Source organism: Paroedura picta, chromosome 1 (genome assembly GCF_049243985.1).
Source record: "Paroedura picta isolate Pp20150507F chromosome 1, Ppicta_v3.0, whole genome shotgun sequence".
NCBI lineage: Eukaryota > Metazoa > Chordata > Lepidosauria > Squamata > Gekkonidae > Paroedura > Paroedura picta.
This window is the reverse complement of record NC_135369.1, coordinates 125,788,334-125,850,535: the sequence shown is the minus strand read 5'-3', so window position 1 is coordinate 125,850,535 and position 62,202 is coordinate 125,788,334. Positions and strand designations below refer to the sequence as shown.

Below are 62,202 nucleotides of genomic sequence, written 5' to 3'. Positions count from 1 at the left end.
AGTTTTGTTCAATGGTTAAATTCTATGTGGTAAATTTTCATTCATGAAACCTTCTTGCAATTGCCATAGTGTGTCGAGAGGTGAAGTTCAGGGTGCCAAAGACAAGACAGAAAGCAAAGAACTGTTTGCCTGTGCCTGAGGTCCCAGCACATCAGGGGCAGTTGGAACCCTTGTCAAGATGGACAAATAGCCTGATGGCCTATAGAGAGATCAGCTATTAGAATAACAGAGTTGGATGGGACCTCCAGGGTCATCTAGCCCAACCCCCTGCAGAGTGCAGGAAATGGACACAAGAGCCAAACACCTACACAATCCCTTCTGTCCACCCACTTACAATCTCCTATTCACAGAATTACTGAAATCTTCATATATGGAAAAATATATTGCCTAGATTGTCTCATTATGGTGCCCAACAAGACCTTTCCTGGTGTCTACCAAGTGTTTTTATTGATTGATTATTGATGTTCATAGTTATTGGCCACCCCTCTTGAGCCTGTCATCTCAGAGTGGTATACATCATTGTAAACACTAAAACCATAAAACATATAAATACTGTTAAAAATACTAAAAAGCTAACAATGCAAAGTTGAGTAATTGTCTGATAAACCTCCGTAGGAGGGGAGGATGCGGGAGGAAAACTCTGAGCCTGTAGGGGAGGCCCATGTGGTGAACTAGATCTTCTGAGCATACTGGCCTCAACTGTATGCCTGGAGGAAAAGCTCCATCTTGCAGGCCCTGTAGCACTGTGCTAGCTCTGTCAGGGCCCTGATGTTCTCCGGGAGCTCATTCCATCATGCAGGGGCCAGTGCTGAGAAGGGCCAAGCCCTGGTTAAGGCCAGTCAGACTTTCTTGGAGCCAGGGACTACCAGTTGGTTAGCCATGGCTGACCATAACATTCTGTGGGTCAGGGGTAGTCAACCTGCGGTCCTCCAGATGTCCATGGACTACAATTGGAGCCAGCAGGAGCTCATGGGAATTGTAGTCCATGGACATCTGGAGGACCACAGGTTGACTACCCCTGCTCTGGGGAACATATTCAGAGGTGGTTCCTTAGATAGTGAGTGGGGCCATATAGGACATATGCCCAACAAGGTTTCTGTCTGGCTGTGCATTTTTTAAAAATAATTCCTCAAGGATCTTCACTGTGTGGCTGAAGGTATGGTATGGCTATCCTTTTCTGGGTAGCTCTGCCTTTTGTAGCAGTCATTTTCTGGCAGTGCTACCAGCTACATGGTGTCACAATTCCAAAGCTGCCTGCAGGCTCAAAAAGGTTGGGGACCCATTAGGTGGAGTGTGAGACAGGTATTTCACAGACAGCCTATGGATGGTGTACTTTTGGATACTGTTCAACGGAATGGGCAAAAGTGCATGAGGAATTCAGACATGATATGACACATAATGGGAACAGGAAGAACAGGAAGGAAGCAGAAATGGATCCTGGAACTGTAAGGAGGGACAGGAGCAAGAATTATACTTGTCAACAGAGGAAACATCATGACTCTGCAAGGAAATAGCAGCTCCACCAGTATTTAGGTGGAGATGATGGGGGAATAACTACAAATCTTCAAGAAGCATAAATGTAAGGGGTTCGTTCACACTACAGTTTATGATTACAGTTGCAGAACACTAAATTTATCCCAGAGGCCATAATTCCAATTTGGGGGCTCATTCCAGTTCCAGAACACTTCTGTTCTTCCCAGGTACTGTCATTCCACTCTGGGGGCTGTCATTCATGTCTCCAAGCAGTTCTGCTACGCCCATTTTGGGACCTGTTATTCTACGAGGGGCTGTCTTTCCATTTTGGGACCTGTTATTCCAGTCCCAGAGCTGTTTATCTTGATTTAAAATCTACTCCACATTTTCATTGCAACTATTTTGTGCTGTAATGTATTTCTATGGAGCCCATGCAAGTCAATTGGCATTCCTGGCTCCCATTGTCTGCAATGGGCTTTCCAGTAGGAAATCCTGTCATTCCTTTAAGTACATATCTCTGCTTGGCACTAGTACATCGTACTGGTTCTGCTGGACTTGAAAAAATGCCCCCATAACAAACGTTTGCACAAGAGCTACTATCCTACATGTACACGTGAGGAGCAATTCTTACTGAACTCAAAGGACTTGGATTCTGCCTGAATCAGGGGAGAGGCATCCTCTGACTCCTCTGCTTTCCTCTTAAGAACAGTCAGGAAGGAATGCCTTGTGAATAAGGGTGTGGAAGAGATCCCATCTCCTTAATAGTCACAGCTCTTCCCTGCTGCAGTGATTGGAAAAGCTGTTTCTGCATTTAGATAAAGAGGTTGGCAAAATTCCCCTGAATGAAGCAGAAGAGCTGTTTTTTTGTACCAGCCTGGTGTAGTGGTTAAGAGTAGTGGCTGCTAATCTGCTGAACCAGGTTTGATTCCCCATACCTCCACATGTAGCCAGCTGGTTATCTTTAGGTTCATCACAGCCTTGATAGTGCTGTTCTCACAGAGCAGTCCTGTCAGAGCTCTCTCAGCCCAACATACCTCACAGGATGATTGTCGTGGGGAGAGGAAGGGAAAAGAAAAGCAGAGTATAAAACCCAACTCTTCTTCTACCCCACTTTTGATGACCCAAAGGAGTCTCAAAGCAGCTTACAATTGCCTCCCCTTCCTCTCCTCACAACAGTAGGTAGGGCTGAGAGAGCTCTGAGAGAAATGTAACTTGCCCAAGGACACCAGCAGACTGCATGAGGAGGAAGAGAAGGGGGTAATTAAACCCAGTTGTCCAGATTAGAGGCCTCAGGTACCTTGCTCAACATCTTAATGAGACTGGCTAGGTTGTTGTGATACAATTATCACAAAGGAAATGTTCTAAGTTCAAACAGATATATGATAATGTAATCCTAGGTAAAGTTACCCCAGTTTAAGCTCATTGTTTTCAATGACCTTAGACTGGAGTAACTTTGTGTAGGATGTGTAGGATCATCCCCGTGATGTTCTGATGGATAAGTTGAAGGACTGCAATCTGGATTTTCAGATAGTTAGGTGGATAGGGAATTGGTTAGAAAACCGCACTCAAAGAGTTGTTGTCAATGGTGTTTCATCAGACTGGAGGGAGGTGAGTAGCGGGGTACCTCAGGGCTCGGGGCTTTTCTTGGATGCTTTAGGATGCTTAGGGCTGATCCTGCATTGAGCAGGGGGTTGCATTGAGCAGATGGCCTGTATGGCCCCTTCCAACTCTATGATTCTATGAATTCTGTGATTCCAATGGATCTCCAGACTGCACAGTTGCCCTGGAGAAAAGGGCAGTTTGGGATGGTGGACTCTATGGCATCACATCCCTGGCAAACTCCCTCTGCTTCCTAGACTCTGAGTTTCCATCCCCAAATCTCCAGGAATACGGCAACACAGAGGTGGCTGTCCTAAGGCTACCTTACCATTGGATATTGCACTAGCAGTAGCAATCATTGGCAAGTGGATTATCCACATGGAAAAATCCAGCTGCAGATGATTGCTATGGTGCTCCAGCGCAAGGGCCGTGCCCAGGGCATGAGACCTTCAGGGCTTACTTACTGCCTCCGAGAAATGAGCTCCGCTGGGAGGAATCAACTGAGTGCCCTTCAGAGCTGAAGCCCCTTCTGTGCCTGGGACTGTGGCCTAGTGTCTTTCTCTGGGATACCCAAACTGTGTGTCAGTATAAGAAGCCTGTATTTTGAATCAAAGCTTCAATAAGAACCACAGTGTCTGACAACTACAGATGTCACTCAGCTGGAATGGTATTAACGTCATTTATACCCTTTGGGGACCTAAAGCCACTTCCAGCATTTCCAGCTCCTCCATTTTATCTCCACACCAGCCCTGCGAGGTTAGGTGGAGAGTGCACAATGCACCCCAAGGTTACTCAGCAAACGTTCATGGTAAAGTGTGTGACCCCCCCTCCCCCAGTTTTCCCAGATTCTAGTTCAGCACTGCAGCCACTGTGCCACAGGAGTCCTTCTGCAGCAGCAACCTTGCCCCTGGAAGCTCCACCAATGGGAGATGCAGCCCCTGTGCTATTCCAGGGAGCCAGATGCAGGGAAAGAACTTTCTCTGCCTCTGACTTCACTTCCAGTCAAAGTAGAAAAAGGTCCAACTATGGTTTTACTTCCGATGTTCCAATATGTTAATCCACTGTCTGGAGTCCCTTACCCTCTCCTCCTTCTGCACAATCTGATTGATTTAAAAGGGATAAATATGTTTGTTAATGTCCATCATTATATAGCAGTACTCCATTACCTTCACTGTGCTGCTAGACAACGTGGCATTATTTCAATACTCTAGGTAACTAAGATGTATTGAGATTATTTCTAACTCTTATTTATGGATGTACTCTGAGAATTCTGTCGGTAATACACACATTTAATGTAACAGAGTAACACTTCGATGTGTACAGCATACATTGTTCAAAGTTTGTATATTTTATGTCTTTCCAAACTTGGGAACACATTGTTGGGTTAATGGCCAAGAAACAATGTGAATATTGTGCATTTTGTCTTTGTAAATTTCAGGAAAGCAAATATGCAGCCCTAATGTCTTTTTTTTTTTTAAATAAGTGGTCGGGCAAACCATGGTTTAGTTGACATGAATAAGCATGTGGAATGGCTTTCCAGCTTCACGTTTTACTACAGAGGATGAAGGGGAATTCCTTTCCCAAGAGTACTTTGCACAGGAAATCAGGATGTGCCCTTAATATATTATTAATCTCTAAGGGGGAATCTAAGAATCAGCATTAGACACTGAAGTGCAGTCCATTACGAGAACCGGATGGTATTCTGCTGAAAATTCTAAGCACAACTTGTTTATATTTCTAGGACATCTGAGATTCCCCCAAAGTGCAAAGAGCTGTTTCCATTTATTACTCATTGCTTAGCCCTGTGCTTCCTTCTGTGATCTGTTGATAGGCAGGGGGGGGGGGTCCTCCTGAATTCTAAGCTAGGGCATGCAAAAGGCATTCAAGTGACCTGGCCCTTTGGAAAGTCCAGATCCAACCTCTGAATTCCTTGAAGAAGGATTCAAATGGAACTCTAGAATTCAAACACTGAACTTGAAAATTTAGGAAACTAAGCCTGCTTCTGGTTAATTTGCCACCAGAGGAAAACACCCCAGACATTTTCAAGTGCTTACAAATTAGGGCACCATACATGGGTTCTGTTTTCCTCAGCAATGTGGCAACAAGTAGCATAGTCTGAGAGATCCATGGTTTCCCACTGCCACTGAGGGCTACACAACACTGTATTTCTGTAAACAAGTTTAGAGAAAAACCTCACCAAGGAAACAGAAGCCTTTTTTTGGATCAGCACCGTGACGTGAGGGGAAGAAGCTTATAAGGCTCTCCTGGTGCCATTTTCCCTTCTACCTCAAAAAAGGGTCCAGTGTTCCCCTTTGCACAAATGTATATGTACTGCACATTTTCACTGCTGGAAAAACAGCACTTGCCCAGGGCCATATTCTGATCAGAGCTGTGGTCCTGTCTGCATCAGCTAGTTTGTTCCTTGGGGCTGTGCCCTGCTATGCAAGAGGGTCATGGTTGTGCTCGCACATGCTCCAATATAATGCTAACGTGTTGTCGGGAAAAAAACTAGCAATCTGTGCTTTCCTCATGACCTCATCTCTCCATGGCTTGGTGACTGCAAATATTTCTCCTGGTAGTTCATTCATCTTTATTTTCCAGAAACATTTCTTCATAATTTATTTGGAATTCTATATTGTGCTTCTCAATACAAAGTGGCTTACAAATAGCCAGTTGAAAATATAATAAAAGCACATTTGTTTTTGAATCATGACCACAGGTTTTGCAATGATTATCAACAAGATTTAAGATTTTCTATCCATGGGGACTGCAGCAAAGAAATTAAAAGATGCTTGCTCCCGGGGAGGAAAGCTATGGCAAATCTAGACAGCATCCTAAAAAGCAGAGACATCACCCTGCCAACAAAAGTGCGTTTAGTCAAGGCTATGGTCTTCCCAGTTGCAATGTATGGCTGTGAAAGTTGGACCATAAGGAAGGCCGAGTGTCAAAAAATTGAGGCTTTTGAACTCTGGTGCTGGAGAAGACTCTTGCGAGTCCCTTGGACTGCAAAGCGAACAAACTGGTCAGTCCTATAGGAGATCATCCCTGACTGCTCTTTAGAAGGCCAGATCCTGAAGATGAAACTCAAATACTTTGGCCACCTCATGAGAAGGAAGGACTCCCTGGAGAGGAGACTAATGCTGGGAGCAATCGAGGGCAAAAGAAGAAGGGGACGACAGAGAATGAGGTGGCTGGATGGAGTCACTGAAGCAGTGGGTGTGAACTTAAATGGACTCCGGGGAATAGTAGAGGACAGGAAGGCCTGGAGGATCATTGTCCATGGGGTCACGATGGGTCGGACATGACTTCGCACCTAACGACAACAATCCATTTCGCATTCTTCAGAACAGCCGCTCACAGGGCCAGCATCCATAACTATAGTGTTTTACTACCTATGTGTAGAGCAGTAGAAGGAATACAAAAATTGCACTACACTTTTAAGGTTATGAATGGTTTAGGTCCTGGTTAGATTTGAGACTTGGTCCTACAGACCATTTTGGTGGCTTCAAAATCAAGTGTGTTTTTTTTTTTGTGGTGCCATACCTTCAGGACAACTTATGTAAGTATATCCCACAACTCAGGCCACTTCCTCATGCAGGTGATTCCCCAGTTTAATCTCATTACTGTTGAGAAGGAAAGGAGATTAGCTGGGAACCACCTCACAGAGGTGCTCCTGTTCTTTCCCCGTTGTGCTTACCTTTTCTATCCTCCAATTTATGGCCTTATGAAAAGGGATTAGATAGATCCTTGGAGGATAGGTCTATCAGTGACTAGGGTTGTGCACTCCGGCACACTTCAGCCACTTCGGTGAGCACTGCAGCCTGACTCGGCCATCTGGCATCTGCACACAGGTGCAGAGCTCTGTGCCAGCATGCAAGCACCAGCTGACTCGCTGCCGCTGGCCACCTCAGGCTGCAGTGCTGACCGAAGCATGCAACCCTATCAGAGGCTACTAGCCATGATGACTGAGGGGAGCCTCAACCTTCAGAGGCACTAATCCCAGAGCCAAGCGGCAAAATCTTGGCCTCTAGGCCCTGTTCTTGGTCTTCCAATGGAACTAGTTGGCCACTACGTAACACAGAATGTTGGACTAGATAGCCACTGGTTGATCCAGCACAGCTCTTCTCAACTTCTCCAGTGGTGGTTTGACCAATTAAAAAAAAAAGGTAGTTTGTGTAACACTATAACTTCTTTAAGAGTCTCTTGTGGCGAAGAGTGATAAAGGCAGCAGAAATGCTGTCTGAAGCTGTATGCCCATGAGACTGGGAGTTCGATCCCAGCAGCCGGCTCAAGGTTGACTCAGCCTTCCATCCTTCTGAGGTCGGTGAAATGAGTACCCAGCTTGCTGGGGGGTAAATGGTAATGACTGGGGAAGGCACTGGCAAACCACCCCGTATTGAGTCTGCCATGAAAACGCTAGAGGGCGTCACCCCAAGGGTCATGACCCGGTGCTTGCACAGGGGATACCTTTGCCTTTTTATAATTTCTTAACAGTATAACAACAGAACTACCAATGATTTCTAAAAAGCCCACTGAGTGTATGTGTGTAGGGTGAATACATACATTCCCATCCACATTTTCCACAAACATCCTTTTGAGCACAATCTCCCTTAGGGAAGACTGTACCAAAGCAGGTTTGGGAAAATTTAAAGTGGAAACACTGGAAGTACCATGATCATGTAGCAATGTTGAGCAGAAGCCCCCAGAGGAACCCTCACAATTCAGGAGGCAAGGCCGAAAGCTACCTGCGGAAGTGACCTTTGTCCAACTTGTGAAATGAAGAAACCAGGCTCGTTCATAAAACCAGCAGTCAGTGCTCCAACGGAAACACTAACCTATTCTCCAGTACCAAGCTGGTAGTGTTTAGCACTGGACAGCTGGCAAAGGAGCCATGCAGAATGCAAACATTAATAAGTGCCATTCTCCAGTATGCCTTAAAAGTTTTATTGTTCAGAAACACTAAATGTATCCCTCAGATATGCACACTATTTCTTTAAAAAGAACAACCATTTAGTGAACATCAGATTTACCCAGTAGACACGGCACATAATTTCATTGTATTTGCACCATACTAAACTCATTACTGTTATTTTAAGCCACTTTGGTTGATTCAGTCCTGATTTATTTTCCAAAAACACTTTAAAGATGTACACACAATGGTAACAAAAAGCAGTGCTTCCACAAAGAATGATGCTTAGCAAACGTGTAATCCTAACTAATTTAATGAGCAAAACACCTACAAGTGCTAGTAAGGTTGCTCCTGAAGATTACCGGTGCTGTTAAAAAAATACTAACGTATTTTCATATCAGTGCTACAACTGCATAGTTTTCAAACATCTACTGTAAGCAGCTTTAAAAAAAACTATTTACAAAACTCAGTAGTTGCACTTCTTAGAGCTTCCTACTGATATCCACAAATTCCCAGTCTCTTAAAACACTTTCCAGTACAAGTCCCATGAAAGAGGTGTTTATGGTTTGTCTTTGTGAAATGACTGTTTTCACTGGTTAATGCCATAGCTGTCTAATACTTCCAAAGCCACTGAAAGCTAAACACATTAGGAACGAAAGCTGCAGTCCAGCCATCTCATATTGTACTCAATTATCACAACAATTTCCTATGACTGCAGAAGCTTCTGTATTAGATGCCAAGGCAAATCAAAGGCACGTCTGTGATGCAGACGATAATGCACTATTTCTGCTTAGCAACTGTTTTTTAAAGCTTCAGTGAATGTTAACAATCCATGGATTGTTCGCTTAGTAAACACAATGTTTTTTAAAAGCCAAAAATAATTATCTGCCTGCTTGTAGACCTGAAGGCTTCAATCCACCAGAACACTTTCACAAATGGAGGAATTTCTGTCAATGGAGCATGACTTTCTTACCTCCCCTTTGGCTATAGCCCGAAATGCCTCCCAGTGCTGTTCTTGGGGGCCAGAAGCAGCATTCTGGAAAGTATTTTAGGCAGCAAAACTGGAGAAGAAAAGAATCACACTCCATGGACAGAAGCCTTCTACTGAAATACTCTGGTGGATCTAACCCATAATCTGCATCATTTTGAGATGATGGGGAACTTCTACTGGTTTTAATGCTTGGTTAAGTCTGCAATCATAAACCTATTTGCCTAGACATAGACCCCTGAAGAACAAATTTTCTGAGTAAGCATCCATGAGATTGCATTGCATCTATTGCAAGCTTAACATTTGCTAAGTAGTCTCCTGTTATTGGACCCAAGGTCTAAACACCACTTATTTGCACTACAAAACTGTCATCTTATGCATGCGTGCAATTTTAGGCACAAAGCAAATGTAGCTACAGTTAATGACTGAAATACTAGTTGTCTTAAATCCATTAAGCGAACCGCGATTTAAAAAAAATGCTTCTGTTCCAGCATTAACCCCAGCATCAGCACAAAAAAGAAAGAGGGCAAGCCTGTGTTCTTTCTCCAGGGTGATTGTGCCAGGCAGCATAACAGATGATCGGCACTTGCAGCTCTGTCATTGCTAAATTGCCTGTTTGGAGAGATATCTGGATTCGCCCAGGTGCTCCTATCCCCACTATCAATCACCCAACAGTCAATCAGTGGGGGCAGAACCTTAGGCGGGGAAGCCAGCTCCTTTGCAAAGGCTGCTACAGCAGCAGACATAACCATTGCCCTCCTGGGTCCTTACAACTGCACCAAATGCAATCAAGATAATTATAAGCTTGAATTGTCATACACTGGGATCTAAGAAGAAGAGTTGGGTTTTATACCCTGATTTTCACTACCTGAGGGAGTCTCAAAGTGGCTTACAATTGCCCTCCCTTCCTCTCCCTGCGAGAGACACTCAGTGAGGTAGGTGGGGCTGAGAGAGCTCTGACTGTGAAATGAGAACAGCTCTAACAGGATTGTGACCAGCCCAAGGTCACCTAGCTGGCTGCATGTGGAGGAGCAGGGAAACAAGCCTCAGTTTAGAGACAGCTGCTCTTAACCACTACACCAAGCTGGCTCTCCCTCTCCCATTCGGTTTGTTAAAAAAGTATTTGAAAAGGAAGTTCTTGATACCTTGTTGTAAACCTCAGTCCCAAACACACATGTTCTAATTCAACAACATTTGTTGTGCACAAGAAGCAACTGAGGCTACAAGGGCTCCTGCACTCTCTTCGGTCCATGGCACTGGCACTGCCTACGTGGATATGGCTGTCTGCTAATCAAAGTAAAGAGCCTGGGTGGAGGGTGTCCGGAGACATTCAGCTCACTGAAATAATCAGGACTAGTTTACAGACAACGTAGCAAGGAATTGTTTTGTGTGGAAAACACCTATGAAAGTAAGTTATTGGCTCTGATAACGTCATTAGACTGTTTTCTAAGGGTCATGGTGGTCATCTTCCCGGAGCTGTCACTGGTGAGCTTTAACGTTGGTGGCAGATGCAGATTCAAAGACATCATCTTCTACACTTTCTTCTATTGGTTTCATTTTTTGTGACGCTCTTAAATAAGGAGAGGGTTGACCTGCCAATTTAAGAAACAGAGAGTAAGATCAGCTTGTAAAATCTTAGGGGGAAAACCCACAGCAATTGTACAAAATACTTAAGACCCATGCATTTGGGGGGGGGGGGAAACAGAGATGCTTCATTTCATAATTTGCCATTTGTACTTAAAAGGAAACTTTGGATGCAAGAGATTCAAAAAGTAACAACTAGCGCCATCTACAGGGCACTTTCAACAACTCTCTCTGACTTTAGTAATACCGCTGCAGCCTAGATACAAAGCTGCAGCTTCAGCTGCTTCCCATCCCCTTTATTTGTAAAAAATCAGTAACATTTGGTACTTTATCAAAATACACACCCTGCATACACACCATACAAAGCTTTCATCAATTAAATGTCACAAATAACAATTCACAAAGGAGGAACTAAAAAAGCAGCCCTACTACATCAATCCTAATCTTCATGCCAAAACCAATAATAAAATAGGAGTAGAAAAACAACATGAATAAAGCTGGGCAAGGACCCCCCCCCCACCACAGTTTTGATGTTCAATTTGCAGAGAACTGGTACCTAGGGAAGTATAAAGAAAAAAAGCAAAGCAGGGGGGGGGATTACCCTACTTTTTACTACTGGAGGGAGTCTCCAAGTGTCTTACAATTGCCTTCCCTTTCTCTCCCCACAACAGACAGACACATGGTGAGGTAGGTGGCTGAGGGAGCTCTGACTGAACTGTGATTGGCCCAAGGTCACCCAGCTGGCTGCATATGGAAGAGGAATGGGAAATCCAATCTGGTTTTCCATATTAGAGGCCGCTGCACCAAGCTGTCCTGTCCACCTACAGCTTCTTCTTAACCCCTCACAATTCTGCCATCTCATTCTGCCACAGATACATACAGCCTTGAGCTTGATATAAATGCCGGCCTAGGAGAAGTGCCTGGTATTACTAACAGCATGAGCTGGATGACTAGCCAGTGGGACAGTGCTTGTAGAAAGGGGGTATTTCTTTTTGAGAAAATATTAATACAAAACAGTTGCTAATTTTAAATATGAGCTGAATAAACGGCATTTCCCTTCAATTTTCTTGTATCACCACACATAGTGCCAGCTGTACTGAAATGACAAAACTGAGGCCTTGATAAAAAGGGAGAGCTTTGTTTTGTGAGATACAGAGAAGGGTGAGCTGCCTGCATGGCTCCTCTTGGTCCACTACATCTGAAAAGGAACCAAAATATCTTCTCTAAACTCTAAATATGAAAATACAGTGATGCAAGAAGTAACAGTCCACTAGATACTTCAGAGTACTTAAGATAGCCATACTAAAGGCCCAGGGCAGGTCTGAAACTGGCTAGCAAGGGCAGGAAGCATGCTACACTGGCTGCCTTCTACCTCTGCAGGAAGCAAACGTGGGCATTATGTGAAAGTCAATAGAATGATCAATACTCTCCTGCAGTGCGCAGCTTTGCAGCCTCAGGAGTGACAGGGACATCTCATAGGGGGTTTATTGACCCTGGCTGCCATTCCACGATGCTGGCTCTAGTTATTTATCTTGGCATTTTCAGGCTCCTCCCCCTGCCCCCAAGGAACTCCAATGCAACTTACTAATAGTAAAAAAGGTTCAAAATTACAGAAAACAAATATGACTGGTCTAGGTTTGGTAAAGTGATTTTCACTGGTCCCAGCATTATGGGTCCTTGGCTAAGGGACAAGATCCCTTTGGCTTGTGCTCAAGGGCTCACAACTTTGAGCTCTCTCAAGTTAAATCCATGCAGAAAGTGGAGGGAGATTGTCAGCGTCAGCTTCCACTAGCCTGCTATGTCAGTGCAGCAGGATTTGCCTCAGTTCCCTCCTCTGGAAACAAACAGAACCACATTGGTCTAATTCAGCCTTTCTCAACCACAGTTTCACTACAGGCCTGGAAGGGTTTCACTGAGTGGGTGGGAGTTGATTATTTAAAAAAAATATTATCAGGTGACCATATATGGTCACATAGACTCCTTCCCCCTCCCAAAATGGCCATAGAAATCCTTGCTGGCTGAGACTCATTGTATGCGGTAGCAACTGGAGTCCAAAGAGGTAAGTACTCTCATTTTAACTTAACTGTGCATGCCTTGTGTGGTGGTGCATGTGGTAGTGGTGGTGGTGGGAAACAGTGTTATAGGCCTGTTTCTGGCAGTGGGGGGGGGGCATGGAGATGACAGAGTGGCATTGGCCTGCCCTGACCCCATTTGGTGAAGTAGAGCAAGCTGGTAGCCAGCCCAGAGTGCAGATATGGTTCTGTTCACTTCCTATGTAGTGGGAGTGGCCTGAGGACACTGCTGGTGACACATGACTTCTGAGGACACGGCAGGAAGGTGTGGCCTGCTGACATCACTTCTGGATTTCTCAAAGCCTGAAGAATGTTTCAGGGGTTTCTCAATGGTAAAGCGGTTCAGAAAAGCTGGACTATTTGCACAGCAGTCTTGCTGGATTCGCTGTAATGCTCAAAGGCCCTTCTGTACCTCACATATAGACATCCGGAAGAGTGGAGTGCAGAAGCTACTTACAATACAGTCCTATACACACAATCCAGTCTAGATCCATTTTATTTCACTGAGCTTAGACTGGAATAACTCTGAGCAGCTCTTTGTGACACATGTACAGAAAGCCGCGAAAAAGGGCTGCATAGAGGACTTCATTCAACTGTGAGCAGATGGGTCAGCTTGTACATGACCCTCTATTGACTCCTCCCTGTATACAGATTGTCTCTCCCCATTTGGAAATATCCAGCTGTTTTCACTGATATTTGTTTCCAGATTTTTATGCCTTGGACTGCACTACACAAAATAAAACAAATAGTATCCAGCTGCTGAAAAAGTTCTCTAGCAAGCAATCCAATGTGCTATTTTCAAATATCAGCACCCAACAGCATGTGCATGACTATTTTTAAAGCAAAGCACAAGTGCAGGCTCTCCCAGTGGACTGTGTGTGAGCAATCTTCACAAGAGATTTAACACTTCACTGTGGTAGGTGAAAACAGGCTTCATTTTAGGTGGTACACTGTGATGCAGGAAGCAGAATTGAAAAGTATTTGCCTTTTTTCCCTTCCTCATACCATGCTGCCCAGTCACATGAAGACATCCTAGACAGAACTATTTAAAGAGACATCCTTCCTTGAGTATCCTTAACAGCTGGGATCGAAAAGAATACTATGCAATAAACTAACATAATGGCCATACAGAGCATTCAAAGTGTTCATCTACACCATTAACATTCATCTTCAATTTTGCTTCATAAATACAATATTGAAACTTAATATTAGTAGAAATTATTATATTCCTTTAAGCAGAGGCTGGATTTGCATATTAATCCTTCCAATTTAAACTGAAAAAAAATTTCCCCTCTGTGAAGAAAGCTTTAAGAAGAGACCCACTAAGTACCTTTTTTGAGAATGCTGGGTTAATATGGGAAGCTATCAACAGAAAGCCTCATGCTGTAAACGATTCGCACCACAAGAACTATAGAACTCTTGTTGGTTATGTCCTTAACACAAAAGCAGACAGTTAGATTTGCATCAACAAATACTGAACACCGATTTTTATTAGTAGTAGTTTGAGCCTTAATAATAAATACGAACTGACTCATTTCACTGCAGAAGTTTAACGAAGCTGAAACAGACACCAATGTTAGGGAAAGGATGTGGCTGAACACTAGCTGAGATGCAGATTCCCATGAAGTTTGAAGACCATGATCTCCAATGGGGATAGTTGCTGTGGCTGAGTTTTGTGAAATAGAACTGCTCACATTCCTGTCCAGTCTGAAATAGGAAGGATTCATGCATTGCCACTTTTGTTCTGCCCTGTTTGGTATAACCCCAGTTACCATTACTGGCCCTGCTCTTGGTTTTTGGTGTTATGTGTTTTTAGTGAATCGTTTTAAAAATTATTCTTTTAAATTGTTTAATGCCAAAATGTTTTAATGTTTGATGTCTGCTGCCTTGGGGACCCTGTTTGGAACCCACTGACTGCTTCCAGGAGGCTGTTCCAGAGACATGTCTGAGTCTAGACAGTGGCAGAACATGCCTCAGATACTGGTGGAACAAGCAACAGACCTTGCTGGGAAGATCAGGGCTGAAACATGCATGGAGTCCTTCAAGCATGTGGCTCCCAGGGCATGAAGGGCTTTAAAGACGAACACCAACACCTTGAATTGGACCCAGAAATTAACTGTCAGCCACTGGAGGGCTTTCAGAATAGTAACACAGTCCCAGCGACTAGTCCCAGATAACAAACAAGGTGTCACAGTTTGCACCAGCAGCAGTTTCTGGGTTGTCTTCAAGGGCAGGCCTAGGTAGAGCCTATTATAGTAAATGCTACTGACACAGAACTGACAGAACAACAGATGTTAATATTAAACACAACACACAGTAGGCACTCAAAACTAAATTCAAAACTAACAGAGGAGGAGCAAGATTAACTGTCTCGGGAAGCTTTGCACAATACTATAATGACTCACGCAGAGAGGAAGCAGAGGAAGTGCCCCGGAGAAAGTGCTGCAAGCCATCCTCACTGTCACTTGAGCTAGCCATGCTGTTTCTCATTTGCATCACAGAGAGCTGTGAGCACAGGCTAGGTTGTTGATCCATTTTTTGGGATGCCTGCAGAGAAGTAAGCCATATTGGATTTTCTGTCATCAGTACAAACTTGAACAGCCATAAGGTTGGGGATGCGGGATCAGCCCAAAAAGCCTGCTGAATCTGGTGTTCTATTCGCAGCCAAATTCTTTAGGAATCTTCATTGTTTATTCCCAGTGTCTTAACATTCTGAGAACCACTCCCTCCAATCAATGCATGACCACTGGGGGCATTCTTTCTATCCTGCTGTAAGCTGCACAAAGCAGCTAACATCATTTGCCCCTCTTCATATTTTATTTATCTATTTATTTATATTTTTATACCACCCTTCCCTACAGCTCTGGGCGTATCCTCACAGCAACCTTGTGAGGTAGGTTAGACTGAAAGCGACTGGCCCAAGATCACCAAGCAAGTTTCCATGGCATACTGAGAATCTGAATCCGGGTGTCTCACACTGGCTCCCCTTATAAGTTTGTTGGAAATGGATAACCATTTATTATTGCAGCCCTGAAGAAACTAAACTCCAACAGTAAAACATTTGTCGCTTTCAAATGCTTTTCATACTTCTGCAGCCACTAGAAGTATGCATTATGTCTCGGAGTCTGGAGGAAAGAGTAACCCATCTTAGAAATGCATGCTTTATGCTTCTTCATTCAATTTCCAATTCTCCTGATGAATAGAAAGATACTTTATATAAAGCTTGACTTTATCCTGTATTGCAGCACCCTGGAAAGCAGGCAGGGCAGATCTATCCAGTATTCCTTAATTTGCTTTGATAGAGGCCTTCTGACTTCCTTACTGCTCTGTCAGTGACATTTTGCACTGCTTATGAATGGAGAGGGCTGACATCCAGAACACCCAGAATAATATTTAATCACAAACAGGAAACTGTGTTTTTAAGAAGTGAGCTCAACAGAACCCATCTTTATAGCAGCAGCACAGTATCCAAGGCAGCACAAAAGAAATACTTACTTTGTCATTTAGGGTTGGATCATTCAACGAGTATAACTTGTTTGTAATATCTTTCCCAATGAGATGCTTAAATATTTCAAATAGAAATGGCTCTGATTCCAGAAAAAATGTAAGTCTCTCTCTGGACCAGCACAAGAATTTGCAATTATCATCAGCGGTAATAGACACCTAGAGGAAAGCATATTCATAGTTAGCCCTTAATGGATGCAGGTGACTACAACAGAGTTTATTTGGATGATCAGAACTCAGAAAGAGTGAATCAATAGTGGTTTATCCTATGAAATGCAATATATACTATGCAACACATAAACTTGGCTTGCTTCTGGGTTTTTCACATTTTCTATCAAAGTTAAAGGATAGAAGCGTTTTCTGAGAACATTTGGAATCTTAGTAAAGTCACTGGTTAAAAACTACATTGTCATCACACACCCCTTTTGTCCACGTAGCTGTTTCGCCCCTCTCTGTGGGCTTAGCCAAGAAGGACGAAGAACATCTTTTAAAATGTTGGAAAGAAAATCATTTAGAAGCCTATTTCGGACATTTAGGATTGTCATATTTGTAAAATCCCTTCTGTTTCAATAGGACTGGGGTAAAAACATACAACATTCAAATGTGTAGGAATTACACATGATTATAAGCATGTGCACTTGGCATTTATGGTGGGGGACTCCATATATGCCAGAAACAGAATGATGTGCACATACACAGCTGCCCTGCTCTGTATAACTGTACACTTATATAGCCCAGGTCAATTACTGGCTGTAATCATGTTTCCTTTTCTTTCTCCTATCCCAGAAACAGATCATTCATACCACTGCTGTGATTTGGTCTGTGCTCATGCAACGGCCTGCTGGGCATATATACAGCTTGACAGCCCAGGCCTAAGAAATGGTTCATACAAGCCAGCCAGCTACTTTGGTTTGCTCAGGGAGGCTATGGTAAGCTTATATCCGGCAGATGGCACCAGCATACAACAAAGGAAATCCCTGCGGAGGAAGAAACAATAACCAGTCCTCGTAGGAAATTAACTTTAAGCATGTTACTTCCAAAAGAAGCTAATGCCGCCAGCAAGGACATATGGTCAATATATAAACTGGGTTTCAGTTACTGTGTGCAGATTCTTCAATTTTAAATCTTTTTTCATCTCACGATAGTTAAGTCAATAAAAGGGAAGAGTTAGTCTGTGAGGGGGGAAAGGATCTAAATATAAAACTAAGTTATTGATATGTTAGGGACTTGTGCCTAAAGGAAGATGTGATAGTTATAACAGTATACGCCATTAAGATCTTCCATCTAAAAATGTACTTGAGCACCTAAGTTTTCTGACACACAATCCCCCTCATTCCATCCACTACTTCCTTTGTGGCAATTTAGGTTGATCAGCTGGACAGATTACTAGATATTCATTAAAATTATGATGTCTTATTTCATCTCAGCCCAGAACAAATCAATGCCCAGAGGAGAATGTAGAAAGTACAGCACAGGTATCCAGTAACTCTCTTCAAGCATAGAGCTGAATATATCTTGACAACTTCCTCTTCTTGGAATTAAGCCCAGTCCATGACTGGAATATATTACATCAACAAATAATTTTAGACTCTATTGCAGTCCTCTTTCTCTTACTACTAAATAGCTACTATACATTCACATTACAACAACAACAAAATCACTATAGGCCTACTGCCCAAGATCTGGCAGTCAGTGCAAACAATGAAATCCAGTTAGTTTATACCCATACCTCTTTGGGAACTATTTAGCCCCATGGCCCAGCAACCCTTTGCCACTAAGGATTCCTTGCTAGTACCCTATCTTTGTACTAATGGTGTACAGAGGTGTGCATTGGATATATCTGAGCTGAAAGAAACAGCTGAGAAATACTATGATGGTCCCAGAATATAATGGAGCCAAGAAAATTGGGATTCCAGAATTTTTACCATATCCAAGTATAGCACCTTACCATTAATGGGGTCCAGAAATATCAGGAAATACTGATATTTTTCAGGTTCAATATACCTGAACTCGAAAAACACTGGTGGGTGGAGGGAAGGGAATTGCACACCCTCACTGATATACAAAGCTTGCAAACAAAACAAGCTTTTCCTCACAGTTCCCCTCTCGTCCTCCTCCAATCTCTGCTACTTCAGGCAATCTGTATTCTCTTTCAGCCACCATAACTCTGGGTTCTCCTTCTTGTATGCTAGTTTTTACTGAGGACGAGAGTGGTTTGACAAAATGTTCCATTCCTCTATCATACACACCTTTTCTCATTTCACACAATATTAACACAAAACAAAAACTTGCCAAATCTGCACGCCAGAGGTGAAACTGAGATGAGCATGCATAGCACAAGCAGCACTCTCTTTCAAAATCCCTTCAACTCTCTGGAAAAGAAACAAATGCCAACAACCTGTCATTGCTTTTAGTTGTCCTGTTTCTTGAACATTAAGCCACCTCCTTCCTTCAGTTCTTCTGCTTACCAACAAATTCCAACAACCACCAATGCCATTTCTCTCACCTTTGCTTTGGCTTTCCAACATCCCCCTGCATTAAAAAGCAGGTTATCAAAAGAGCATTCTATCACTACTTCTGCTCTCTGAATTTTGAAATAATCTGCATTATATCCCATTCTCAAAGTTTCTATCAAGCTACTCTAAAGACAACTGTTTGATCTTTCAGAGCTGAAAGTAAAAGTATTCACATGTGAGAGATCAATACAGTGCAGGTACAAACAAAGGTTAGCCAGGTTAGTGTGCATAACAGTGAAAGCAAACAGTACCTTGTGCCACTTTAAATACATTTTTAGCTATATTATACTTTCATTTTATTGCGCATATTCTTAGCAACTAAGAGTGGGCTGTACTTCACATAAGCTTATGCTGTAGTATTCAAGATGCCACCAGACATTGTTTTCAAGCATATTTCAAAATACGGAAGCGCCAGGCACCAATATCACAAAAATATCTCTTTTTGAGTAGGCTAGCCTTCAAATAAGCCTCTCATATCAGACACATTAAATTAATAATCGAAGTAGTATTTCAAGGTACATATATTATTAACCCATGAAAATATATCAACCAGAAAACTAAAACCTTGTACACAATTTTGAAGCTGTCAGTAGATGCTGCAAGACAATATTGAAATTTTGCATATCTGATAAACATTTTAAATTTTAACCTAAGCTATCAGGAAAGGCAATTAATTCACTGCTGAACATTATAGTTTATGATGCCTCAAGTTTTTCTCTTCGATAAATCTTGAATCTTTAAAATTTATGCCCAATAGTATAGTACTGTACCTGAAATTTCTCACCCCGATTCATCTGGGTTGATCGAAATTCAGGTGAATCTATAAAGGCGCAGGGGTAAATATTATGCAGAAAATGCCCTCGATACGAGACCTTCATTCTGATGACAAAAATATTCAATAAAAAAATGCGAGATATCTATGGTACATCAATCAAATGTCTGCTGTAATATAATTATTAATGAGTAAACATAATTTATGGCTAATTTGCAAGATGCTTGGCTATAAGATTTTTTGTTACCGAGCCTGACTTCTGGTACAACTACTTCTGATATTCCTGTAGTGAAGCAGATACCTGACAGTCCTGACAGACATGCTCTGGAACTGTATTTTTCTCCCACCAATATGCTGGTTTGCTTTTCCTTGCCTTTTAAAACATAACTATGGTTCCTTATACCTGAACTGATGTCACTGCAGCTAGCCATGGTTTAGAAGCTGGTCAATAAACCCAGACAAAAAATGATTGTGCTGCAGTATGAAGAGACCTCAAAGCAAAATGGGTTGGGGGATCTGTTTACAAGAATAGAGCAGAGAAAGAAAAGGAATCAGAGATCCAGTACAGATCTTCTATTCTCTTAGCCATGGTCAGGATACTTGTGGATGTTATCACTGAATCAGTCCAACATATCGTATTGGACATAGTGAATAAACATGACACACTCAAATACATGGTAGTTATCTATTGCCAGGTAACAGAGATTCACAATGATTTGTGGTGGTTCTTAGGCATCCAAAGGAGATTAAAAGACTTAACTAGATGGCTTTGGTCTGGTTGCCAGTCCTCAATCCATGGTCTATGCATGTAAAATGTTCACAGGGATGTTCTCTGCAGCAGTGCCCACTTTACAGCTTGTGTAAAGTCACAATCTTAAAGCTAGAAGAGTTGGTTTTTATACCTCACTGCCTGAAGGAGTCTCAAAGCAGCTTACAATTGCCCCACAATTGCCCTTCCTCTCCCCACAACAGACACCCTGTGAGGGAGGTGAGGCTGAGAAAGCCCAAATATTACCACTCAGTCAGAACAGCTCTATCAGGGCTGTGAGTGGCCCAAGACTACCCAGTTGGCTGCATGAGTAGGAGTGGAGAATCAAACCTGGTTTGCCATATTAGAAGCCACTGCTCTTAACCACTACACCATCAACTGAAAGGGCCATATTTACTTCCATTCCTAACACAAGACCTGCACTTCAGGGAGGGTTAGCAGCTTACCCATTCTTCTATAGACAGACATTTCAAGATGGAAGCCATCTGCCAACCACAACCTCCACTGGATAAAGTCCTTGACAGTTTTCTGAAACAGGCCCAGTTGATACACTGGGGAACTAATCAGAAAGGCCACAGATGGCTTGTTCAAGAACCACATATGGCTCCTGAGCCACTGAGTGTCAGTGTTCTATGTATAAACATGACTAACCTTATAGTGTATTAAAACACTTGCAGAGCATTAATAAATATCACTTCCTAGTGATATTTGGTACATCCAGTGGAAAACAATGGATTTCAAGATTCTAAATTTCTTAAGTATTAATTTTTCATTTTGTTCCTAACCTCTGATTTCAGTGCCCAAATTCATTAACAAAAAGATAGAATTCCAACAGAATTAATCCTGGCTGCAAATGAAAAACAGCTTCTCTCCTCCCCAACTACAGCTGATAATTTAAAATGGATTTGTGAAGAGACCACAAAGCAAAAAGATACAAAATAAAAATTAAATGGGATACTGCTGTTAGGAAGGATGATAGCAACAGATAACTCAAAGTGACCATTTGTTGCTTTAGTCAGACTTTTGGATTGTTTGATGCATGTAATACGCCACTCATATAATCAGCAACTGAATGATTTCTGACTTAATTGCATGGCCTTTTGGTTTACAATCAGTTTTCAATGTTAGGACAAAGCCTTGCAGCATATAATATTCTAACAAGCATTCTGTGCAGAATGCCTTTCTTTCCCATTAACTTCTCACCTGTCTAGGAATTAGGGAGAAGACACTTCCCAAATTGAAGGGATGAGTTATAAAGCTGCTGTTGGGCTGTGTGTCAGCCACCTTGCCAATACAGCTCCCCAACAACACTCTTAGGCTGCACACACATGGAATGCAATCACCCTTGAACACTGCACAGAGGAAATATCAACAATGATGACTATTTTATCCTTGATATGTATGCAAAATAATCTCATTAAATCAAAATGTTAATATAATTGCATGGTCAGGAAGAATGGCAAGGATAAAACATATTTAAAGAAAGGGGTGCAAAGTTACTGTATACTGCAGCCTTTCAGATTTTTCCACTACTCAATTAAGCTACAAAAAAGAAAGGTTCCCATTCAAACTCATTAAAGTACATACTTTCCTTTTAGCAGAATGCTTAATCGATCATCTACTGATGTTTTATCCTCTGCAGCATATGCTTGACCTGTTTTTAGTGTCTGAATATTGCAGAATTGTCCAGTCAGTCTTTGGAATTGTTCTGGAGGCACATGAAGAGGTTCAAACATTCTCTTATACAGACTACTGAGCTCTTTATCTATCTTTATCTGTAACAGAATTTTAAACGGTTACAGGAGAAATGTAACTGCATATTAGTTGCAAAAATATGCTGTTTAGCAAACAGAAATACATATGGAGAAATCAGTAACCACTTAATAATACTATAGTGCCAAGGATGAAGTTGACAGGACTACACTAATTTAAGTGATTAGGAAATGGTCCCTATAGGAATGTATGTAAGAGCTTGGCTTTTATTGACTGCAATATTATTATCAGTGTGTGTTTGTATATTTCAAAGGAAAATATAACTTTAAGCCAGAAATTTAGTTGTCATGACATTTAAGTCTTTACTTTGATATGAAGAAGAATAAGATTTGGTTCTTATATGCCATTTTTGCCTACCTGAAGGCTTACATTCACCTCAAAGCGGCTTAACAATCTCCTTCCCTTTCCTCTCCTCACAACAGACACTCTGTGAGGTAGGTGAGGCTGAGAGAGCCCTGATACAGCTTTATTATAGAGCTGTGGTGAGCAGCTCCCCAGTTAGTTGCATGTGGGGGAGCGCTGAATCAAACACAGCTCGCCTGAAGTCTGTGTTCCTAACCACTATACCAAGCTGGCTCTCATATCTTATTATTCCAACATAATTACACATATGCAAGTGCAAAACTCTAATAAAAGTGCAAAGTTTTTTCTCTCTGTTCCATAGCTTTCTTGCCCATCTGGCATACTAAAAAGTTAATGTAGTGGCAACCTTAGAGGCAATGGGAAAAAATCAGAAAGTTCCCTATTAAAAATCTGAAACAACTCCCTAGTTGGCTTTCGGCAAGCTATTCTATCTGTGCCACAACCCTAGTTCTCCAGCAGTAGGGGATATTATTCACCCACCCTTCAAGGCTGTTGTAACATCAATAAGATAATACAAGTGTCATCTATTAACACTCTAAAAGTAAAATCTATGCTCACTTAGTTTCAACCAAACAGAATGGTGCTTGCTTTCAAATAAAATTGGGTCTGCACAAGTATATTATAATTGCTAAGTAGAAAGTTTTTTGTAGTTTTTGTCTTTACTAAGTTACAAACTTTAACCTGAGAACTCCACAAGAGCTACACAAGAGACAGTCGATCACAAAGATGAGAAAGCAGTGTCTGATATACAATCCCCATTCATTTATGCACCAAAACAGGAAAGAGCTGGCTGAAGTCTGGAAGTCCTTCTGAATTGATACAAATCCTAGCCAGGACACTCTGTCCTAGTCTATCTGAAAACACAGGCAGATTGAGCAGAGATCAATTAGGCTTGCAGAAGACAAGGAAGTGGGTGGAAGGAGGTGCAAAAATAGGAAAGGTTTGTGCACCAGAAAATATAGAAATGATACTAGCAGCAACATTAAAGACAACCAAGAAAAACACTTGGGAAGCTGAATTCTTTCTAATTAGCTTTTATGTAGGGGTTCTCAACACGGTTTCCATGGGTGCTACACCATCCCTCAACACCATTCCTGGTGCTCACCACATATGTTTATAAAGTGACTTGGGCCAGGAAGGGCTTTATGAGTTTTATTAATGGTTCTGGTACGTCAGACCTTAATTATAGTACTTTAACTGTGCAAACAGCAGACTAACACTTTAAAAACACAGTGGGACGTGCTTCTGGCTAAGCATGATAGACCTGCACAGAGAAAACGTTTAATGCACCTAACTAGAACTTCTATTGAAGTCATCAGATCTTCCTCAGTTTAAATGTATGTTGATAATTTTCAAAAATATTTTATTTTCTATCACATTCTTGTCAAGGAGCCCTCACCAGACCTTTAGTTCTAAGAGCCATTAAGTAATTGAGCAGGTTAAAAATGCCTAGGTTGACAAGAAAAGGGCTCATGTAGCTAGAAGTAGCCCCATTTTCTTTTTGCATAGTTATGTTAGATATCTGCAAATCTGAGGATAGTGCCATATGACAGTTTCTCAGACAGCTCAATAGGCCTGTTTGTCTATCTGGCTTCTATATCTCCCCTCCCAGACCAGCCAACTTGGGGCAGTTCACAATAAAACATAATAGTAAATACAATAGTCATTAAAATACAAAATAATTGATTTAGTTATTTGGATTCTTAACCACCACTCCCAGACCAAACCTTCTCGTGGTGGTTTACAATAAGCATTCCCAATAAAATAACAAACCCCAGGCAGTGTAAGATCATCCCCCACCCCCTCCCAACTCACCAGTCCAGTATGGATCAATTCCCCCCCCCCAATTTTCATATTTGTGTATATGTATATTTAGTCTTTTTAAAACTAACATGTTGTTTAAAAATCTTTAAAAGCAACCCATTAAAAGTTTCTGCCTGATATGGTTAAGAGCTATTGTTAGAATGGCATGTAACAGCAATCCTTGACATTTTGTGGTAGACTTCGCCTCCAATGGAAGCCATTTTGCATTTGGCTCTACCTCCCTTTGTCAGAATTCTAGAAGTACCCACAGGCTGGAAAAAAAAAACCCGAGGACCCCTGCTATACATTATATCCTTGTTATAAGCAAGTTAGAAGAAACCAAGGCAAGAAAATATTTTTATTACGGAAGCAGGTATGTATTCTGTTATAAAAATAGAGATACTGAAAGATACTTTGGGATTATAACAGAATTGGTCTTTCAAAAGATTTTGCACCCCTTTGTTGCTTTAGTATTTCTATCATCGCTTTATATACCTACAACAATAACTGAGGGGGAAAACATCAACTTTCATGCTGCTCTCCATCTACACAGGATGTTACCGGCTGATTAAACTAGACCGCATACCAGACGTTCCCTCTCTTCCTGATTTCACAGCTTTTAAAGCAAAAATGTTATGCATGACTTTTTTCATACTGTGGTTTGTACTGTACCTCATTAGGAACAGCTATCAAGGAATAGCTGTTTGATAAGAAATACATGCAGAAGCCAAGTAAGATGCCTTCTCTGAAGTCAAAAAATGACTGTTAAACTAGGAATACGTACATTTCCATACATAGTTCGCACAGGGTATACATCAATGAGCCATCTCATCTGATATGGAATTGCAACTCCAATTAGAAAATAAAATCTGCTGTGTCCAAAGAGGAAGATTATTCTTTAGGCAAAATCAAGGAACACTTTTAAAAGCATTATCATTGCATCAGCATACTATCTACAGATAATCTTAAATCTCTGAAAATCCAAAATGCTGGCTTGCCTCAGCTTAAGCTTTCTGCATGTCTGATAGAAGGTCAAAACATAAGGGAAGAATGATCAGAAGATGGCCAGGAGAGAGATGGGCATATAGATATTTAATTCAAATAAATAATGTAAGGCTGAGTTATGATTTTGTCTGATGACTATATAAATGGTTCAAGTAACCTAAAACATTATATTCTTTTGTGTATTAATTTTAATTCCACTTGATTACCATAACTATTATATTGTGCATCCTTATCCATTCTTCCCTCTTAATATTTGTGAAACAGCCCTGGGGGTGGAGTGCGTCCTGGCTGTCTGAGTTGGAATAGGGCCAATCAGGGTGCGGGCAGCTCCAGCTCCCACACTCCCTCCTTGCCTGCTAGAAGCCTTCTGGCTGTGGCCTCCATTTTTGCTCACGAGGACAGGGCTTTGCGGCCCGCAGAGATGCTCCGGGTTTGAGAGAGAGAGAGTGTGTGTGTGGGGGGGGGGGCGTTGGAGCCTTCCTGCAGGCACTCCAAACCCCCTCCCCCACGCTCCCTCGAACTGGGAGCCTCTATGTGGGCTGCAAAGCCGTTGCCACCTTGCAGAGGTGGCGACAGGGCTTTGCAGCTCGCAGAGAGGCTTCTAGTTCGAGGGAGTGCAGGAGGTCTTGGAGCGACCACAGGAAGGCTTTGTAGCCCAAAAAAGCTCTCCAGGGCTTTGCGGCCCTGCTTTGAGGGCAGGTCTTTGTAGCCCCCCCGGGATTGCTCCCGCTTCAAGGGAGAGGGGTTGGAGCCTCCCTGCGGCCTGCAAAGACTCTGCGGCCCTCAGGGACACCAGCGCTGGGATGGAGCCGGTGGAGGGGAGGAGGGCTTTTCACCATCCCTTCGGCCCGCTATATCAGCTTCACGGGATTATGTGACACTGCTGTGGGGAGCGAGCAGCAGGAAAGGGCCTTCCCCTGACCCCTTTCAAAGCCCATTTTTAAAATGCTGCTAGTATCCTAATATTTCAGTTATGCAATGATAAAGAACTCACTGAATCATATTAAAGAAAATTTGTTGAGACTTTTGCAATAGGCAGACAGAAGGATGGCAGCCTGAAACTATTTTGCTGTGCAAAAATAAGCAGTTTAGGCAGACACAAATCTGAGACTTTTGACTAGTTGATCGGCTGGGCCTGCCCCATCTATGACATTAAGCAGATTTTAGATTGCATGCCAGCAAGACTTAACAAAATTGGATTTCACTGTAAGCTTTTAGGGACTTTGAGATGGTTTACCCTCACTATGCATTTTATGTATGAGGCTTAAAAAAACAGCAGCATCAAGAAACTGTGACATGCAGGAGGTACAGGGAAGATCAAATCTAATCAGGTTTTTGGACTGTATACAAAATAAGAGTTTATTCTGGCTAGTTTATTCTGCTAGCCAATCATTAGCCACAAGGCTCCTGTTCATTTTTGTTGCAGAAAACCTTGTACAGAACACTGATGCAATGATGTTTGCTGAAGGGGGCTACAGAGACCATCTCTCTCCAGCCTTGGCCCATCTGCAGTTTTTCCAGGCAGGCACAGTTCTATTTCTAGGAAGGACTCAAAGTGATTGTGTTGATCTTTCAGTGAATATATCGTTTAGTGGCAATGTACATACCGGTCTTTTCTTGTATACCAAGTATATAAAATGAAGAACGTTGACAAGCAGAAAGACTGCATTCCAGACCATTATATCCAAGGCACAGCGAAAAAGTGTTGCCCAGATGATAAAAAGTGCACATCCTGCCAAAAACAAAATTGTATTTCAAAGGATGATATGTACAAGATTACAACTGGTCTCTCCTCCCCATCCCAGTTAGGAAGTAGAACAAAACGGTCTTTTTACACTGCAACTCTAAGTAGAGCTATACCTTTATAAGCTCACTGACTTCAATTATCTATGAAGAGTATAATTCTGCATAGGACTGCATTGTTTAGTTCCCTCTATTTTTAACATTAGTATAATAATCTCTTATTTAAAAACAAAGAACTAAAATTCTGCTCATCCACAGCCCATCTGTAGAAACAGTGGAAAACTTTGAATGTTTGCATACAATAATGGCCATTTTCACAAAGGACATGAATGAATCTAACTGCGCATGCTAGCTATATTTTTACTCTCCCTCACTATATTCCAGAACTCTGAGCTTCATAGGCAGCTGACTTGGAAACATGAGACAGTTTCAAAGGAAGTTTGCAATGTGGCATGAAGGAAAAGGCTAATGTATTATTTCAGTTTTTTAAAAAAGGGTAGAAAAACGTATTAGGCAAACAGAAGCTTTTAGATACCCCTAAAAGAACCCTGAACTCAAGGAAAATGGTGAGAGAGAGTGCTTGGCTTACCTATTGTTAGCATAGCTCGTAGGACAATCATATGAAGATTGAATGTGGTTGGAATAACTAATCCAATTGCAAAACAAATATTAGCCATATGAAAAACCAGGTGGTGAATCTCTCTCCAGTTTTCACATACAGTTTCATTCAAAGGCACAGAAGTGGCATTTCTGAAGTCAAGGAGAAAACTCAAAGGGGTCACTGTGATTGAACTGATTTGGGTAGGGTTCATCTTGAAGTCGTCTGTTAAAAAACTGTAAAAGTAATTAAAATAAGAAACAACGGGGGAATTAAGCTTCAAATTCATAGCAGTTTCATTTGTCAACAAATCCAATTTATCTGGAACATAAATGTTTAGGTCAGCCACTCACAGCTAAACATTCTCCCACTTAAAAGTGTGAAAAAAAATGTGTATATGTCCTGCATTTATATCTTGCCTTTCTCCCCACTAGGGACCCAAAGCAGCTTACATAGTTCTCTTCTCCATTTTATCCTCACAAGAAAATCTGTGAAGCAGGTTAAGCTGAGAGTGTATGACTGGCTCAGGGTCACCCAGCGAGCTCCCCTGAGAGAACAGGGGTGCCAACCTGAATCTCCCAGATCCTAGTCCAACAAAATACCACATGGGCTTTTAATAAACATTTTACTTTTCATCATGGCTGGCCTAAGGCATTTGAATGTCCAAAGCAGAAAACACAAATGGCTACTCCAGGCAGGCACAAAATATAGCCGGCAAGGCTGCCTGTGAGCAGACACAAGGCTACTGTGTGTAAAGCAGCCATCAGCATGGAGTGCTTCAAAATAAAATAGCCATTCATCTTATCTATCTCACACCTATCTTAGCTACCATGAAGCCATGGCAGTATTACTAAATATAGCACTATTCTGACACAAGGCCAATAATACAAAGCAAAATACTACAGATTTTTTTCTGCCAGCCAACTTTTAAGTGCAACAGAAATAAACTTACCTTATCTTCAAAATGACACAGGAGCAGATAACAGCTCTGACTCCTCCACAGAAATGTCCATGCATGGGCATTAGTAGGGGATATTTCAGAATTAGATATTAGCCTCTGCTATATGCCCCCATTAACAGTTACATTATGTTTTATAATAATGTGCAGGTTAGATCTATTTTATGAGCCTCTTGTGGCGCAGAGTGGTAAGGCAGCAGACATGCAGTCTGAAAGCTCTGCCCATGAGGCTGGGAGTTCAATCCCAGCAGCCGACTCAAGGTGGACTCAGCCTTACATCCTTCCAAGGTCGGTAAAATGAGTAACCAGCTTGCTGGGGGGTAAACGGTAATGACTGGGGAAGGCACTGGCAAACCACCCCGTATTGAGTCTGCCATGAAAACGCTAGAGGGCGTCACCCCAAGGGTCAGGCATGACGGTGCTTGCACAGGGGATACCTTTACCTTTACCTAGATCTATTTACTGGCCATAACACTGCCATCATTCAACAAAGAGAAATAAAGATTAACATTTTGAAAAGAAATAGAGAATGGATGACAGAACTGGAACAAATGGGAATGAGGCTTTCACAACTTTTTTGGGATTGTGTTATGGCTGCTGCCTATCTCAGGGACTGCTTATCTGCTTATGCCCCCCGCTCTTCACTCTCTGGGTACTTATCTGCTAGTGATTCCTGGTCCCAGAGAGGTATGCCTGCCCTCGACCCAGGCCAGGACATTTTTGATCCTGGACCTTATTCCCGGGAGAGCTGAGGGTCCTAACTGAATGGCGTAGCGCCAAATATTATCGTGCCTCCAAGCCCCTCCTTACCTTTTTGCTGTCTCGCTTTCATCTGCCGCCTTTTCGCACTCCTCACCCTCCACAAGTGCTGCTGGAAATGGCGAAAGAGAGCAACACACTTTACATGCAACTCTTTCTCCTGTCAATCAATCCAGCCAGCCAATCCCCTTTCTCCATGCTTTAAAGGTCCCCTGATGCCCGTTTCTTTTAATTCATAGTTCTCCATTTAAATGCATATAACTTTTTAAAATTAAACTTGTTCCTGGGTTTTTTTTTTGGGGGGGGGGAGAAATTGAGAGGCATGATTTATGTTACAACTTTGGGGGGGGGGATTTATTTCTAGCATCGCCTGCATGCTTGTCCACCTATTCATTGCTCCATTGTTAAACCTTTTAAAAAAGAAACTCCCATCCCTGGAACTAGGAAGAATAGGAAGGTGCGAGGGTGGGATGAGGCAGGTGCATTTAGCACATTTGAGCCTCCATACCTTCCCTCTGCTGGTTGCTCTTCTGAAGCTTACGCTAAATAGGTTGGGGATGCAGCCAACTGGTTACTGCCCAGATGCTGGATGTTGGTGACATCATATGAAGGGGCCAGAATATAACAACTACCTAAGATAAGCATTTCACTACATTTAAAGGGTGCGGAAATGCCTTCATTTTGCAGCAGCTTCTATTCTTACTGATGGAATAAATTCCCAGCTCTTAGTTAAAGTCTGTAGGATTAACTTTGGAGATGATGTACCAACAGTCAACTCCAGGCAGATTACTATAAATCATTCTGTGCAGTTCTAGCCTTAGCTCTGAGGAAACTGCAGCTGGCACAGAACACAGCCGTCCGGGTCCTTACTAGGACACCATTGAGAGCCCATGTTTGACTCTCCATGCCTGCTCTTACTCCCGGTGAAAATACCAACACTGCCTTACTATGATAGCAATAGACACACACAAAAATGCCTTGAGGATTTTAAATACTTCAGATGTGCCAGCTGTACACAAAATAGCTTTTATAGGCTAGTTATGGGGGAGGGAGAGGCAAACCCTTATGTTTAAGCATTCATGAAATATTGAAAATATTGGATTGTGTCACACATATGCACACCGGCAAGAAAAGTTCCACAGCTCACTATGATCTGTTTTGGAGCTCTTGACCCCTGCTGCTTCAAAAGTATCCTTATGAATAGTTGGTTTTGTCCTGTGAACAGACAAAAATATTATGTTAGATGAAAATTACCTTTATAACAAATTTTGGTAAAAGTAAGATTTTTCATTCTACACTGATATGATTTACTGAAAATGAAACAGAAGAAAGTTTGAGTCCAGGGGCACCTTGAAGACCAACTAAGTTTTATTCAAGGTATAAACTTTTCTGTGCAAGCACACTACTTGAATGTATTGAAAATTACAATAATAAATACTGAAATAAGACAACAAAGTTAAAGATTTTGCAAGCACAGTTTGTGAGAGATTGTAGAAAGGGCACGCATATTTTTGCATATATTAATACAGGACTGAATAAGTTTCATTTCATGGGGCTGACCTAGAAATACAGTTTGAAGTCCATCCTAAAACACGGTGCTAATACAGACCACTACAGGAGGGGGTAGAAGACAATACTCCCCAGATAACTACAGAAAGAATATGCTAAAGGAAGATTTGGTAGGATTATAAGGAAATGTAACTGCTCTCTCACAGAAGGTACCTGGGAACACTAACAGACTAGGGCCCCTTGAAGTAATGGGGTTTAGAAAGGTACAATACCATTTAGGATTGCATTATTAGACTGCATTAATTTAAAAAAAAAACACTTCTCCAGTTGTCAGCCCCAATGAATAAAATAGGACTGTTTCAATAAGACCTGTTTGGGACTGCTCGGTTATTCTCTCTCCATTCACTTGCTCCTGGGACTTATGTAATAGAAGAATATAATAGAGACCGGGGAGACGGAGTATATGGGCAGGAAGACCCAGGGGCTGGATTTAAGAGAATAGGACCACCAGGCTGCATCTGGGCATAGTAAATTAGAGTATTTTTCAGCATGTGTGGGATGTTTTGCTGCAGTCATAACAACAGGTAAGAAATCCTATTCAGTCCTAGAGCTCAGTGAATGACCTTGGCTGCATCCACTCCTAAAGACAGGATTGTTCCGGAGCTTAAAATGGAAGCCTGTGCATGCCACCCCAACTTCGCAGGAAGAATGCAGTTGCCATGACCATGGGCGGCTACAGAGTGCCGCTCCCACAGCTGTGCTGAGCAAGGGCTCGGCCCCTATGCCTGTTCCTGCCGCGAGACCGACGGAGGGGCCAGCTTGAAAAAGTTTTTGCACTTCGAGGACAGTTCTGGATCCCTGAAGGACATACGAAAAGCATGGCCCGGTCACCTCCCCCCTTCCCAATTCAGCGCTGCAAGAAGCCCGTTTTCCGAAGGCAGGGCGCGGAGACAAGAGCGCCAGCAGCGTACGCCGACGAGCTCCACGATCCCGCGGCCGAAGCATGCGTCTCCCTCCCGCTCCGTTTTGCGAGGCGCTCAAGAGTCCCAAGGCGAGCAAGTGGCCGGGAGCAAAGGAGGGGCGCAGCGCCAATGCCGAGCGCTTTCCGGACGCGGCTGGTCGCCGGAGTGGTCTGCGCGGCCCCCGGCTGCCCTCCCCGCGCCTGTCCTCTGGCCCAGCGCCCCGCCGCGGTCTTACCTGGCGACCCCCTGCGCCGCCCCCCGCTCGCTCGCTCGGCCCGGGATCTTCCGCCAGAGCTCCTGTGCCCCAAAGCGCTGTCGGTCATGCCCGCCCGCCCCCCCGGCCGGAAAGCTGCCACACAGCGCCCCCTCGCCCCTTCGCGCCTGCTAGAGGAACCTGCGCGAAAGAGCGGCGGCGCCCGAGCGGTCGCAGTTTTTGACTAAAATAGGCAGCGGGCGCTCGCCGCCACCATCTCGCAGGCGGCGCCAACTCCCCAATGCCGGCGGGAGAAGGCAGCGGCTGCCGCACGCAAGCGCTTTCCCGGCCGCCGGACTGCACAGCTGCTCCTTGGGGGGCCGGGCGGGGTGTTGCTTGGCTCTTACTTAGCTCGTCACTCCTAAAGGGGACAAAGGCCAGGCTCAAGCACAGCTGGGGCTGCTTGCAAGGCTTTAGAAAGGCTGCTCTTTCCAGACACATCTCGGCTTAAAAGTGCAATGGTCACTCTGCCTAAACAAGCAGCGTTTGCATCCGAGCTGCGGTCCGGTTGTTGCAGTATTCTCTACTCAATGAACTCTCCCACTGAGGCCCTGCTGCTTCATCTGAGAATGTGAGTTGGAAGAGACCTCCAGGGTCATCTAGTCCAACCCCCCCCCCCGTACAGTGCAGGAACTCACAACTACCTGCCCACTTTCAGTTATCCCAATTTCATGCCCAACTGACCCCCCCCCCCCCCCCGCGCGCGCACACACACACTCTCAACAAATCTCCAGAATCCAGCCTGGCCTGGAGGAAATTCATCTACCATCCCACAGTGGCAATTAGTGGCCTATGCTGTGGTGGTGATGTCAAGGCTGTAGATGTGGAACACTAGCCTGGTGCCAGCTACATTCCTGTGCCGGTTGAAGTAGTTTCAAAATTATTTTAATAGAAGCATTTGGTTAAGCTATTATTATGTTTCATATTGTTTCTTTTGTTTTTTTCCTTGGGTCTTTGTTTTAGTTCTTACCTCACTTTTATTTTCTTTAGCATTTATTTTGATTGTAAAATGTACATAATACATGTTTAGGATATTCAAGATATAAGATTTATGTATAAGTGAGCCAATCGTAGGAGGAGCCTACGAAAACAGCATAGCTGAGGATGAAAATGTGAGGTTTCAAGCTTGGGAAGATGGAGTTTAAAGAGAGAGAGACCTCAAAAATGCCAGAGGGAACAAGGATTGCCAACCTCTTGATGTAGGCAGGAATTTCGCAACAAGGAATTGCGAACCCTAAGGGGGAACTGATCTCTGTAACAGGGAGATTTGTTATGATTCCAGGACATCACCAGGCCGCACCTGGAGGCTGGCAACCCTAGAAGGAGAGAATGAAGCTGGAAAAGGAAAACAGGAAATGGTGGGGGAGGGGAAATAAGGTGCCACCCACAAGTCCTTGTGGGTTCCCACTTGTTACTTGCCTAATGCTTTTCTGTCACGGGATTAAATGTTTAGGATTTAGCATTGTCACAAAAGGTGGTTGGATTTGATAGGTGATAGCTTTAAAGGTAAAGGTATCCCCTGTGCAAGCACCGAGTCATGTCTGACCCTTGGGGTGACGCCCTCTAACGTTTTCATGGCAGACTCAATATGGGGTGGTTTGCCAGTGCCTTCCCCAGTCATTACCGTTTACCCCCCAGCAAGCTGGGTACTCATTTTACCGACCTCGGAAGGATGGAAGGCTGAGTCCACCTTGAGCCGGCTGCTGGGATCGAACTCCCAGCCTTTACCCTTGATAGCTTTACCCTTAACATAATGTGCTCTAAACAAGCAACCTGTATTATTGCTTCGACCAAATTTGCCCAAATAATTGAAAAAGAAACACAGAAAGATGCAAGGCAGGAATTTTTCAATCACAGATAGGGTTGCCAAGCTCAAGGCAGGTTTTGACAGTCTCCTGGAATTGCAGCTGATGGTTTCCAGATGACAGAGATCGGTTCCCCTGAAGGAAATGGGTAAACTCCATGGCATTACCTCTTCCCTTTCCCTCCCCAAACTCCAATCTCCCCAAATTCCTCCTCCAAATCTCCAGGAATTTCCCAACCCAGAGTTGACAACCCTATTCACATAAAGTAGGTCTGAAATTTAAACTCCCAACACTATTTAAGCCTAGCACTTTAAACAAGTAAATCTGTTTAATAGATTTTGCCATTTTTCTGTCATAAATGCCTTATATGTTATTGTTCTTTGATGCCATGATTATTTTCTGTCTCATATAGTTTTGTTCTAGGGAGCTTGTCTTAATCTTATTTTCTTTTTGAATTTAATATATCTTTATCTAGCTCTTATTATTCCTCCTCCCCCCCCTTACGTTATATATCGGATGAGTCGTTCTCCAAGTCATCATTTCTTAGCCTGGGTGTTATCTTTCTTTATGCTGTTTCTTCACATTTTGTTTCAACCATTGTTTATATAAATAATTGTTAATTGTTAATAATAGTTTGTAATAATAAGATGTTACTAACATGCGCTTATTAGGTGTTTGCCACTAAACTTTCTAGTGTTTATGAAAGACCTTGTAACAGCAGGGGATAAAACCATTACAAGTTTTAATCTATGTCAGGGAAATGAAACTCATGCCTGGTATTATTAGTCACAGTAGGTACCAAACATTTGTCTAGGAGAAAGGACCAACACAGCTCATTAATATAAAGTCAATAAATAACCATGTGAGAGTTCTAAGTCTTTACAGTGATTGCATTTTAATAGCAACTGCTGGCTTTAATTCCAGGATTTCTCAGTATCTTGTACGTTTATCTTTTCGAGTTTTCTACAAATAAAAAAATATTTTCTCTTAATTTAATAAAGTGTCGTTATTTCTTACTCAACTCAGATACTTTCTCTTAATTGAAGTGTATGGATATCGGTGTATATTGGTCTTCTTACTATGTTGACATGTAATAATAAACCATGGAAGCCATGAAGAGTTGCATACCTACTCCTCCTTACTAGTGTGTGTGTGGTTCAAAAATGGAACATTTCTGCTTTCACAACAGCCTATCTTTTGCCTCTCCATCCAACAACGGTTTATTCCTGCTTCCAAGATAGGATTCCAAACTGATGTTGTACAAAAATAATGAACAAGAATTGGTGTATGTAATATTAAACTTCCATTTGCTTCGAAGAAGAAGAAGAAGAAGAGTTGGTTCTTATATGCCGCTTTTCCCTACCCGAAGGAAGCTCAAAGCGGCTTACAGTCGCCTTCCCATTCCTCTCCCCACAACAGACACCCTGTGGGGTGGGTGAGGCTGAGAGAGCCCTGATATCACTGCCCGGTCAGAACAGCTTCATCAGTGCCGTGGCGAGCCCAAGGTCACCCAGCTGGTTGCATGTGGGGGAGCGCAGAATCGAACCCGGCATGCCAGATTAGAAGTCCGCACTCCTAACCACTACACCAAACTGGCTCATCAAAGAATGATGAAGTTAGTCATTTTAGGAGCTCATGCCTGATATTAGTTTAGGAACTCTTGCCTAGTCACAATAAGCACAAAACATTTGTCCAGGAGAAAGGATCAACATAGCTCATTAATACAAAGTCAATAAATAACCCCCAAGGAAGTCCAGGATTAGTATGCCGAGGCAGGCAATAGCAAACCACCTCTTTCTTTCTCTTGCCTTGAAAGCCGAAGGAGTCACCAAAATCTAGTTGCAGCTTAATGGCACTTCCCACTATCAAAGTTCTGCATATGCTCTAAGAAAACAGCTGTTCTTTTAAAATAGGCTGCACTCAAACATCATGACAAACATGTTTGGGAAGTGGCGGGAAGGGGTCTGGGGATGGAGGGGTACTTGGCGTTGGCTGGTCACATGCTGTGGGGGGGGGGGGAAAGGAGCAGGGACACTGCGTCTTTGACGCGGTGTCCCTGCTCTTTTCCCTAGGGCAATGGGAAGGCGGGAGGACTCACCGTGGCGGAAGGACGCGTGTTTTTCTGCGCGGCAAGTCCCCTGGTGGGTGAGGCCGGGCCAAGTGGCCAATGGGGAGGCCCTTAGGGATTTATTTTATCCGCTACGCAGGAGCAGTTAAAGATTACTGTATGAAACTGACATTAATTCTTTGATTTTCTAAATTTGAAGATTACTCCTGTTGTAGTTAAATAAACCAGAATTGTACTAACAATAATATTCCTATCACTAGGTAGGATATGGAGAAGATGTCAGGTTTTGTGTTGTATTTTTCAGATGAGGGACCGACTTTACGGTTTGGAATTTTAATAGTAAAATAAAATTTAATAACTAGTGAAGTACTAGGCATATGGAAGGGCAGTATAAAAATCTAATAAATAAATATTCAGAAAACTATTTCATTTCTAAATTATTAGCTTCTTGGGCAGTGAATATTACCATAAAGTTAAACCTTGAAAACCATTAATGAAATAGTTCCAGGCTTTATAACTTAGTTATATAATTGAGGGCATTTCTCTTACACATTAAGGTGGTAATTTTCAGGAAGGCTCAGCTAGAGTTCATATATATATTTAACTGGGCAATTATAGCTGAGAGAGGATTGGGGCAGTTATCAGAATCTTGTGAATGACCGTCAAATCAAACAACTCCTTACCTGCAACAATACAATATCTAATTTGAACATGGACACTGGTACCAGAGCTTGCAGTAAACCCAGATGCCAACTTTAATGCCACGGACAGCCTGACAGCACAATCACTGGACCTAACAACTTCAACTGAACCATCTCAGGCTCATTCACTTGTTTATTTTCTAACATTGTATATGCCATCAAATGTCAACAATGCTTTTCCATTGTCTACATAGGGCAAACACCAAATGATAGACATAAATCTGACATCAAGAATCACAAAAATGGGAAACCTGTAGAACATTTAAACCTTCCAGGGTATTCAGTTGGGACATCAAAGTAGCTGTTTCATTGCAAAGGAATTTCAGAATCACATTGGGAAGGAGGATTGCTGAACTGCAAGTTATTATAACACTCGGGACAATGGAACCCCCTGGACTTGACATTGGCTTCTTATCTCACTATACCTACTAAGCCATTAAGGACTCACTTATACCCAGAAACTGAACTAGTTGATTTGGGGGGGCAGCCCCTGGACTCTCTCTGTTTTACTTTTTCCACATGGTGTGTAAAGGCCTGGCTGGCACTCGTCAGATGGTGGGCAGGCCTGCGTGGAAGGGGAAGAGCTGGGCCTTCTGGGCCCAGCTCCTCCCCTGCCTATAGCATCCTGACAGGCAGTGGTCCCCAACTGTTTTATCACTGGGGACCGGTCAACACTTGACAATTTTACTGAGGCCCGGGGGGGGGGTAGTCTTTTGCCGAGGGACGCCACCGCTGCCAGAGCTCCTGCTCTGCTTTCCCGCTGATGCCCCTGATTTCCCACCATCCACTGGGGGGCACTGCCAGCAGCAGCTGTGCAGTGCCACGCTGAGGGGGAGCCCTTGCCATGGCAGCCACCGGAGAGCACCAAAGGTGAGCTGGCGGCAGAGTGGCAGGGCAGCCCCCGAGGCAGCAGCTGGGGAGGAGGACAAGGAGGAGCCGCAGCCCGGTACCGACTGATCCCCGGACCGGGGGTTGGGGACCACTGCTGACGGGGACAAAAAAATGTCCCAATCAGCTCCATGGCACTTTGTGGCAGCACAGAACCGACTAGGGCATTTAAATTTTTTTCACAAATGCAATCCCACCTTCTTGAAAATACTCTCACACACACACTGCCACAAAGCAGGGTGGAATCTCTCTGCCTTGGCTGCCTTGTGCGGAGGCAGTAATCTGGGGTGGACCAGGTCCAGCAGGAAAAATCTTTGCATCAGGAATCTGGGAAAGGTGGGACAAACTGCCCTGTTGCAAAGAACCAGTGGCAGCCAGGAGTAGCAGTGCCAGTGTGGAAAGGGTCAAAGTTTGCACTCAAGTTGAACTTGTCTACCTTGGGGCTACTACTGAACTCAAACTTATATATTTGTATATACTGATTGACAGTCATTCGTAAGATTCTGATAACAGTTTCAATTCTATCTCAGCTATAGCTACCCAGCTAATTATGTGTCTGAACTCTAGCTCAGCCTTTCTGGCAATTACCTCCCCCCCCCCCCGCCCGCCCTTCTACCTGTCAATATGGTTGAAGAATGTGTTATATATGAAGAAGTGTGCTTGCACAGAAAAGTTTATATCTCAAATATCTCACCTCTTCAAGGTGCCACTGGACTCCAGCTTGGTTCACCTTGATGAGTGCTTGCTCTCTCCTTTCTGTTGCAGGTGCTAATTAATGCTTGGGATAGCCAAAGGCATGAGCTGAAGGCCAGCAACCAAAGGGCTGCTGGCTCATGGGCACTGAATCCAATGTTGTTCTGTTGGTGATTATTTTTTATTGTAATTTACTTTGGGTCTCTTCAGGGAGAAATGTATAGTGCAAATATTCAAATAAAAATAAGTAAAAGGAAGAGTGCCTTGGATTTGGGGTTTCCCAGATTACTTTTCTACTGTCCAACATATGCAGTTCTAAAACGGAAGACCACTGGGACATGGCAATGAGGTCATTCTGTTCAAAAACATTTTTAATCCCATTAGAATCCTTAACACAGAGATATACCTGGGTTTTGAATCTAGTTTTGTTCCATGTGTAGCCCCAGCTGAAGATAGCTATTTCTAACTGTATCAGACATACCCATCTTGTTGTACCTACCTTGTTTGTACATGTGGCTGTCCTTTGATGGACAGGAACTTCTGTCTGTATGCTGAACAACAACTGTGGGTGAGAATAGGTAAGCTGGAAAAAGCTTGCCCATAAGAGTGCCTTTAAAAGGCAGCTCTACATACTGCAACTCTCTTTGAGTCCAAAAACTGGAGAAGGCTGTTGCCCCCCCCCCTTAAAAAACTGGATGAAAAAGATGACAGTGCAGCTTCCCATCTGCCAAAATCTCTTCAGCCTTCTAGACAAGCTCTTAACCTTGCCCATTTTTTTCAAATAATAGACTGCTACACATTTGTTGTAATAGTCAAAGTGCTGGACCAGGATTTGGGAGCCTGAAGTTCAAATTCCCACTCTGCCATGGAAGTTTGTGGGAGGATGCTGGGGTAGTCCCATCACCTCAGCCTAAGCTCCTTTGCAGGGTTGCCCTGAGGATGGAGAAGCGAATGACATCAGCTATTCTGAATCTCCACTGGGGAGCAGGTGGGATATAAACAAAGTAAATAGAATAAACTGTCCAGACCTTGATTTCCAATTGCCACAGCATAATTAATTTGGAAAAAAATGAATTAAAATGACTGCAAGCATTGCAGCACAAGTCCTTCAATGTTTTGTTCAGCTCTTCAGCAATACTTCCAGGGTGAAGAATTCAATTCTACCACTGTCATTTTTTTCAAGTGGCTCCACCTATTGCCAGAACAATGGAATTAGGACCCAGATCCCCCGATAGGCCTGTGTGTGCAAGTGAGTGCTTGGAAAGGTGCAAAACTTGTTTGATCCAGACACACCAAGAGGACAGCAGAAGTGATGGTAACAACAGAAATCATAGTCAATAATCCTTCATTCACACTACCTTCAACACTCTTAAAAACTGTCGTTCATCTCCAGCTCAGGTATTGTTACTCTGCTAAACAATTTTTCTCTGTTACATATGGTGCAGCAATAAAGATGATTGGTACACTCTGGGAAGCTGAAGCAATTACACTGGTGCTTTGTGTTTGCATGTACTGCCCTGCTGCTGCAGCCTGAAAGTAATCTCAAGTCAGCGCTTCATAAATGTATGCAAGAGACCAATCATTCAATTTCTTTCTCCACACTTTGCTGTTTGTGCAGGCTCCTGCTTTAAATGTCATCTTTTGTGAGATACTGCAGATCAAATTTATGCATTGTGATTATGAAATAACAAGGGAATCAACATTAAGGATAGTTTTCCCTGTTGCTCTTCTGTTATACCGTCTGCATAATTCATGACAAGGAATCCTCAATAAACATGAAGAACTGTGTGAAAAATAGCTTAAAACACACACACACAAACAATACAGAAGGCAACACAATTGCAATAAAGCTTTGTGTGGTAATGATTCATCTCACCTCCCCTCCTTACCCAAAACAATAAGTTGAACAGAAGGGAGTCAATGGAAACACACGGTGATGCACAATCAATCATGAAGGGCAACTGACTGCTTTTGAACACAGCAAAAGAAGCCTGGCTATGTTTTCTTCTGCTAGAAAAAGAATTTGCTCTTTTATTTTAAAGCTGTTTTTACAAACTCTTCAGATTGATTTTCATGACATCAGTGTCAAGTCTTTCTACACTTAATTCTGGAATCAACAAAGGCTCCATGGCGCTTATTTTGTAAAAGAGTTGCAGTCTGTAACATGAGTTGGTATGTGTCTTGAATTGTTCTGAAGCTGATCTTCAAGCTGCTTTTCAGGCGTCTCTGGAACAGACACGTGATAGAAGTTAGGTAAGCGGATGTCATATCGAATCCCTTTCCCTAGGCTTATTCTGTCATTTAAAGCATATAGCTTATCAGCAATGTCACTTCCAACTAGAATTGAAAACAGGCGTGAGATGAATCGGTGCTTCGCAAAGAGCAAATACAATTTTTTTCTTCTCCAGGCCACGTATTGACAGTCTGTTTCTGCTGTGAGGGTTACCTGGAAGGAAAAAAAAGATGGCCAAAATTTGATCTTGTGTTCATATGTTGTACGTCTGGGTTACTATAATAATAATTTGTGCATAATAATGATACTCAGACCATTTTCACACGGAGGGGTAAAACGTGAGTGGCTTCCTGCTTACAAATGTAGGATGGTAAATCTCACATTTGCAACTCTCCTCACGGGGCGACCCTACCGCTTTTTCCCTCTCATGGCTGGCTTTTTGCCTCCTGACAAGGCTGCAAAGGAAAGCAACGTGATCTCCCCCCCCCTGCTCCTTGGCTTGTCAATCACAACAAGCTACCAATCACAGCACAGCAGTTCTCTCCTGGACTGAAACTTCCCCCCCCCCAGCCCTGAAATTATTATTATTTTTTTTTAAAGGCACTTCCATATTGCTATGCGGTAATGCCACAACACAGATGCATTTTTAATTGAAATCAACACTGCCCTGTTGCTATGGAGAAATGCCAGAATGATACAGAACCCCCCCCCCCTTTGGAATGTGTTATTTTCCAGTTTATTTCTGTCTGGGTGGATTTCTGAGACCCTGAACATGATAACTGGAGCCAAAAAGACATTTTGGGCTAATAGTTGGCTTTAAAACGAGGTGCTTAGACCCCTGCATGATCGGGAGAAGGCTGCCTGATCACCTGCCCCCCCTTCCCAGCTCATTCCTCACCTCCAGAAAACAGAAAAGAGGCTGAGCTTTGCTTGCCCAATCCTAAAAAAACTGTGAACACTTTAAAGTAAATTTTATTTCACCTTTGACAATGTAGGTTTGCGGTCACGCTGCAACACAGACCACACCATTAAAAAAAATCCTCAGAGCAGGAAATGGAGAGGGGAGGGCAGGTGTGAGGGTGGGACAAAGCTGCCAAGACTATTGCATGTTTTCCCCTCCATATGGTCTTATCCCCGGTTGCTCATTGGTGTTTTGCACGATTTAGGGTGGTAAATCTAGTTTTTTGGATTCCCAAACTCGCGACTTAAAAATGGCCAAATCATAACCTGGCTACTGGACAGCTTCCAGATGTTGGCAATGTCACTTGGAGGGGGCTAAATATGCTGCCAACATGCAAAGGCTGTCCAGGAACATTTTCCTTGTGTAGAAATGGCCACACTCTTTTGCTTAGGAACTACATGTTGTTCTTCTGAGCATTATTTCCCAATGTGGCACTTAGCGCATGTTTCAGTGGGAAAGGCCCTTGTCCAGTGAGGTGTGTGGTTGGCAGATGGGTTCCACCTCAAAACAGCCATTGGCAGATAAACTGGTCAGTTGTGAGGCTAAGCAGCCTCTGTCCAGGATGGAAATAAACGTGGCTTCCTTGCTTAATGGTAATTGCAAATATGGTTCTCCATGAGCCATGGGATAAGTACTAATGCTGTTTAGTTATTCTAACCTTTTGCTTTGGCTGTGGTTACAGTATTGCTTAGTACCTGCAAACAAATTTTAGAGAGAATGAAATGTGTTTTCCTCTCTCTGATCCAACTAAGGAGATCTGCACATGTGTACACTACATTACTTTCAACAGAAGCTAACAAAAATACCTAAAAATCCTGCAACTTTTCATTTATTTTATTATTCATTTATTAAAACATTTGTATACTGCCTTTCCTTACAGTTCAAGGCAGTTTATATAAACTTCAAATACACAGCCTAATTGCTCCATATATTTTAATAGTCCACGTTTTCCACAAAAATATCTTACAATATGCTTATTTTAAAAGTTCCCCCATTTCCGTATCAGCAAGGGCACACTTCTACTCCAGTACATCTGCATGCACAATGCCTTGTTTGCTAACATGCATCTATGTCTCATGACAACTCAGCAAAAACGTGGTTCTTTTAAAAAGATCTCAGTGGAATAGAAGCACTGCTAGACTCCAGTTCTTCTCATGCACTTTCAAAGCTATGAGTTGTGTTTTAACTGTTTTGCATATATATAGATTGCTTCCCCTCACCACTGTAGCTCACAACCTCAATCTCCCCTCCTTCACTTTACCCTCACAACTCCATGAGGTGGGTTAGAATCATAGAGTTGGGCCATACAGGCCATCTAGTCCAACCACCTGCTCAATGCAGGATCAGCCCTAAGCATCCTAAAGCATCCAAGAAAAGTGTGTATCCAACCTTTGCGTGAAGACTGCCAGTGAGGGGGAGTTCACCTTAGGCAGCCTATTCCACTGCTGAACTACTATGACTGTGAAAATTTTTTCCTGATATCTAGCCTATATCGTTGTACTTGTAGTTTAAACCCATTACTGCGTGTCCTCTCCTCTGCAGCCAACGGAAACAGCATCCTGCCCTCCTCCAATTGATAACCTTTCAAATACTTAAAGAGGGCTATCATGTCCCCTCTCAACCTCCTTTTCTCCAGGCTGAACATTCCCAAGTCCCTCAACCTATCTTCATAGGGCTTGGTCCCTTGGCCCCAGATCATCTTCGTCACTCTCCTCTGTACCCTTTCAATTTTATCGATGTCCTTCTTGAAGTGAGGCCTCCAGAACTGCACACAGTACTCCAGGTGTGGTCTGACCAGTGCCGTATACAATGGGCATTATTCTGTCATTTAAAGTTCTAGAAACAAAACATTTTTGTTTGTTTCTTCAACCAGAAAAAGAGGGTATCTGACTGTGGAATATAGGACCACTTGGATAAATCAGCTGTAGAATCACATCTTGCTTCATATCCTACCGAAGGTACAGGGTCCTGGCCCTAGACTTCTAGATTTAGACTTTATAAAATTAATGCTTTAAGTGTGATTAATTGTATTGTGTACATGTTGTTTGCTGCCCTGAGTCCGACTCTGGTGGAAAGGGCAGGTTATAAATTTATAGAAATAAGAATTTAAAAACATGCTTCATTAGTCCATTCAACAAAAATTCTCTTTAAAAGTTTAGAAATTAAAGGAGGGCATTTTGGAGGGAGGCTTTGATCTTTTGCTTTTTCTGTATTGGTACAGAGACCCACTGCAGACAGAACTCCATAAATTAGTCTACAAGCCATTTTAGGACTCTGCCTGATTTTTACAGCCATCTCATATTGAAAGGCCTGCCTGTGTGGACCAGTGATTTCATTGGCTGTGTGTAAAAGGAAATAAGAGATAAAAGCTGGGGGTGAAACCAGGAAGGATCCAGAGGTAGAGGTTTGTACCTAATCCCGTAGTTCCCTCAACATTTTCTGCCCAGAGTAACTCTATGCAGTGATTTGAAAGAACTACAACATCAGAGTGTTCTTAAATGACCCTTATTAAAATGGCTCTCGAAGGATACAAGTCTTTCCCCCACCTCCCTGCCCAGATAACGAATGCTCAAAGAACCTCAGTGTTTGAAGTTCTAGGAAGATGTTCATTTCAAATAAATATGCCAACTATGCAACACTCACTCTTACCTGAAAAATGCCTTCTTCAGTAGGTCTTAGTGAATCCCATTCAGGAGAATCCAGAAATTGAAGTGGGAAAATATAATGTAGAAATTCCCCATCTACTGTCACTCTGATCCTGACAAACAGAATATTGGTGTTATTACTGTGGACATACAGAAATGAAATCTGTCTAGTAATGGAAGATGTGGTCATTTTTGTTTCTTTTGAAAGGAAAAAAACAGGGAAATTTGTGTGTATATCTTTTAAGGATTTTGAATTAAGCAGTTTCAAAATGATTATTAAAGTTTATACAGATTATTAAAGTTTATTAAAGTTTATGCAGCAGGAGCTCACTAAGATTAAACACTTCTTCCCCTGTTCACAAGCTTTTTTCATCAGGCCCAATTATTGTATGCAGTTGAATAATAGACTGCATACACAAAAAGAAGCCATTAAAAATTCACATCTTTCAGTCTTTGCTTAGCAGCAAGAGGAACAGCATTTGTGATCCAAGAGACAGAAAAGAATTCCAACTGATATCTTCCGTTAAGAGTTCCTGAATTTCTCTTTCAGTGTTTAGGAACACAAAAGGACCAAACAGAGCTCCTTGGCATAAGGCAAAAAAATGAGGAGGCAGTTGTCAAAAGACATTCAACCTGCAACAGAAACTGACTCATAAGCTACTGTGCCAGAAGGACAAAAGATATGGGCAAGCAAATAGCACTGAGGCACTGAATTGTCCCATGAAATTCTGGGAATAGTATAGATGTAATAGATTGTGCAAAATTAAACTATCTGCCACAAGTTGTGATGGTTGCTAGCTTCAATGTCCTTTTAGAAAATAGCCCATGAAAGGGATATGACAACCACACACAACCTAAATGTCTGATGCAGCAGGGCTTTTCTCATGTACACAGAAACAGGTCTGGTAGAATTCGTGGATATTTTTATTCTGTTTATATCTGCCTCCATCTCTCTCCCAAATTGAAGCTCCTTGGGGAAAGGACTAGTCTTCTTTATTAAAGTGCCATGCACATCAAACACCATGCACAACAGAGGCTAAAGCCATGAGTAGACATCAGAACCTAGCTTGCCCACAGACTTCTGCCACACTCCCTCTGTACCACATTCACATTTTTTTAACTTTATTGTTCCTTGGCTTGTTTGTTGACTTTTCAATTTCTGGGCTATCATTGATAATGACAAATGGCTAAATTCAGTGAGTTTTTTAAAACTACTGTTTTTGTTACCATTTCTTGCTCACTGTATTAGTTTTATTGTCTTAATATTTTTACCTTTTCTGTTTGGATGTTGGTTATGCTATTTGGATGTTGGTTATTTTATGTCATAACAGAGAAGTGATATATATATATATATATATATATATATATATATAATTATGTAAATAGGTACAGATTTACATATATTTACATAACCTTTCATGACAGCATAAGGTATAACTTCATGGAAGCAAGCAGGAATATGGAAACAGGAATATATGTTACAGGAAATTGAAGATAAAATCCATAATTTTAAAAGTTTCAGATAAATAAATTGTAAAAACCCAGTTTCATATCACATCTGAACATAATAGAAATTAAGAATAATTTAAAACAGAACCTGTGAATGTGTTAGGAATTAATAAGAAGTTGTTTTTAATTGATAAAGAAGGAATTGTGTGGAACATATTTTCATCCATTATACAGAGTAACAGTTTATGTCCTTACATCATGCTTCATAGTGGGGGGCTGGGGACAAACACTACTATGGTCATACACAGATCTAGCATCAGCAGCCCTCTCCTCTGTTTTTTGTTGGATGGGGCAGGGGAAAGGAGGAGTAGCAGATACAATAAGAAATGCAATTCCAGTCAGTGTCTACCTAAAAAAATCTGTCATGGCTACAGATTGTGTATGTGACCATATTTGGGGAAATGAGCACTGCTGTCGTTTAAAAGAAATATTGCTTACTAAAATACAAATAAATGTTAAATACTGAAGAAATTTTATTATTATATTAATACATTAGTATAGAGGTTTGTTAGTAGTTGTCTAAGTAATACTAGAATTTTAAAATTTAAAACAGCCTTTTTTTCTTGGTGGCTTAACAATGAAATTTCCCCTCATGAAGGCAAGACACACACATTATATATTACAACGTAATCTTGATCTCTGGAAGTCCTTACTTAGATCACTTCTTCCTTGGTTTTCTGAACTTTCAGCAGCCTACACATTTTTATAAGTTGTTATATAACTAACAGTACTATAATGTGTGTGTGTGTGTTTAAAAGAAGACAAAACCCATTTTTCTCAGGAAGACAAATCTTGCCACAAGTTTGGGCATTTATGCTTCTGAGCATTTGAATGAATTTGTACAGAAGAAGTGATAATTAAAATAGCTCATTTTTGTTGCTGTAAAATTGTTACATCTTTGGTACTAGAAAAGTTTTCACACTGAGATTTAAAGTGTGGAAATGTCAGGTCTACTGTAAGTAAATTAAACAAAAGCAAATAATTTGAAAAGGCATTTTCAAGTCTTTTATGTTCTTGGTATTCTTTCCCTACTTTTAAATTGCAGAAAGGTGGCCTGTGTATATGTATGCAGAAATGAGCATATTTAAGTAAAGAATAAGTATAATACAAACCTTCCCGACATAAGCAAGGAGAGCTTATCAATCGGTGTTTTGCCCTGCATAGCGTAACAGTGCTCCTTCTCCAGTGTAACAATTTCTTCATCACAGCAGCGGACAATTTTTCTAAAAACAGTCAGCGAGATCCCCAAGGGCTGGAACAGAGCATTATAAAGGTCCTGGAATTCTCTGTCAAAGGCAACACTCCGGACTTGGTAGGTTACATAAACAAACTGTATGAAGCATATCACAAACAGTATGAAATTCCAAGAGAAAATATCAGCTGCACAGACATCCAGCCATGCCCAGACAGAAGAGCACAGGAAACCAAGTCCAAGCAAAGAGTACACATAGAGCAGGCCAAAAAACCCACTTCCACCCATATATCCAACAACAAACAAAATGCTTGCTAAGTGGTAGATAGAGCCTTCTGCTTCTGACTTCCAGTTTACACAGACAGGATGTGCATATATCAGACTGTCCCAAAAACTTGAGTTGTCCCCCATGGCTGGATCACCAGACTAATTGGTATTATTTTCTCTGTCCAGCTTCCAAAATACAGTACAGATTTAAAAAACAACTAATCTTCCTATCCATGTCTCCAAAGTCAGCTGGTGACCATAATGTCATACTTGAAAAATTGTAACATATCATCAGCTAGGAAGATGTTGTTCTCAGTAGTCCATATTGTCTCTTGGTGGCTGTTGTATCTTTTGCTGGATTCCATAACATTATCTGATCTGTCCAAACGAGAAGGGAGAAAATGATTAGAAAATTTCGATATTAAAAAGCATTACTATGTACTTCCAAAAAAGCAGGCAGACCAGCACACAGCATTATTATTTCTCATCAGTGTTAAAGTACCTCTACAGACTGACAATAGGCACGTTTGCTCCACAGAAAGGTTTCCCAACTCCAGTTGGACTTGTTTTAGAAGAAATGATTTCAGTCTTGTTGTCACATAGAATACAAAGAGTATTTTAGGATTCAATGAACTGTTCAGTTAGTCTTGCATGACTCAGGAGATGTCAGCTTATGTTTCTCAGCATTCTCTGTTTGTGTTGTGGCATGGGAATTAAAAAAAATTTTTCTCAGGTGATGCATTTTAATTTTCTTATTGGTTTCTCAAAGTGACCACAAACAGCATGATCTCAAGACACTGTTGTCTGCAGCATGTTCACACAAATAGGACCTCTGTAATGAAACAGTTTAATACTGCTTCAGTTCACACTTTAATTCAGATGGGGATGGACAGAATGCCACATAAGCATCTAGGTAGCCTTGTGGCAAATATAAAGAAAAAAGGAACAATATTAAGGAAAAAGAAGAAGAGTTGGTTCTTATATGCTGCTTTTCTTTACCCAAAGGAGTCTCAAAGCGGCTTACAGTCACCTTCCCTTTCCTCTCCCGACAACAGACACCCTGTGAGGTAGATGAGGCTGAGAGAGCCCTGATATTACTGCTCTGTCAGAACAGCTTTATCAGTGCCGTGGCGAGCCCAAGGTCACCCAGCTGGCTGCATGTGGGGGAGTGGGGAATCAAACCCAGCTCACCAGATTAGAATTCCACACTCCTAACTACTAAACCAAGTTGGCTCTCATATCATATTCATGGATGAAAACAAAATGAATATAGTTTAAAAGTACATAAGTATCCTCAAAAAAAGAGTGAAAATTCAAATATGAAATTGATATGAATAATAACTTCACAGAAATACCAAATTACTGTACATGCCCAAAGCATATGTTTAAGGGATGCGTCATGTGAATATATCCTAATCATTTTATGCTGAATAAGTGCAATGTAAGATTCATAAGAGCCTCTTGTGGCGCAGAGTGGTAAGGCAGCAGAAATGTTGTCTGGAAGTCCTGCCCATGAGGCTGGGAGTTCAATCCCAGCAGCCGGCTCAAGGTTGACTCAGCCTTCCTACCTTCCGAGGTCGGTAAAATGAGTACCCAGCTTGCTGGGGGGTAAACGGTAATGTCTGGGGAAGGCACTGGCAAACCACCCCATATTGAGTCTGCCAAGAAAACGCTAGAGGGCGTCACCCCAAGGGTCAGACATGACCCGGTGCTTGCACAGGGGATACCTTTATCTTTTTAAGATCCATTCAGAGAGCATGCATAAACTTTAAGGCCATATCCTATTGCTTTGGCAAAATAAGGCAATCTAGTTCCTTATCCTATTTCTTCCTGTAACTGTGCATATCGTATTTATTAACCAACATCAAATATTTATAGACAAATATTGTAGGTTTTGTTTTTTTGCAGTCATTCAATTAGAGTTTCCAGGGGTGAAGAGGACTCTGAGACCATATTTAAACACCAATATGCTGCAGTTGAAAATATTGCCACTCAACAGAAACTGACAAGTCACGTCAACTTGACCTCAGCTGAGAGAACATTCTTATGGCACAGAGGGTGATCAAATGTGGAATTTACCTCCAGAGGATGTAGTGATGCCCCCCCAAATAAACAGCTTTAAAAAGAGATTAGATTCATGGAGGTTAAGTCTATCAATGGATATTAGCCATGGTGACTGACAGGAACCACCACATTCAGAAGCACTAAACCTCTGAATCCCAGAACCAGTAGACAACATCAGGAGAAGGCCTCAGCTATCCAAAGAAGAAGTCACGATTTACAATCAGCCATCCAGAAGAACTGGTGGCCACTGTGTGAGATAGGATGTTGGATTAGACGGATTTATTAGTCTGATCCAGCAGGGCTCACCTTATGTTTTCATAAGAAGAGCCAGTTCGGTGTAGTGGTTAGGAGTGCAGACTTCTAATCTGGCATGCCAGGTTTGATTCTGTACTCCCCCACATGCAACCAGCTGGGTGACCTTGGGCTCGCCACGGCACTGATAAAGCTGTTGTAACCGAGCAGTGATATCGGCGCTCTCTTAGCCTCACCCACCCCACAGGGTGTCTGTTGTGGGGAGAGGGAAGGGTAGGGAAAAGCTGCTGCTTCTGCTTCTTCTTCTTCATAATGACAATAACTCATCATTATAGTCTACTAACTGGCCCAAGGTCAAAATCCCCATACTGATACAAGACTTCCACTAAAAAGAATTCTTCACAATGTTAATTCAGCATGTGAAAATTCATATTGCCGTAACATTATGCACCATTGATTCTAGCTGCAGAAATGGCAGGAAAAATGGGATCCACTCTAGCATAAGTATACCCTAAAGTAGGGGTGTTGAATTCATTTGTTATGTGGGCTAATCATCAAAAGAACTCAAGATTGAGAGTCCAGGGAAAAGGAGCAATCTCAATAATTAGTACAAGTTAACAAGTATACCTGGTAACAAGTATGTCACTGGACTGCACTCTTTCCATGCACATACCCTTTCCAAGAGTAAATTTCCCCTTCTGTGTCAATCCTAGCCAAGGTATGCATTGGCATAGTGTAAACCATGGTGAATTTTATCTACAGACATGAAGCAAGGAGCAAGCTTCAGTTCTGGAATATACTCATGATTTCTTAATTACAGTTAAGAGATCATCCTATATTTATTTGTATATTAAGTCAAGAAAAATAAAAAAAATAATTACATTCCAGGTAATTCTGGAATAAAATCCTATGATTGCCTTGCCATTTATTTATTGTTAGTAACTATTTTTCATGAGTCAAAACACACTTCATCTGATGAAGTCAGCTCTAGCTCATGGGAAAGTTCATGCTTGAGTAAAGTTCATTAACCTTTAAGGTAATTTATATGATGATCAATACTGGAACCTACAAGCTAATAAAGTCCATAAATCAGGAAACATTCAAATAATCTTCCAAAATATACAAAGTCAGTAGTAATTAAAGGAAATCCATAAAAAGCAGAGGAGCACCAAGTTATGCAAAACTTGCTACAACTATTCATTTAACTGTCTTGTCTGTGTACAAGGAACATAAAAGCACATGAAGGGGGGGGGGAACAGTTCCTAGACCTTAATTTACAAGCCAAGAATCCTGTCTTGCTTCAGTCAAAACCACCACTGAAGCACAACTGCTTTCAACACAGACAATATTATTCAAAATATACTATTCACTAAACAACTGCTTGCTGTACTATGAGTACAATCCTAAAAGTTATTTTTGTATAAGATCATTGATTTTGATGGGGTTAGACTGGAGTAACTCTGTTTAGGGTTGCACTGCTAGTGATCTCATTCCAGAAAGAGGTGGTTGTTTTTTTTTTACAGTCAGGTCACCGCTGACATTGCAATCCCATAGGGTTTTCAAGGCAACAAGGCAACTGAGGTGATTTGACATTGCCTGCCTTTCTGTCATGACCCTAGTATTCCTTGGAGGTGTTCAAATACTGACAAGCTTAGATTCCGAGATCTGTACTTGTTCCTAAAATGTGATGAAATCAGTGGAACAAGCCAGTCATGGTTGACTGTTCTACTAACTTCAATGGGGTTTAAGTATTATTTTAGTGCTCAGGAATGGGGTCGGCATGTTCTTTAAAAACACTGTAAATGGCTGAATATAAGAAAAAGCATAACATAGATTATGTTCTCTTTCCACAGGTTAAAAGGATTCAGCTTAAGAATGGAGAAAAATACAAAGTACATTACTCTCTCTTAACACTGAATGAGCATGAAGAGTTCTAATTTTGGCCGGCAACAGGATATATAAACATGTTAATTACTGTCCTCCATCAGCTTTGGTCAATTACTTCATTTTTTACCCTGATATAATACAAGTTCCCTGGAAAACAATAATAAATGCTGTATACTTTGTATTTCCCCTCCTGTAACTTCCAGAACCCATAAGTCATGGCAGTATTCAATAAAAATTACTGTTTTCATATTTGAAACAGCCATATGTTGAGAAAGGAATACTCTGGCTCAGATGCTCTCTCTCTCTCTTTTGAGCTAGGAATACTCTGGCTTAGATGTGCTCTCTATGTCTCTGTCTTGCCAATTACTCACCTGGAATAACCTTGAGTAAAAGCTGAAAAGACATACAGGGTATGGATACTAGTGCCGATTTTACTTCAATTAAATGCAACAGAAAATACATGATGCAGCAATTCTCTAACTACTTGGTCCACAGTAGAGCATAGGATTTGTATTAGGTGGTTCATCAAGCATGGAAATGCAGAGATTTGAAAAGACGCAAGACTGTGGAAGTTTATCAAGATCACAGAAAATAATGTTCTGTGCCAGTTAAGCTGTATGAATCCCTTCTATTCAATTGCTACATGTTCTTCATCATCATATAAAATATTTTGTAGCATATGAAATACACAGAAATCCAATGTCTGTATCTGTATTGAGTCAATTAAGCATTCAGACAAATATATAAATATTCAGTTATGGCTTCCCAAAGAGGCACTTCTTCTTCAGAATGAGAATTGAGAAGCTTGTTTTATGCTTACACCTGCAAGAATCCATACCTTCTACGATGTGAAGAAAGAAATTATCTATTGTAGAAGAAACCCTGTTTGAGTAAATGTTGTAACACCACCTTTTGATCAAACAAAGGCTACATCAGAGCAATAACGTACAATTCATTCTGTCAAGAGTGAATGAATGGTCCAATCATATTTAAAACACAAACTCTCTCTCACTCACACACACAGGCCACTTGCAGAAACTAAACAGATGTCTAGGTATGCTCATTACCAAGAATTGTGACATTCTATCCCTGATGGAGGAAAGGCAAAATCTCTAAACATCTAAACAAAATAAATAATTATCAAGAGGTGCAGAGGACAGCCAAATTTAACTGCTTTGGACTCATAAGCAACTTTGAATTAAATTCATTTCTCACAAGTCATCAGCAGTTTCCTCATGACTCAAGGACAGAGTTTAGATGTTGCTGATCTTTAATTTTATACTAAACAGGTACAAACGTTTAGTATGACAATCAAATTTGCCTGATGCTCACATACAGATCTTAGATGTTAAAATGTTATTAGCTTCTCCCAGCAACCTCATGGCAGCACGTCTTACATTCTAATTGGGGAAAAACGTTTAAACATTCTTTTAAAATAATATTTAAAATTTCACTGCACATAGCTCATTGTACTTTCCAATGGATTGCAGTAACAGAATGTTGTCCTTCATCCCTATTTCTATAACTTTCTTTGAGATCATAATGTCAAAAAAGCATGCACAGTCATCTGGGACCGAGTTAAATAATATTCATTTAGTCTCCTAGCTTTTGAGTTGCACAGCTTGCACATTTCAAAGGTCAGTTTTACAGCAACAGAGGTGGGGGTGGGGAGCAGTTTAGAATTAGCACAAAATATCCATTCATGTCTACCACCTTATAGCTCTATTGATGCTACAGTCAAATGCGCAATTGAAATACTTTGTTTATTACCACAACCAGTTTTCCAACAGCAGGTTTGAGAACTGGGCCATCTATATATGGTTAATGTAGTTATAAATGCTTTATCCTAAAAACACGCAAGGGTGGAAAATCACCACCATGCATTTCACAACTCATTTTCTGTTTTACTATAGAGCAGTGGTCCCCAACCTTTTTATCACCTTGACAATTTTACTGAGGCCTGGGGGGGGGGGGGATTGCTGAGGGATGTCACTGCCACCGCCTGAGCCCCTGCTCCACTTGCTTTCCTGCCAGTGCTCCTGACGTCCTGCTGCCCGCTGGGGGGTGCTGCCAGCAGCAGCTGCGCAGTGCCATGCCAAGGGGGATCCCCAGCTATGGCGGCCGCTGGAGAGCACCAAAGGTGAGATGGCGGCAGAGTGGCAGGGCAGCCCCCGAGGAGGAGCACGGCCTGGTACCGACTGATCCACGGACCGGTCCCGGATCAGGGGTTGGGGACTGCTGGTATAGAGAACATTTCAGGGAACAACCCTTCCCCCAAGTCTAAGGGACTAATTCATTATTTTCTGAATCAAATCAACCATGTGATATTTACCTCTTACATACAATCCTTTATACTTTTTAGAAGAACTAGCTGCTGCTAGACTGCATGCATAGCGAACAATTACACCTAGCCTCCTGCTTCTCTCTGTACATGTGCTGAGAAGGAGAACAGCTAGGCTTATATCATTGCAGTGGCTTCCCTTAGGATCTTGACCCTCAGCTTGTCTCTTATGACAGTATGACAACTTCCTGGTGCTCAACTTGTATTTCTTGCTCCCAGCTTTCTTGATCTGTTGCTCACTATTCTGGACTTGATAGTGGAGGGGAACTGGCTTCTTGTCACTTGTGATCGACTGGGTCAAACGCGGCTGCGAGATCTAATAGCACCAGCAACACTGACTCGCCTTGGTCCAGCTGGTGGTGGAGGTTATCTGTCAGGTCAACTAGCACTGTTTTTACCCCATGGCCAGGTAGAAAGCCTGACTAGGATGGATCTAGGACTGAGGCTTCTTCCAGGAATTCTGATAGCTGGTCTGCAACAGCTTTTTTTACCATTTTCCCCAGAAATGCTAAGTGCGAGCCAGGTTGGTAGTTATCGGGCTCTCTCAGGTTCAGAGATGGTTTTTTCAGCAATGGGCATACCACTGCCTCTTTTAGCAAGTTCTTTTAGAATATGGACGACAGCTCTGCATATCACTTCCAGATCCAACATGGTGTGGTGGTTAAGAGAGGTAGCTTCTAATTTGGAAAACCAGGTTTGATTCCCCACTCCTCCTCCACATGCAGCCAGCTGTGGAACCTTGGGTAGTCACAGTTATCAGAGTTTTCTCACCTACCTCACAGGGTATCTGTTGTGGGGAGAGGAATGATAGGTGTTTGTAAGATGCTGTCAGCGGGTACAAAAACCAACTCTTCTTCTTCTTCAGATGATGCAAGGGAGGCTGTAGAACCCTGAACCAGTGTCTGGGGGCAGTTTTGGAGTGGATGTGGGCTAATAAACTGAATCTTAATCCCAACAAAACTACTGGTGAACAGAACATCTGATCGAAGATTTAAGGCATCACCTGGTCTGGATGGGGTGGCAGCTCACAGTCTCAGTATGTAGGCCCATAGTCTGATGGATCCAAGCTTACTGCTAGATAAGGAGGTGACAGCTATATACCAGACTGGTTACCAGCTTTGGCTGATTAGTGAACTGTGGCTTTTCCTGTGTAGAAAAGATCTGCTTACTGTGGTACATGGCCTAATTATATAGCATCATAAGAGTTGGAAGGGACCTCCGGGGTCATCTAGTCATAATGCAAGAAGCTCACTACATCTATATTAAATTTTTGCAATGCACTCTATGTAAGGCTGCTCATCAAAAGTTTTTGGAAGTTTCAATTGGTGCAGAATGCTGCATCTACTCCACCCTTTGTTCATTTAGGTAGGCTTCCAATTTCTTTTTGGGTACACTTCAAACTGTGGATGTTAAAATCCTATGTGGATTGGAGCCAGTATACCTAAAAGACCACCTTACCCAACTGCTACAGTCATTTTCTTTTTGGGTGCCTCCACCTTTTGAGATTAGATGGGTGGATATCCAGGAAGGATTGTTCTTAGTTGTGACACCAAAATTCTGGAATACTTTCCCTTTCTGTTGCTGTCTTCTGCCAACCACGTAAAGCCTTTTTGATTCCACTGGCATTTTCTCAGTGATCCCTATCTTGTATCCTATGTTTTAATTGTTGTTTTTGTAGATGTATTTTAGCTTGATTTCATTTGTTTTAAAGATGTGTTGTTTGCTTTTAATAGTTTTAAAGGCATGATTTTATTATGTATGTTTTTGATCTGTTTGCTGCCTTGGTGGCTCTGATAAGGGCAGAAAGCCAGGGCCCGTCATCCCAGATATATTTTCTGTAAGAATATGATTTATTACACATATTCATACAAAAATATATATGGGCTGACTGAAGATAATTTAAGAAAACATTCAGAGTACAAAACACACATTTTACACCAAGTATATGTTTTTTTCCATTTCATTCTGCTGCACGTCTAGTTCTTATACTCTGAATAAAGTACTCAACATTCATTGTTATAAGTGATGCTTTTTAAAACTAAAAATCTCTATTCAGCTGTTATATCAGAACTATTTCAAAGATTATCCCAAGACTTATTTCTATGTATGCCTTTTAAAGTATGCTATGTCATAACTTACATTTTCAACAAACCTACTATGTAAAGCAATAGCTAACAATGGTCATTTATAATTTCATTGCTCCTTTCTGTTGAAACACAAAGGCATGATCCAGAAACACAGAGGAGCAGTAGAGAGCATCTAGAAAGGCTGATTCATCTTCCACTCTTTGCCAGATCCAACAGACGATATGGCATAGAAAGACAAAATGAGTGCCACGGGGAGGGGGAGACAACAGTATCTATTTGCCTGCTTCTAGTAATGACTGGGGAAGGCACTGGCAAACCACCCTGTATTGAGTCTACCAAGAAAACGCTAGGGGGCGTCACCCCAAGCATCAGACATGATTCGGTGCTTGCACCGAGGATGCCTTTATGTTTATACTGTGGTTACAGATGCTTAATTGTGGGCGGGGTCACTCACAGAAGTCCCTCGTATGTGATAGGAATGTTTCTTAATTTATATTCAACAAATCTTTAAAAGTGCTTAATGGTTAAATAGAACAGCATTTCAAAATAAATGTGTCCTTTTTACAGTGTACACGCCACGCCTTTGATTAACTCTAGGATTTTTGGATTTTAGGCTGTGGTTGAAAAGTATGTGACACACAACTACTTTGTCTCCTTTTCTTTCATCCCCCAGTATGCTACGTAAGGACTCTGCAAGTTTATGAAAATTAAAATCACACAGCCTTTCACCACCAATGCTCAGCCAAGACTATGAAAAAACAAAGAACACTGATTGTGAGAAGAGCACTTCCCTCAGCAGGCAGTAACCACAAGCCAACGTTACCCATGGTGAAGGTCAGGGTCACTGGGGCCAGACCTAGTGGAGCAGATGATACAGCTCCCAGGCAGTTCTAAGGCCTGGCAACTAGTGATGAACTCCCCTCCAGAAAACCAAGCAACTTAAAAAAAAAACTCCATAAATTAACTCTATTTTAGTCCATTCAAACTCATCACTCTTGGGTTGTCAACTATGATTTCAGAAATTCCTGGATATTTGGAGGTGGTCCTGGAAAGGCAGTTTGGGAAAGGGATGGAGCTTAGTGGAGATCTGATGCCATACAATCCACCCTTCAAAGTGGCTCATCCACAGGAACTGATCTCTCTGGCCTGGAAATCAGTTGTAATTCATCTACACCACACCTAGTGGTTCCAAAAGGTATCCACTCCAACACTGACAAATACTCACCTTTACATCACATGTTGAATTAAGAACTGCAAGTACCAAACTGAAAACCAACTGCACCTCACGCATCTGCAGCAGATACCTATTACCTTTCCTCACCACCTTTTCCATTTAAAGAAACAAGAATCCAGGTCAGGAAATACATTTTTAGAAGACTTGAACTTCCCAGGGCTTCTTATTAAAACAAAACAGCCCTATCCGTTGAGGAAAGTGAGGGCACATGATCAACTAAAAATGTAATACATCTTGACAAATTTTGACTTATTTGTTTCTAACGTCTGACAAATACAAACCGCATAAACGTCGTGTTTATTACCTATTATTACTCCGCTCCTTTGGGAGGGGGGGGACCCCAGTAGCCTTAGGCAAAACCTTAATTCCTTCTCTCCCGCCACCCTTGTCAGTGCGCTGGCAGGACTCTGAACAAACTCAACCTGCCCCAGCCCGTCTTATCTCCCGGCAGCAGCAGGCAAGGACGGGCCGAGCGGTTTCCCGCCGACAGCCACCTTCCCTTCTGGCACATGCCAGGATGTTGCGCCCGTCTGGCTGCCAGAGGCCAGCGAGAAGCGGCGCCTCCTTCGGCGTAGCCGGCGACCCGGCGAAGGGAGATGAAAGCAGAGGAGCGTCGGCCACACACCCAGCGGCGGTGCAACAAAGTCCCAGGCGGCCTCTTGCGCAGGGAGGGACTACTTTGCGGCCGCAGATCTCCGCAGGACCCGGGTTCGCTCCGCGGGGGAGGACGGGGACGACTCAAAGTGCTTCAGCGCGAGAGGCTCAGAGCGCCTGGCTCTGGCCATTGCCTCGGCCCCTGTCGGGAGGGAAGGGCCAAGCTGTCCCGGTGCCGAGGACCCTGGAGAGCGCGGCGGGACAGCCGGCAACTGGATCCAGCACCAGCCGCACCGGGGGGGGGGGGAGCACCCCGCTTGTCCCCCTCCCCGCGCACGGGTCCTGCTGCCTGCCTGTCCCTGCCCGCCTGCCCCCCGCTCTTCCCCTTACCTTGCCCCTTCCTGGCTCCAAGTTGAGACTCGCGGTGCCTTTGGCCAAGAAGCGTCCCAGCGAAGAGCCGCCGCTGGCGAGTCGCGTCGACGGGGCTTTGACTAAAATAGGCAGCGACGGAGCCGCCACGAGGCAGGCTGCGGGCGGCGCTAGCTTGCGGGGTCAGCGGCGGAGCAGCACCGGCCGGTCAAAAGAGCGCGCAGGCGCTTCCCGGCAACTTCGGCCGCCACCCGCCTGACGGCGGGCATCCTGCTGGGGAGGGGGCGGAGAGGACTTTCCCTTGGCTTCCAGGGACAGGGAGGGCGACTCCGTCCGAAAGGCCACTCTGCCGGCGCCGTGCAGTTTGCTTAGCAGCCGCGTGGATCCCTTCCCATCGTGGCGCACATTCTGGTTAATAGGAAGGGGCTGCAGGAAAGGGCTCCCACAACGTGAGAAATGGAAACTAACCTGACCTTAGAACTCCCGGAGCTCAGGAACCAGGGAGTGGAGGTTTTAATCTTCAGGACATTCTGCTGCTGCTCTAGAAGTCACTGTTCTCCTACCAAAGTGATTCAAAGGGAGGCTCCAAAGGGAAATGGCTAGATTAGCATTCTTCAAGGACTTCGAGAGGTTGGCAGCAATCCTGTATAACTGAGGAGAACAGAATTTAAAGTTGATGCTGCAATTCAGTCAGAATGTAATATTAAACTGCTTGGGGGAGAAGAGTACTCCTTGCAGTGAGAAGTAGGAATGTTGGTCTGAAGTAGCACAATAAAATCAGAGTCCAGGAGCACCTTTAAGACCAACAAAGATTTATTCAAGGCGTGAGCTTTCGAGTGCAAGAACAGGCTTAGTCTGAGGAAGAGTGCTTACACTCGAAAGCTCATGCCTTGAATAAATCTTTGTTGGTCTTAAAGGTGCTCCTGGACTCTGATTTTATTGTGCTACTTCAGACCAACATGGCTATTCATTTGAATCTAATGTAAATAAAGCCTCCTAGATAAGACCAGTGGTCCATCTGCTCCAGCACACAGTTTTGCACAGCAGCCAACCTGTAGAACAGAACCAAAAGGGCATGCCAACCCTCCCCTGCTGCTACCGCCCAGCACCAGTGGCTCCCTTCAGTTTACATGTCTCCAGTGGGTCAGAGACCATAAGAAAAGATACACTATTCCCCCTTTGGTAGCTCCTTGCCCATACTCCTGTGCAGGGCAGGAAGTATTTCTCTCCAGTGGGAGAGGACTCTTGGACTATTGCAGGAGAGCACCTGGAATTTACTACTATAAAGAGTAGCTAGATTTGAGTCCTGGACTACCTTAGAGACCAACAAGATTTTGAGGGCATGAGCATTTGCAATCTCTCTTTGTAAGATACCTGACAAAGGGGGTTTTGATTCTTAAAAGTTCATACCATGAAAATCTCATTGGTCTCTAAGGTCTGACTGGACTTGAGTAGAACTGTTCTCCTATAGATCAGCATGGCTACCCCCTGAAACTACTACAGAGAATCCTCAATTCTCAAGATGGTTCGGTAAAAAAGCAGTCCTTGTGAAGTAATCAGAACTTCCAGTAGGTCTTCCATAAGTTAGCCCATAAGTTATTAGAATTTGGATCCAACTGGCTTTTTTGCTGGGTGACAAAAGTTTTTTGACCATCAAAACAGACTGTGCTAGGGTTTGTGGGACCTGCATATACAAAAGCCATGTGAAATCAGGCTAGGATGGGGTGTGGAATGGGGTGAGATCAAGTGAAAAAGATGGCTGGATCCAAGCGAAGCTTCTCCAAATTGAAGAGAGAAGTGGAAATTTACATCCTCCACAATATTATTTATGTCATTAATATCCTGTCTTTCTCCCCAACAGACTGGGGAAGTTCCTTATTATCTTCTCCATTTTATTCTCTTGAGGTAGGCTAGGCTGACAATGCTGAGCAAGCTGCCATGACAGAGTGGGGATTCAAACCTGGGTCTCCCAGATCCTAGTCTTATTCTCTAACCACTGCACAACACTGGCTTTTAACTGCAGTAATTCCTATACAAGTTTGTAAAACAAGTCAGGTATTGAAAAAGGTACTATTGTTCATCCCTAAACTTCACACGGGTTCTATGATATTCATACATTCATACTGCAATCAGCTGTGGCTACATTCCCCAGGGGGAGACATTTTGGTACGGATGTGGTCTGTCACCAAAATGTGTCCCTGTGGGTATGCAGAAAGCAGCACACCAGCTTGCGCACGCGCATCAGCACACAATAAACAGCGGAGCATGCTGCTCTGCCATAATGCTCCAGCAATGGGCTGGCACAGCTACTGCTGTGCGTAATAGGTCACAGTTTTGAAGATCTCATTGAAAAGCAAAAACACTTACTTGTTGGCAACATATTAGCTGGATTTAGTGTGATTACAAAGTTACTCCAGTTTGTAATTATCAGTTCATCTCATATATACTATCCCTAATTCCACCTGATCTTTTCCCCTCTGAGTTAAATAAAACATTTTGTTTATTTTAAATTTCCAAAAGCTCTTGTGTGTCATTTCTGAAGTTGAATATAAGGTGTTTTTTTTCAAAGTATTTGTGTTGGCATTGTCTTATCTTTTTTCTTTGTTTAATAATATAGAATGGATGGAAGGTGAGTTTGTCTCTTCCCTCAGTTCCCTGGACTAGGTGGGACAGTCATAAACAAAGAAAGAAGGAAATATAGGGGCTACTCAGCAAGAAAAAGGACAAAAGGAGAAATCCTGCATATGAGGGAGGGAAGAGGATGAGATTGCCATAATATTGACATGTACTTTGGTTTTTGATCATCAGAGATATGTACACAGAAGAAACCTGCTTCTCCATGCATATCAGTGTCACTGGATTGGAGGATACAAGTGCATATGCAGGTGTAAATATGTTGCAATGCAATGCAAATGGAGCTGATAGTAGTGCAGTCCTAAGCAGAGTTATACCTTTCAAACTCTATGGAAGTCAATGGACTTAGAAGACTGTCATGGTTTGCGATTTTGCACTGCCAGTCAACTATTGTTCTAATATTTGCTCATTTCAGCAGAGACCCTAGATTAGTTTGCAGACAAAAACCACATGTAGCAATGGCATTGTTATAATTTAAAGTTATGCAAATAGCAACAGAACCCATTTAAGAGCCTATGAGCGATATTATACTGCTAATGAATTATAAAATTGATTAACATCAAAACAACAAACACCCTTGAAACTACTTTCCAATGAATCACTCTTAGACAATGTGCCTGTTACGTTGCTGATTAATTTTAGAGTTTACTTCCTTTCTGAGGCACAACACACAAATCCTTTTGTTACAGAAACCAGCAGACAGCACAATGATAGTCCCACTGTGATATTCTTTTGTTTAGATAGTGTTTGATGAAGTAGCCATCAGCAGTTTAGAAAATACTTGATTTCCTGAAGGTGTCAGACCCTGGTCCTGTGAGCATAGTGTCAGAAATGAGTTGTGATGTTGCTTCCCCACTGCAGTGTGATCATGCTCTGTGGCATGCAAATGGAGTGAGGAAGGAAGGGAATAGGAAGGAAGGCTTCTAGATTCATCTTACCCTTCCTCCATGAAACTGCATTGGCTATGTAGCTCTCCTTTCCCTATTTTATCCTTTCAACACCCTTAGATGAGGTAGATGAGGATGTGGCTCCTCCCAGGTGACCCATCAGGATAATGCCCAGTTCAGAACCCAGGGTTTCTTCATCCTAGTACAACCGTCTAGCCATTACACTACATTAAGACCCAGAATCAGACAAGGATCCAGAAATAATGTTGCCCAGCATCACTTTGTCTAAAATTAATGAGGACCTAAAAGTGAAGTCAGCTAGGAAGATTGAGGGAAAACAGCCAGAAATGATAAAATTAGCAGTATTATAAACAGTATAGAAAAAGAAAATAATTACATGACAAAGAGACTTCATGGGGTCCCTCCCCGTCCATTTAGAAAATCCTGGTGTGGTTTATCTGTTTCCAATTCATTGGCCCCACTTTGTTTCTTCATGTTGGAAATGTCTTAGAACAGCCTGTACAATCAGTTTTACTCAGTACAAACAAAACCACCAATTAGCAGCAGAATAAATGACCCAACAGGAGATCTGGTTATCTATAACATACTAGGGAAATGACTTATAAAATCACACAAGATTGTATGAGAAGAATAATCCATTTTGACCCTTGACACTTTTATTTTCTTGCATCAAGCAATGAATGAAATATTTGCCCAAATGTCTGATTGTTAACTAATGACATGCAGAAAAATATTGTTTGAATGGGATGTTTTAAAATTAACTAAGATCATCTGACAGTGGCAGTGGATTTGTATTTATGTAGTCTCTCCTGACACAAACAGTTAAAACAGTTTAAAAGGCACTTTGCCAGAACTATCCTGTGGATCTGCTGTGCCAACAGCCTGCTAACCCTGGCATTATAGTGATGTTCTTAGCACTGATGTATCTCGAAGACTTCTGGATTTCTGGATACTAAGC

At 42.4% G+C, this 62,202-nt stretch overlaps 1 protein-coding gene across 15 annotated transcripts; it reads right to left on the bottom strand.

Moving 5' to 3' along the window:
• Nucleotides 1-7,992: 7,992 nt before the first annotated feature.
• LOC143820380 (popeye domain-containing protein 1-like) lies at nt 7,993-58,272 on the bottom strand. 15 transcript variants are annotated; one of them, XM_077303103.1, is made up of 11 exons: nt 31,321-31,849; nt 30,311-30,403; nt 29,240-29,300; nt 27,463-27,707; nt 26,738-26,862; nt 21,774-21,961; nt 19,416-19,524; nt 16,121-16,288; nt 15,031-15,172; nt 13,956-14,058; nt 7,993-10,561 (listed from the first exon to the last, which is right to left on the bottom strand). In XM_077303103.1, exons 1-10 carry the CDS (start codon nt 31,700-31,702, stop codon nt 13,991-13,993), a joined length of 1,581 nt encoding a protein of 526 aa, XP_077159218.1. In that variant the 5' UTR covers nt 31,703-31,849; the 3' UTR covers nt 7,993-10,561; nt 13,956-13,990. The 15 variants fall into 15 exon arrangements, with proteins under 15 accessions (XP_077159218.1, XP_077159262.1, XP_077159251.1 ...); XM_077303147.1 differs by lacking the exons at nt 13,956-14,058; nt 31,321-31,849 and adding an exon at nt 31,895-32,181 and having other exon boundaries at nt 29,240-29,297; XM_077303136.1 differs by lacking the exons at nt 13,956-14,058; nt 31,321-31,849 and adding an exon at nt 31,895-32,180.
• Between the last annotated feature and the right edge of the window lie 3,930 nt (nt 58,273-62,202).

Coding starts and splice junctions, on each gene's coding strand:
- LOC143820380 (XM_077303084.1), bottom strand. CDS start 31,702: ATGCTTCGGCCGCGGGATCGTGGAGCTCGTCGGCGTACGCTGCTGGCG. Junction 26,863..27,462: donor ACGAGCTATGCTAACAATAG/GTAAGCCAAGCA, acceptor TGTTTTTGGCAG/GATGTGCACTTTTTATCATC. Junction 19,525..21,773: donor AGCATTCTGCTAAAAGGAAA/GTATGTACTTTA, acceptor TTTTGTCATCAG/AATGAAGGTCTCGTATCGAG.